This window comes from Bos javanicus, chromosome 6 (genome assembly GCF_032452875.1).
Source record: "Bos javanicus breed banteng chromosome 6, ARS-OSU_banteng_1.0, whole genome shotgun sequence".
Taxonomy (NCBI): domain Eukaryota; kingdom Metazoa; phylum Chordata; class Mammalia; order Artiodactyla; family Bovidae; genus Bos; species Bos javanicus.
Window position 1 is genome coordinate 71423631 of NC_083873.1, and position 65850 is coordinate 71489480.

The 65850-nt window shown below is 40.9% G+C and overlaps 1 long non-coding RNA gene and 1 pseudogene across 2 annotated transcripts; both read right to left on the reverse strand.

Moving 5' to 3' along the window:
- Positions 1-28387: 28387 nt before the first annotated feature.
- LOC133249565 (uncharacterized) lies at positions 28388-60515 on the reverse strand. 2 transcript variants are annotated; one of them, XR_009737020.1, is made up of 6 exons: positions 60320-60515; positions 56416-56529; positions 55091-55162; positions 47157-47245; positions 43869-44010; positions 28388-42500 (listed from the first exon to the last, which is right to left on the reverse strand). It is a non-coding gene; the product is annotated as an uncharacterized LOC133249565 (long non-coding RNA). The 2 variants fall into 2 exon arrangements; XR_009737019.1 differs by having other exon boundaries at positions 28388-44010; positions 60320-60514.
- LOC133249564 (destrin-like) lies at positions 50755-54628 on the reverse strand (annotated as a pseudogene).
- Positions 60516-65850: the final 5335 nt, after the last annotated feature.

Consider the following 65850-nt stretch of genomic DNA (forward strand, 5'->3'; position numbering starts at 1 on the left):
AACTTTACAATATTGTATTGGTTTTGCCATATATCAAAATGAATCTGCCACAGATATACATGTGTTCTCCATCCCGAACCCTCCTCCCTCCTCCCTCCCCATACCATCCCTCTGGGTTGTCCCAGTGCACCAGCCCCAAGCATCCAGTATCGTGCATCGAACCTGGACTGGCAACTCGTTTCATATATGATATTATACATATTTCAATGCCATTCTCCCAAATCATCCCACCCTCTCCCTCTCCCACAGAGTCCAAAAGACTGTTCTATACATCAGTGTCTCTTTTGCTGTCTCGTATACAGGGTTATTGTTACGATCTTTCTAAATTCCATATATATGCGTTAGTATACTGTATTGGTGTTTTTCTTTCTGGCTTACTTCACTCTGCATAATAGGCTCCAGTTTCATCAACACTTTTAAATGAAACAGAATAGGACTTTGGAGAACTGGATATATCAGAGTGCCTCTTCCATGGTGAGGGCAAGGATTTTTCTAATGTGTGTTTTTAGACCATGATACAAGATGTATTTCTTGCTAAATTGTGATCAGAAAACCTTGAGACATATGGCCAGAGATTGACTACATATTTATCCTAAGCAAGAAAGTTACCTTTTGCACATTTATTTGGCTCCCCCTAGCAGCTTCCTGGGCTCCTGGCTCATTTCTCTTTGACTTTTGATGTCACCTCTGTTGGCTCCAAGCACTCCCAGATTAGACTCTGCCTGTCCCTTGGATCACAGGATGACCCCTGCCTGCCCCTTGGATTGCAGGCTGATCCGTGCCTGTTGCCACCCATGTTGATGCCACATGCCTTGGTCTCTACACTCTTCTGTCCCAAGCTGTACCAAATCCAAACCTGCCTCAAGAAAAAGCCCAGAGATGATGATGGGAAAGCTCCTGATATAAGTGCACACAGCTCGCTCTTTAAGGGAGGAGGGTCTAATGTCCTTTTTCCATGTTAAAGTGACTGAATTTATTATATAATGAAAATAAGATTAAAGAAATGAATATTTCTTGGAAGTACCTAAGAGTAAAACTCCAATTCATGGAGGAGTGCTTAAACCCATGATCTTAAAATAGCAACTTGGCCAAATTTAAAAAATAGAGCAGCATTAAGCATTAATGAAAAATAAAAATAAAAACTCAGCATTAAGAAATTCCAATTACTAGTTATTATCTGAGGTGATAGTTATTATAATAAAAAATACTATTTTAAAGATCAGTTAGAATGAAAATCACACTGCAATCACAGTTTTCCTTATTCTTGCCTCATACACAGAGATATAAACAGAAAATGAGAGTAAATATCCTTAAAATTTTTTCAAGCATCCCTAATACAAATGCTTCTCTTTTAAAAATGACCTAGTAGGGACTTTCCCTCGAGAATTATTTTGGTCAAAATATACAAATTGGGTAGTGATTGGGGGAAATCTGTAGCCTTTTGCATTGCCATGGTAATAATCTATACTTACACACATTCGTACAGTCATGATTTTCCATTCATAGTTTGCTCTGGAGCCAAAAATGACTATGTTGGTGCAGCAGTTGCTTTCACAACATCTGGGAAATGATCATCATTTCCTTATTTCATTTGCTGCCATTTAGCCAATGTAGAGGAAACAACATATAAATGAGGCTTATTTTACAAAGGCAGCTATAATTCAATGATAAACTGCCAGAGAATCTTTTTATTACATCATATATATAAAGTAATTACAAGCTGGGACATAAATTCCCCAGAAAAAATTGAGGGATACCCTGTCTCCCCAGCAATTACAGGAATGGCTTTACAGTCTGGTATGCAAGCCCTTAGACCTTGAAGAAGTTTGGAGGTGGTGGTGCAGCTGCTAAGTTGTGTCCAATTCTTGAGATCCCATGGACTATAGCCCACCACGCTCCTCTGTCCACAGAATTTCCTAGGCAAGAATACTGGAGTGGGTTTCCACTTCCTTCTCCAGGGGATCTTCCCAACCCAGGGATTGAACCAAGGTCTCCTGCAGTGCAGGAGTCTTTACCAACTGAGTCGCCGGGGAAGCCTGAAGAAAGTTTAGGAAAGAGCTACCAAGATATCTATGAAATTAGAAAATAAGTCCTCTAATGAAAAATGCTAACACAATTGAGGATACAATTTCTAGGATGAATAATAGTAAGAAGTGGGTGCTTCAGGGAGAAATCAGGTAGTTAAGGGGCTAAATTATTAACAACTAACCTCTGGTGATGGGTTGAAGCTGCTCTCTGAGAGCTTCCTAGAGTTGAACTGGTCCATTAGCCACAGCTCTGTCCTGACTCAATTCTGCACCAAAGAGAGCAGGGACTGTCTAGCACGTAGGACATGGCAAATACCCAATAAATGTTTGTAACAGTTGGCTTTATCTTATATTCCTGTTTTATTTTCCTTTCTTACCATTTTCTCATTTATATTTCCTTTCATAGGTTTCCTTCATGGAATAAGAAGAGTTATAAATAAATCCTACATAAAGATAAATGCTCTTGAAGAGTAAAATGAAGAATGTAAACAGTGTCATGTGAATGAATGTCATAAAGACTTACAAACTGAGGTGCTATGGGCTTTCAAAGGATCAAGAAGTCACATACGGACAGAGGAGCTCAGTGAGGTCTCATGAAGAGGTGATTTTGAGATGGTTATAAGCCCAGATAGGACTGTGACCAGCAGAGAGGCTTCTGATAGATGAAGAGAGCCTAGCCTTCTAATTCATTTAACAAATTTTACTCAAATAAGTATTTACTGATTCTAAGAGAGAAGCTTAGGATACAAAATATAATCATTATAACCTGTAGTATCAACATAAAGAACAGTGAACCAGGAAATCTATTTTTTCCTTTGGCCCTGAAAAGAATAGAGGGTGATGCCTGTTGAGATAGGAAAGCAAATATATCAGAATTTAAGGTCAAGGATCTCCAAGCTACTATTTGAATTTTTTAAAGGAGCTATCATGTCTAATTATTCATTCTGAGGTTATTTCAAATTCAGTTGGGTTGCTATAACAGATATCATAGACAGGGTGACTTCTAAACAACAGAAGTTTAATTCTCACAGTTCCAAAGGCTGGGAAGTCCAAGATCAAGCAAGAGGCTAGCAGATTCAGTCCAGTGAGGGTCCACTTTCTGGCACACAGAGGCCATGCTTTTGCTGTGTCCTCAGATAGTGGAATGAGAGAACGCTGGCCTCTTTATCCTCCAGTAAGGTCACTAATCCGATCCTTTTTGAAAAACTTTAATTAATTAATTAATTTTTGGCTGTGCTGGGTCTTCACTGCTGTGAGGGCTTTTCTCTAGTTGTGAGGAGTTGACTGCTCTCCAGTTGCTGTGTGTGAGCTTCTCACTGTGGTAGCTTCTCTTGTTGCGGAGCACAGGCTCCAGGCGTGTGGGTTTCAGTAGTTTCAAAGTATGGGCTCTAGAGCGTGGGCTCAGTAGTTGTGGTGCACAGGCTCAGCTGCTCCGTGGCTTGTAGAATCTTCCCAGATCAGGGATGGAACCCATGCCTCCTGCACTGGCAGGCGGATTCTTTACCACTGAGCCACCACCAGGGAAGCCCCTCATCTCATCATTGATGGCTCCACCTAATCACCTATCAAAGCCCTCTAAATATCATCACATTGGGGATTAGCTTTCAACATATGAATTCGGAGGTGGGGGACACAAACATTCAGTTTCCAGAAGCAATCAGAGTCAAAATTCATTACTTCCCAGTCTAACAAGTCCTACTTTTAGCCCAAAAGAACCTACTAATCATTTCCTTAACATCTCATGCCCACCTCTACCTGCATGCTCCAGACTCACCTGAGAGTAATGTCCATCTCCAGAGTATCCTCAAAGGCTGCAGGAGACTAAGGTTCTCTTGTGGGAAGGGTCTCCTCAGCTTCATTTGCTGTTGTTCAGTCGCTAAGTCATGTCCAACTCTTTGCGACCCCCATGAATTGCAGCACACCAGGCTTCTCTGTCCCCCACTATCTCCCGGACTTTGCTCAAATTCATATCCATTGAGTTGGTGATGCTATCTGACCATCTCATCCTCCACTGCCCCCTTCTCCTTTTGTCTTCAATCTTTCCCAGCATCAGAGTCTTTTCCAATAAGTTGGCTTCATGCTGCTGCTGCTGCTAAGTCGCTTCAGTCATGTCCAACTCTGTGGGACCCCACAGATGGCAGCCCACCAGGCTCCCCTGTCCCTGGGATTCTCCAGGCAAGAACACTGGAGTGGGTTGCCATTTCCTTCTCCAGTGCATAAAAGTGAAAAGTGAAAGTGAAGTCACTCAGTCGTGTCCAACTCTTAGCGACCCCATGGACTGTAGCCTACCAGGCTCCTCCGTCCATGGGATTTGCCAGGCAAGAGTACTGGAGTGGGGTGCCATTGCCTTCTCCATAGCACTATCCAAATCCTCACATATCCCTCCTTCTCTTTAGGGACATCTATTACATGACTCTGATGAACTCAAGACAGTGAAGTTGCAAGGACACCCAGAATCTTTTACATCTGGACCCAAAGAATGAAGGCTTGAAATAAACTGGGCAAGGACCATCCATTTGCCTCAATGGCTGTCATCCAGGAATAAGATCCTTTTCAAGAGAGATACCACCTGCTGCTTACCCATGAGTGTGCGGTTTTATCCCACGGCTTCCACAGACCATCAGCCAGGAATACCACACAAGCCTAAATCTTTCATTTGCATCAAGAGGGCTGGAGGACTTTTACCAACACCGTCGCCTGTGGCTGGGATGCTTTACTGCTATTTTGTCTCTTGGGGTCTCCTCTAGTTTCCCATGAGCACTAGAGCCCTGCCATATGTAGACAGATCAGGTCACTGGAGCCCTAATTCTAACGTCCATAATGCTTAAATCTGACAATCCTATTTCTCAAGACTGAATCTTGTTTCCAGGATTCCTTCCTGACATACATATGATTTGCAATATACCTCCAAATCCAAAAAGCCCTGCCTCCCAGCCTTGTCCTGCCTCTTGAGCAAGGAAACCTGAATTCTGATGCGGACTTGATTAGACTAAAGTGATGTTTTCCAAACTTGCTGTCATAAAAAGTCATCAGGTGCACCCATGAAAAATACAGAATTCCAAGCCCTTCTCCTAGAGATAATGGTTCAGGACATCCAAGGAGGGTTTGACAATGTGTTTTTAACAAGTTTCCTAGATGATCCATCCCTAGGACTTTTTGCCACTTAGGGAAATAGTGAATTAGAGTTTGCTATGCCTTCTTAGACCTGGTAATTTGGACTTTCAGCCCCTTTCTAAAGGAAAGGTCAACACTTTTGTCCCAATTAATTTCCCCTAGTTCAGGTCCCAGCCAGTTCTTAACCATCCCTTCTTTCTTCCACATTCCCAGCATGTCTTATAGACAGGGCACTCTAACCATGACACCTCTTTTACCCAGAAAGACCTCCTTGACCCACAGTTCTGACACCTGCCTTACAGAGAACCATCTCGACCTAAGAGTTCCTACCCCGAGCTGCTGAGAGCCTCTTGGATGAGTTCCCTTGGACAGTACTGTAGGCCCAGATGAGGATGGAATTCTCCACATTCCATGAATATGGTGGTTTTCTATCTCTGGGCCTTCCTGAAAGGGCACCAGCTCTTTATGCCCATTAGCTTCTTTTGGCCCTTGTTGGCAACTGCCTCTTTGGAGGACAGCCTACAATGTAAGCAAGCAGCCTATTATGATAATTCTTCCTCTTCAAAACAACATATAAATATGGCCTAAATCACACTTTCATGCATATGCCTAATTCCCAAATATTTTCCTTGTTGTCTAATGCATACAAAATTTGTCTATAAAAATTAACCATAAATACACTTATTTAACATATTTTTAAGCTATTTTATGAACACAATAAATATATTAAAATTTTTCTTTCTGTTTATTATCTCTTCGAGAATAGAACCCATGCCCTCAACTTCTTTCTTATTTAGCCTTCACAGCACTAGAATGCACAGATATACAGTCAGCAATCAACAACTGATTACAACATTCATTAATAAAATAAATGAGGGACTTAAGTTGTATCACAACTGAGTGATAGTAAGAATTTGTAATAAATCACAAAGACTAGAATACTTGAAAATCATCTATTAGAGGAATTTAATATATCAACCATGAATGTCAAGGAAAAAGAAAGGTCTGGATTTGTAGCTCTTTGAGTCATGCTAGACATCCAAGGAGGTCAAATATAACATATTTGATAAGTGAAAAATAAAATCAATAAAAAAGACAAAACCCAAACTTCCCCCTCCTGCCTGAAAATAATGAATGTGAACACTGGTGGAAATCTAGAAAGAGGCGCTCGGCATGTGTACATTGGCATGGATCTAATGTGGAAGTGGTTGGTTGATTTATGGCTGACAAAGCTGAGGAATACAGGAAGGAGTTCTACTGTCCAGGAATTCAGCTCCCAGAGATTCCTCTTAAATATCATGATAGTCTTTTCCTAAATGCTTCATTTAAAACCAGTTATATTCTGAAAAACAGAAATCGTTTAACAGGAAAGCGATGGGGCTGATATGAGTAAATGAGGGAGCAGTCACTCACTAAGCAGTGGTAAAGAATTTCCTTGCCCTTGCAGGAGACAGGGGTTTGATCCCTGGGTCAGGAAGATGCCCTGGAGAAGAAAATGGCAACCCACTCCAGTATTCTTGCCTGGGAAATACCATGGACAGAGGAGCCTGATGGGCTACCATCTACGTGGTGGCAAAAGAGTTGGATATGACTTAGTGACTAAACAACAAGCACTCAGTACCTCCCAAGCTCTGTGCTTGATGCTTCAGTCTGAACTGCAGCTTACACATGAGAAAACTAAAGCTCCTGGAAGTAACATGTCCCAGGTCACCCAGTGGCAGTCACGATCCTAACCAAGGTCAGTCTGACTCCAGAAACAAAGTTCTTTCTCAACATCAACTGACCATATCAAGTCAACAAAAAAGCTATTGAGCACTTGTGTCAAGCACAGTTCTAGTACTGAGGCATGGCATGGAGCACAGATAAAACCCTGGCCTTCAAGGAACCTACATCCTGCTGCTGCTGCTAAGTCACTTCAGTCGTGTCTGACTCTGTGCGAACCCATAGACGGCAGCCCACCAGGTTCCCCCGTCCCTGGGATTCTCCAGGCAAGAACACTGGAGTGGGTTGCCATTTCCTTCTCCAATGCATGAAAGTGAAAAGTGAAAGTGAAGTCGCTCAGTCGTGTCCAACTCTTAGCGACCTCATGGACTGCATGCAGCCTACCAGGCTCCTCCGCCCATGGGATTTTCCAGGCAAGAGTACTGCAGTGGGGTGCCATTGCCTTCTCTGGAATCTACATCCTAAGGATTCTTAAATCTTCATTCAGGATATTTAAGATATTTTTTTAAATGTCTGGAGAGCCACTGAGAAAGGAATGACAAAGCTGAGTCCTAAATCAACAAGAACCACATCCAGAGATATTTTGCAGTAATTTCTACAAGACTCACTAGAACCAGGGCACTTTTTCTTTGTCAAAAATCAGTGAAAGGTAGGGAAGATATACAGGCACAGAATGATATTAGAAAAGATCTAATTAATGTCTCATAAATGTTAATTTTATGATTCATCTGCAACTACTACTACTCCACAGAACCAAGCTGTATTATATATCTGTAAATAGCAGGGTCCACTTTGGTAATTATTTGTGTCATATTTAATAAAAAGAAGTCATATTCTCCACTCTGCACACACACTCCATGTAGCTGCAGTTTTAATTCTTATTGTGGCCTCCCTTGACCCCCAAACATTCAAAGGCTTTGGAGAAGAGTTTACCGTAGCCAAAACTATAAATGAAATTGAACTTTAGCAAGCCATTTCCAAGAATCTCCAAAGTCTGTTTAAATAATTGAGCAATGTAGGATCATTCTTGAATATCAAACAGATCTTCTTCATCTATTTTTGTTTTAAAAACAGACTGAAAATTGACTCAGGATTATTGTCTTGAGATTCGGTATCATAGTGACCTAAAGATTCAGGGTAAGCATCAACCTTAATTTTGCAAAAATTTACTTTGATCCTTGTAGTGCCAAGAGATCTTGCCTTGGAATGAGAAAATTAGCAATTTTGAACATAATCTTATATTGCCAAGGCCAATATTACAGAAAATATTACCATCTTATTCTCACTTATTCCAGTCCCTTCCCAAATACCTCCTGAAGAACACTCTTAAAAGTGAGCCATCTAGGGATTTCAGGGAAACTGGTGGTACCTTTATTCATTTGTAGCCTTTTTTTTTCAATCTAAACACATTCTTGCTATGCAAAGGAATGATTCAGAGGTTTAAATGCTGAGGCTCTTACCCTTTATAAACTAAAAAAAAAAAAAGAAAGAAAGAAAGAAAGAAATTCTCTTCTCTGCCTCACCTACACCTACTGGGCAAGATTCTTCCCATACTCCATCTTCTCTCCAGAAATACACAGAAATGCACACAGATGAGGGACCAAATTCATAACTATAAATGGAAAGTATTGAGGGAAGAAGAAACCATCACTAAAAGCAAACATTATCTAGGAAACCATTACTGGAAAATTGCTACAGATTATTACAAACCTTCTTTTTTTCCTAAAACATTTATATCACTTTCATAGGTACTCAAAGAACTTATGCTGCTGCTGCTGCTGCTGCTAAGTTGCTTCAGTCGTGTCCGACTCTGTGCGACCCTATAGACGGCAGCCACCAGGCTCCCCTGTCCCTGGGATTCTCCAGGCAAGAACACTGGAGTGGGTTGCCATTTCCTTCGCCAATGCATGAAAGTGAAAAGTGAAAGTGAAGTCGCTCAGTCGTGTCCGACTCTTCGAGACCCCATGGACAACAGCCTACCAGGCTCCTCCTCCCATGCGATTTTCCAGGCAAGAGTTCTGGAGTACTTGGCATTAAAAAGAAAAAGAAACCATTCATATAACTATTTCTTTCCAGTGATTTTAAAAAAATAAACTTTACCTTTGAAATAGCCTAAGGCTCACAAGAAATTATAAAAATAGTAGAGTTCCTATGGACCCTTCACCCAGCTTTCCCCAATAATATGTTACACAGACTTGGCTCATTGTCAAAGCCAGGACATTGATGCTTTTCAATATTATTAACTCAGGTATAGTCTTTATTCAGTTCTCACAAGGTTTACACACATTTTTTCTTTTTCTGGTCTGTTGTTACATGTAGTTTTACAAGTGTAGACTCAAGTAACCAACACCTTAATCAGGATACAGAACTGTTCTGTCACTACAAAGAAATTTCCTAGTGTTATTACTTAATTGTCATACCCTTCTCCCAACACTGTTCCCCCAACCACCTATCTATTCCCCATTACTATAACTTTGTCATTCAGAAGCTGTTAAATAATCATATAGTAAATAAGCTTTTGAGATTGGCTTTTTGTGTTTGCCCTTAAGATCCAACCTTTACATTGATTCCCCCCCACCCTTGGCCATGCCATGCGGTATGTGGAACCCTCGTTTCCTGACTCAGGGGTGGAACCCTTTTCTTGGAAACACAGAATCTTAACCACTGGACCGCCAGGTAAGTCTCTACATTGATTTTTAAAGTTCATTTTAGCAAAATTTAATATAAAACCAAAGGATCACTGTATGATCAAAACTTGTTTTCCACCTTCACTATTTAGGGAAAAAAGCACTCGGCATAACTAGTGTTTCATTATATTCCCATTTTTTAAAAAGAGAATGATTGCATATACAATTTGGAATGAGCTGCAGAGCTGCTAATGGAGGAGATTAAGAAGACGCGGCTTTGGCAAGTTGAAGCATATTATTTTGGCCTCCAAAAAACGATGATGACATTGGGATCACTGAGACCACAAGAATTTTGGCTTATTGCTCAAATAGTTGTTACTATTTGTGGAAAGCAGACTAAAGTTTTGAAGATAAAATTTGCAATGAGTTTAACAGAACCCTGAACTTGATCAAATGCCAATTATTACAATATTTCTGTATCTGTAATTAGGAATACCATCTAGGAAAAGGATCTGGTTTTCACAACCATTTCTACCATTAATAAAGTAGCACACTTGCAAAGAGTCTATTAAAATATGTTTATTACTCCTTTCAGAATTGTAAATGCTTGGATTTTAAGCCTTTAATGTAAAATCTGCAGGAAGCTAAATTTTAATAAGTTGAGGCAGTTCTTCATGGCAGAAAAAGCATTTGTGGAGAATAAAAAATAATTCAGATAAATGGACTTAAAGGACTCTTCATAGCATGAAAACTATTTCAGAAATATGGTAGAAAGTTATACCCAGGAGCTATTGAATTGTTTTCTAAATATGTGTAAATGGGAATTCCCAGTTAACAACTACAGGAGCAGTCACGTCTCCAGTGAGTATTCCAGGGCTTTCCATCCCCAACAGGCTCCTGTAGCTACTCCTGACAGTGTATTTGGCCTCGAGCCTGAACCACCTGCTCTGAGGACACAACTCTGAGTTCTTCACTCAGTCTTCCGTTGATCACCTCCCCTCACCTTTCAAAATACTACAACCTTGGCCATGCCACCTGGGGCTAGGTAGACTCCTGCCTTGAAGGGATCCAGGTTTTATGAGGGTACAACACCCCAGGGGGTCCTTTTGCAGACCCTCCAGCTGTACTACCAGAGGTCAGCAGTCTGTCAGGACATACATTCCATCAGATTTCAAGTCTAACCTAAAAATCACAACCTTTCTGCACATGTCCAAGTGTCTAACAGATGCTATGCAGTGCAGCTGGACAGCTCTCTTCCCAAGCATCAGGCCCAGTGACGTGGAAGAGGTCTTCACATGGGGCAACTGGTTAAAGGGTAACCCAGCAGGGAGAATGACGATCCCATGGCGGGAAGGGGAGAGAAGGATGTACCCAGAGAGTATGGTTTTGGGAATAGTGGCCATTCCAGAAGGCGGGCAGACAACTGGCCACGGAGAGGTACAACAAACCACATCAGGTGGTCTTCCCAGCAGAACAGATCAGGAGGCAATGAGGAGTTGGAAGTGGCAAGATGATGGAAATCCAGCCAGTGGCCAGGGTCAGGAAAGTCTGGAAGCAGACTATCGAGGCAGGAGAAGACTTAGGGGAACACAGAATTGTCCTTGTCATTGGCTCTGGAGTACAAATTTTGAGTTGGAGCACAGGTATAAGGTAAGGAAGGGAAAGGAAAGGCCAATGAAAGTGACGGGCAGCCTACTAACTAGGTGCTTTGATCTCATTTAATCCCCACAATAACCATGCGAACTAGGAATTACTGTCCCCATTATGCAGGAGAGAAAACTTGAGGTTCAAAGAGGCTATCTAGTTTTGTCATCACCACACAGGTAACATGTGGGGTAGCAGAATCCGAACTCAGGACAGTCTGACTCCAAAGATATTGTTGCTATATTAGCGTTGTCATTTGTCATATTTATGATTATTTAATGCCAACTCTTTGAGAATACATTCCCCAAGTGCATAGTTCTCCCCACGTCATTGGTTTTTTTCCTCCTTAAACTGTATTATATCATAAATTAGAGGCTGTTAAGGGCTTCTCTGGAGAAGGCACTGGTGACCCACTCCAGTACTCTTGCCTGGAAAATCCCATGGGCGGAGGAGCCTGGTAGGCTGCAGTCCATGGGGTCACTAAAAGTCAGACACAACTGAGCAACTGCACTTTCACTTTTCACTTTCATGCATTGGAGAAGGAAATGGCAACCTGATCCAGTGTGCTTGCCCAGAGAATCCCAGGGATGGGAGCCTGGTGGGCTGCCATCTATGGGGTCGCACAGAGTCAGACACGACTGATGTGACTTAGCAGCAGCAGCAGCAAGGGCTTCTCAGGGGCTCAGAGAACAACCCACCTGCCACACGACTGATGTGACTTAGCAGCAGCAGCAGCAAGGGCTTCTCAGGGGCTCAGAGAACAACCCACCTGCCAAGGTGCAGAAGATGCAGGTTTGATCCCTGGGTCAGGAAGATCCCCTGGAGAAGGAAATAACAGCTCACTCCAGTATTGTTGCCTGGGAAATCCCATGGACAGAGGAGCCTGAAAGGCCAGGGGAGGGGGTCACAAAATAATGGGATACAACTTAGCTACTAAATGACAACAAAGAGACTTTTAAAAATAGCATGAATTCACTTCCAGTGGCTCTGGGAGGGGGAGTAGAGTCAGACCTACCTAGATATGGTATTTGGAGGCAGAGGAGTGCTGGATGAACAAGCTAGACCTTAGCTTCTGAAGGGTCCCCAGGAGACAGAGGAATACCAGAGACCAAAACATGAAGAACGGAGCTAGAGTGTGTCTGGTGAGCCCAGGCTGATTGCAGAAAACTAGATTCCTCCAATAAACTTTTCTCAGCATTCTACAGGCACACAGTGGAGTCAAGTGGCTCTAACAGGTGGCTGGCTTCAGCCCTAAGAAGCTGGGAGGAGGATATGTAAATTTACTGATTGGCGGGGCACAAATATCCATAGTAATTCTCTTGACTTTTTAAAAATTTATACTTTATGAAGTATTTTTAAGATGGCTGAAAATAATGTAATTTAAATGGATTTCTAATTTCCCTTCTAAATTTCATCCTTTCAATAAAAATAGCTCATGTATTTATGTAATGTAAGTATTTTAAAATAAAGAGTAATCAGAGAAGAATCCTTTCCAGTTTTGATCACTGTCACCAGTGGAAAGCCCAGGGTAATGTAATTTCTTAAATGAAGGATTAAAGTTTATTTGGTATTTTAGAGCACCACCTGGTGGATTAGTTAATAATAACATCCCAGAACAAAAAAGAATCAAAATGGCTCGGAAACACTTGGTGATGGAATCCTGTGAGGCTCATCCCTTCTCTTTGGTTCTCATTCCTTTCCTCTCTCCTCCTCTCCCTCTCTCACTTCCTATCCAATCTCTCCTGCCTCTGTTTAACTATAAGCTTGTCTCACCCCATCAGTACTGCTGAGTCCTCAAAGTGGCTAAGGAGCTTGCTTACTTATCAGTTCAGTTCAGTCACTCAGTCGAGTCCGACTCTTTGTGACCCCGTGGACTGCAGCACGCAAGGCTTCCCTGTCTATCACCAACTCCCAGAGCCTACTCAAACTCATGTCCATCAAGTCCAACCATCCATCTCATCCTCTGACGTCCCCTTCTCCTCCCCGCCTTCAATCTCTCCCAGCATCAGGGTCTTTTCAAATGAGTCAGTTCTTTGCATCAGGGCCAAAGTATTGGAGTTTCAGCTTCAGCATCAGTCCTTCCAATGAATATTCAGGACTCATTTCCTTTAGGATGGACTGGTTGGATCTCCTTGCAGTCCAAGAGACTCTCAAGAGTCTTCTCCAACACCACAGTTCAAAAACAGCAATTTTTCAGCACTCAGCTTTATAGTCCAACTCTCACATGCATATATGACTACTGGAAAAACCATAGTTTTGACTAGATGGACCTTTATCGGCAATGACTCTGCTTTTTAATATGCTGTCTAGGTGGGTCACAGCTTTTCTTCCAAGAAGCAAGAGTCTCTTTTAATTTCATGGCTGCAGTCCCCATCTGGAGCCCAAGAAAATAAAGTCTGTCACTGTTTCCATTGTTTCCCCATCTATTTGCCATGAAGCAATGGGACTGGATGCCATGATCTTAGTTTTCTGAATGTTGAGCTTTAAGCCAACTTTTTCATTCTCCTCTTTCATCAAGAGGCTCTTTAGTTCTTCTTCACTTTCTGCTATAAGGGTGGTGTCATCTGCATATCTGAGGTTATTGATATTTCTCCCCAAAATCTTGATTCCAGCTTGTGCTTCATCCAGCCCAGCATTTCACATAATGTACTCTGCATAGAAGTTAAATAAGCAGGGTGACAATATGCAACCCTAATGTACTCCTTTCCTGATTTGGAACCAGTATGTTTTTCCATGTCCAGTTCTAACTGTTACTTCTTGACCTGCATACAGATTTCTCAGGAGGCAGGTCAGGTGGTCTGGTATTCCCATCCCTTTAAGAGTTTTCCACAGTTTGCTGTGATCCACAAAGTCAAAGGCTTTGGCGTCGTCAGTAAAGCAGTAGATGTTTTTCTGGAACTCTCTTGCTTTTTCAGTGATACAACAGATGTTGGCAATTTGATCTCTGGTTCCTCTGTCTTTTCTAAATGCTTATGCCTGATTTCAAAAAATCTGATTAGTTTCTAAATTTCAAGTAGAAAGACAAATATACTTAAAGTTGCAAAATTCAGCTTCTTCCAGAGATTGAATCTTTCTGCTCAGGGACAGGTTTGTATCTTCCTAAGAGGAGTTTTTAGTTGTCTGTTTTACATAGAAATCAGGCTTCCCTGGTAGTTCAGACGGTAAAGCATCTGCCTAGAATCCAGGAGACCCTGGTTCAATCTCTGGGTCAGGAAGATCCCTTGGAGAAGGAAATGGCAACCCACTCTAGTATTCTTGCCTGGAAAATCCCATGGACTGAGGAGCCTGGTAGGCTATAGTCCATGGGGTCACAAAGAGTCAGACACGACTGAGCTAGTTCACTTTCATACAGAAATAGTCACTCTGTTAGAACCCCTTGTTCGTATTTTATTTGTAAATAATGACTAAAGTTGCCTAACTTATAGGGTTTTAGCTAGTTATCCTGATTAAATTCCCACTGACTTTTGAGAAAGAGAAGGCTGGATTGGAGTAAGTGTCTTAAACATCTCTGATCTCAAATGACCTACAAGTAATATGAATGAATAGGAGAGGATGGGCAAAGACATTGGAAGTGTGGAGACTGGGGACCTAGAGACCTCATGACTTGTCCACAGGTGTATCAGATCAGATCAGTCGCTCAGTCGTGTCCGACTCTTTGCGACCCCATGAATCGCAGCATGCCAGGCCTCCCTGTCCATCACCAACTCCCGGAGTTCACTCAGACTCACATCCATTGAGTCAGTGATGCCATCCAGCCATCTCATCCTCTGTTGTCCCCTTCTCCTCCTGCCCCCAATCCCTCCCAGCATCAGAGTCTTTTCCAATGAGTCAACTCTTTGCATGAGGTGGCCAAAGTATTGGAGTTTCAGCTTTAGCATCATTCCTTCCAAAGAAATCCCAGGGCTGATCTCCTTCAGAATGGACTGGTTGGATCTCCTTGCAGTCCAAGGGACTCTCAAGAGTCTTCTCCAACACCACAGTTCAAAAGCATCAATTCTTCGGTGCTCAGCCTTCTTCACAGTCCAACTCTCATCAATTCCATACAGTCCAACTCTCACATCCATACATGACCACAGGAAAAACCATAGCCTTGACTAGCAGGACCTTTGTTGGCAAAGTAATGTCTCTGCTTTTGAACGTGCTATCTAGGTTGGTCATAACTTTCCTTCCAAGGAGTAAGTGTCTTTTAATTTCATGGCCGCAGTCACCATCTGCAGTGATTTGGGAGCCCTGAAAAATAAAGTCTGACACTGTTTCCACTGTTTCCCCATCTATTTCCCATGAAGTGGTGGGACCGGATGCCATGATCTTCGTTTTCTGAATGTTGAGCTTTAAGCCAACTTTCTCACTCTCCACTTTCACTTTCATCATGAGGCTTTTTAGTTCCTCTTCACTTTCTGCCATAAGGGTGGTGTCATCTGCATACATTAACCCAATCTAGCCAGCTCTTCCAGTTATTAAAGGGAAGCCAAAAAACTCGATTTTTATGAGAGATCTTTCTGTGTTTAAATGTTAGCAAATTTTCCCAACAATGTCTGCAGTCCAGAAGTGGCCCATAGACTAACCTCTGGTTTGAAGCTGTGGGATTTTGGACTTCATTCACTGGATGATATAATATGAGTAAGTAAGCAGTCGACAGCTGGAACCCAGTCTCTGAACAGATCACTTTTCCATGTCTAAGGACTTCTACCACCACTCAATCAGCAAGTCTGTATCATTTCCCCCTTTTTCTGAACAAAGTCTTATTACATGATCTTGGGGAGTTAAGATGTCCTGGCATTAACCTTTTTTATCCCTGTGACTATCCATGTGCCTTGAAATAATCCAGGGTTCAGATTTTGGCCCCAACTAGAAACAGCTGAGCAGAGCTGGGAAAAGTAGCTGTGGCACTAATGGGTTTGAAGTTTACATTGCATTTCCAAAAAAAAAAAAAAAAATAATGTGCAAGTTTTAAAATATATTTAAGCTAAAAATACCTTAATTCAAATTTGGGCCATCTTACTCTGCAACAAAGCTTTCTTATCCACACACTTTACCTTGGCGACCAGAGGCAACCAATCACTAATTAATTCAGGAAAAATGATGACATCATTTACACATTTTAAAAGGAAAATATTAGCTTCCTTCCTCAGAGTTTTCCAGGGAGCAGTGAGGGGTTTTTACTGTTTGTTTTGATATGGACATAATTAACAGAGGACAAAACCATGATGTTTTAAAAACAAGTATCATGGCAAAAAAGACTTGAAGGATGTCTGTCTTCTTGGGCTACCATGACAAATACCACAGACAGTGTGACATAAACAACAGAAATTCATTTCTTCATTGTTCTGGAGGTTAAATCCAAGATGCAGATGCAGGTTAATCTGGTTCCTGAGGAAACAGTGACAGACTTTATTTTGGTCACTACAGATGCAGGTGACTGCAGCCATGAAATTAAAAGACGCTTACTCCTTGGAAGAAAAGTTATGCCCAACCTAGACAGCATATTAAAAAGCAGAGACATCACTTTGCCAACAAAGGTCCATCTAGTCAAAGCTATGGTTTTTCCAGTAGTCATGTATGGATGTGAGAGTTGGACTATAAAGAAAGCTGAGCACTGAAGAATTGATGCTTTTGAACTGTGGTGTTGCAGAAGACTCTTGAGAGTCTCTTAGACTGCAAGGAGATCCAACCAGTCCATCCTAAAGGAAATAAGTCCTGAATATTCATTGGAAGGACTGATGCTGAAGCTGAAACTCCAATACTTTGGCCACCTGATGCAAAGAACTGACTCATTAGAAAAGACCTTGATGCTGGGAAAGATTGAAGGCAGGGGGAGAAGGGGAGGACAGAGGATGAGATGGTTGGATGGCATCACCAACTCGATGGACACAAGTTTGAGTAAAGTCCGGGAGTTGGCAATGGACAGGAAGGCCTGGTGTGCTGCAGTCCATGGGGTTGCAAAAAGTCAGACGCAACTGAATTGAGGGCTCTCTTTCTGGCTTCCAGACAACCACCTTCCCGCTGTGTCCTCACATGACCTCTTCTCATTGCATGAGTATGGAGAGAGCGCCCTCTGGTGTCTTTGCTTGTAAGACACGTCCTATCAGATCAGGGCCCTTATAACCTCATTTAACTTTACTACTTAAGGAATCCCATCTCCAGTCACAGCCATGTTGGGAGTTAGGGCTTCAGCATATGAATTTGGGGAGGGGGAACCCAAACATTCAGCCTATAATAAAGGAGTTCCATTGTACTTCTTTATCATTTGCGGAATGCCTCTTGAGACCAAAAGACTTAAATCATCTCCATTTTTAAAATCATAGGTTCTAATGTTGGATTCTTTATTTTAGCCAGTTTTTTCCAAATCCCTTTACCCTGACGTTCACCCTTTTCAAGCTCTAATAGGTATACTTGTGGTTACCACTACATATTTCCTAGCCTTTCATAGTATTTCAACTGGGTCTCTGAAACAACTCTTCCTTTATTGCTAAATAATTTCCAAGTTTTAGCTTTCCCAAAGCTTCAAACAATATACTTTATCGTTTACTTAAAATATAAACAACAGGTATGACTTTTTTCAAAATTCACTTCAGAACTCTAGGAAGTCTTCATTTTATAATTCCTATCAGGAGCTTGGAAGTAACAGCATTCTAGATGGCTCAATTTTATCTTTGTTCTTTGGGAAATGAACTACCTGATCAAACAAATCTGATTTTGAAGAATAATAGACATATTTTCAGTTATTTACTATTTTTTAAAATAGAATCCCTTTAAATACTTTTTTAAAAAAATACTGCAAAATGTCTTCAGGTACCAGATATTAGTCAATGGTCTTGCTTCTCCCACTTCCCCTCTGTAAGCCATGTCCATCCTACCTTCTGGCTATAGCTGAATAACAGACAGCTGACCCAAGGCTGGACTTTTTTTTTTTTCCCAGATCAGATTTTTTCTCCCCACAGGAATTAGGAAGGACAGAGAAAGCCTAAGGCAGTAAGATATGAATGCTGGATTTGAACAGACTTGTCAGCCAAGGGCACCATCGGAAGGCAATGCAGATGAGTCAAGTGCAGGACAGCCAAGGAAGCTGCTCTCAGACACCGAGAGGAATGAAGCAGGTACACAGAGCAAAGCAAACATGAGTGGTCCCTGCAACCTAGGAAACTTACTCCACAGTTCCCATTTCTCATCCTCCCAAGCCTCCACTCTAGTTACATGGAGTCCGTTCCTTACTGTCTTAAAATAGAGTGTATTCATTGAAAATCTGGGGAATAGTGAGGCCAAGCTGATGACTGCCACTGAAAAGACAGTTCCCAAGAGGAGGGGCCACGTGAGAAGGAGCCAGGGTTGAACAGTCAGCACAGGGAGGGGGGAATGGTGATCAATCAAGAGCCTTAACTGTGGTTTCCACTGAAAAGAACAGGGGAGAGAAAGTAGGTTTAGGATTGACTAGTTTGAATAATTTCAGCATCTCTGGGGCACAGGAGCTGTCCCCAGTTGTCTGGTACCTGGTCCTGATGTCACTAGGACAAGTGTGCAATGGCCCAGAGTGTAAGAGCCTGATTAAGGAGATGGTTGGTGATGTGGCTCTGGATTGGCTGGTTTGTATTGCGAAAGTGTGCCCCTGGAGAGAGGGCTCCTCCTGGGGGTTTGGGAGGGCAGAGGGTCAATGAGGGAGGCAGGGGGTGAAGGAAGGTGACTGAAGTATATTATTGGGTTGTCCAGAACAAGGTATGTCCAGCATATGCATGTAAGCAGATATTAAAGCATCACATTTACAGACACTAGAAGCAAGGTTAATGCACGTGTATCCAAACATACTTTAAAATAGGAACTTGTCCGAAGTTGTAGAGCTAATTAGAGGTAACACCAGCACTAAAAAACCCAGTTCCTTGCTAACATGCCACATGCACTCTATTGTACCTCCACAAACCTCTCACTGGCCTGGGGGCTCCAGTCTCTTTGTAGGATAATATGGCATATGCATGTGTGCATGCAAAGTCACTTTAGTCATGTTCGACTGGGCGATGCCATGGACTGCAGCCCACCAGGCTCCTCTGTCCATGGGATTCTTCAGGCAAGAATACTGGAGTGGGTTGCCATGTCCTCCTCCAGATCTTCCTGACCCAGGGATTGAACCCGGGTCTCTTATGTCTTCTGAATTGGCAAGCGAGTTCTTTACCACTGTTGCCACCTGGGAAGCCCAATATGGCGCACTGGACTCCATAATAACAAAAGCAAAATGCCTTGAAAAGGATTTTTTTATTTTCCTTGGAAGGGAAAATATCACTTTTGAAGCAAACTCCCAAGCTACAATAGTGCTATTCCATTCAAGTAATAACACAGAATTCACATGTACCCATAATACCAGTAGTTATTCTTCACTTCAGTGTCATTTAGAATTGACATTACATATCATGGTATGGTTGCTGCTGCTAAGTCGCTTCAGTCGTGTCAGACCCTGTGTGACCCCATAGACAGCAGCCCACCAGGCTCCCCCGTCCCTGGGATTCTCCAGGCAAGAACACTGGAGTGGGTTGCCATTTCCTTCTCCAATGCATGAAAGTGAAAAGTGAAAGTAAACTCACTCAGTCGTGTCTGACTCTTCGTGACCCCATGGACTGCAGCCTACCAGGCTCCTCCGTCCATGGGATTTTCCAGGCAAGAGTACAGGAGTGGGGTGCCATTGCCTTCTCCGCATGGTATGGTTAATCTTTTGCAAACAAACAGTGGTTTTCCTGTTTCTCAGATGCTATTAAGGTGGTGATCTGACTATGCCACTGTGAGAGCAATAGTCTTTACTAAAGATTGATAGGTGAAGCTTCTCTTGAAAATACCCATTCACCTTGATTCTCCCTACCTTGACTTCTGAATCTGATGTACTTAGACACATTTTGTTCCTTATGATCTACTCTCATTTTCCCATTTTATATATGGAAAAAAAAAAACTGAGGGTAAAAGGTATATTTACTTTCCTAAATGTGCATCACTAAGAAGTGATAACCTTGGGACTCAGATCGAGGTCTGTGTGTCTTCAAGGCACATGTGTTTCTCAACACCTCCTGCTGCCTTCCACCACAGTAAACATTTGTTGGAGATTATTCCGAACTTCAAGTAAAAACTATCACATGAATTTGTTAATGAGTCTTTTAAAACTGTATGAACTAACTACAGAAAATGCCTACCTTAGGAAGTTGCATGTTTCTTGATATTGTTGTACTCTCTGTACAAGAATACCATAAAAATCCTAAAAACAAAATTAGAAAGAATAAATCTTTCTCCTTCTCTCCACACATATATACTCCACATACACAAATTCACACACATGCAAAACTACACATACACAGACACACACACACACACACAAAGCAGCCTTGTAAAGTCATCTGCTCTATTTTCCTCTGGCCAAGACACATGACTTGAATTTTTTAAAATCTCATACACCTCCTCTGGGGTGCGGATTTGTTTAAATAAAAAAGTTCATCATTTATTTCATGAATACATTTCAATGACAGTTAATATTTTTAATGTATTTCCGTTTTCACTTAAAAATAAATGCATGATGGTTTCAGATAGCCTTAATTTGTTAAAATAAATCTTTAAAAATAAACCTTTCTGGACTTCTCTGGTGGTACAGTGGGCAGGAATACACCTGCCAATGAAGGGGACACAGGCTCAGTCCCTGATCTGGGAAGATTCCAGATGCCTCTGGCAACTGAAGCCTGTGCGCCACAACTACTGAGCACGAGCCCTAGAGCCCAGAGCCCAGAAGCCTCAACTCCTGAGCCCACATGCTGCGACTACTGAAGCCTGTACGCTTAGAGCCTGCGCTTCGAGACAAGAGAAGCCACTGCAATGAGAAGCCTGTGCACTGCAATGAAAAGCAGACTTCTCACCACTAGAGAAAGCCTGTGTGCAGCAACAAAGACTCGGCACAATCAAAAATAAATATGACTTAATTATAAAAAATGAAATAAACTTCCTCCTTAATTTTTAAATTGCATAATTTTTACCATAGAAATTGTGGTGACATTATTAACTGCCTTCAAACAAGTTAATTTATGTCATAGATGATATTTTTCCATAAAGTACATACAACTACATAAAAAGATAATGGAACATAAATATAGAATATACTTTTTAATATAATAATCAGTTTTATCCTCTAGCACTAATATAAAAATATACATAAAATTTGTACACTGACAGTAAAGAAATACACTATGTTGTATTTTCTGCACACTGGGATGTGTACATGCCAATCATAAACCAAACTCCAGCTAAAGACCAAAGTATAAGACATGGAGAAAAATAAAAAATACAACAATGAATAAATAAGCATCTTTCTCTTCTGTTCAAACTGAAAACAAGATAGGATCATTCCTCTGCTTTTTTCTAAGTATTTCAAACTTGGTTACTGATAGCAGCAGTTGCATTTCCTAACTGCTCACTAATTTCCAGAAACAACCTAAGACTTCCAGAGGTCAACTGTGTATCATTCAGGCTGGGCTAGGCTATTGAGAAGGATCAAAGAATGTGAAAAGTCGCAGCAATTTAAAACAACCTTTATTTCTCACTCATGTGCATATCCCTGAGCTTTACTTGCTCATTGATTGAATCACCAGGGAACTCAAGCCAACAGAGGCTTCATCCTAACAAAGACAGAAGCAGAGAAGAGAGAACAATGGGAGAACAATGGGCTGCTCTTAAAGCTTCTGCCCAGAGACGACACAGGACTTCTGCTCACAGGTTACTAGCCAAAGCAAGCCACATGACCGAGCCTGATAGCAACGGGGTGAGGATGAACAATCCTTCCACAGAGAAAGACATGGAGGGTGAGGAGGGGAGGAAGAGAGACTCAAGAGAGAGGGGATATATGTAAACATAGAGTTGATTCGCTTTGCCGTACAGTGGAAACTAACACAACATTGTAAAGCGATTATACTCCGAGTTTAAAATTTTGGGGGAAAAAATACAGATTTATGCAAGCTCTAAAAGTACCCTATACCTAGGACTGTAGTTCATGAAACAGGCTATCTGCGTCATCTCATTTGATCCTGATAACAGCCCTTGGTGGTACATGAAGGTGGGACTATGCAAAACACTTGTCAGTGTGTATTGCTGCTGCCGCCGCCAAGTCGCTTCAGTCGTGTCCTGCCGGGGACCAGCCCCGGCTGATCCAGGGTATTCGAAGGGGAGACGGCGTCGGCGACCTATTCAAATGGTAATTAGAGATATAAAGAGTAATAGAATGAGGATAGCTCAGTAGGAAAATTCAGTGGAGAAAAGAGGCTGAGTAGCTTGGTTTATGCGGAAAATCAATATAACCCGTGACACCAGGTTAGCTCTGACCACGGTGGTCGCAGGCGCCCTCTCGAATAGCGGAAGGTGCCCCACCTTAGACACCTTCTCGAGTGGGTCTTAGAAGCCCAGGCAAATAAGTGGTCGCAGAGGATATCCACGCTCCAGATGGAGACTTCAGCCGGAAGTTAAAGGAAAGAATGACATGGGGAGACCAAGCATTGGTGAGCAAGGCCCGCAGCTTTATTTTCAACAGGGGCTTTTATACCCTAAGTTACACATAGAGGATAATAGGGGATGCAAAGTCAGCAGTTTTTGATCCTTATCAAAAACCAGGGTTTCTTTCCTGCAAATTTATCGTATACAAATGGTTTAGGTGATTTACATCATCTTCTGGCCAGAAGGCCTACTAACATTTTATGACTCTTGACAAGGACTTATCAACAAAGACTTATTTTCTCTAAGAGTAATTATTTTAAGATTTGGCGCCATCTTCCGAAGATAAAATTGCATTCCTACAGGGCAGATGTGTAATGGGTTTACAACAAAGGAAAGAATTTATTACCTTAAGGGTCTAAAGTTACTAACACCAAGGCCACTACTTATTTTTTCTACATACCAACTATATTAATTAATACACATTCAAGGATACAATTCAGGGGATGTGAAAACTTGGCAACAAGCATTGGCTCATCAATGAAATCCTTTACTAGTTTATTCTGACAGTTTCTAACTCTCTGAGAGGCTCTAAGCTATTTGAGTATCTTAAGCTTCCCGTGCCTCTTGAGGCTGGGAGACTGTAAACAATCGTATGCATAGCTGTAGGAGTCCGGGTAAACTTGTCAGGCGAGTTAGAGAGCCATCTGAGGGGTTTGGATTTAAACACTCCTAATTGCCCAGGAACTTTATTAATTGGAGCTGTAAGTTAACTCTTCGACAGAGAGAGCGAGATGGTGGTAGGGGACAGCCCCCAGTAAAGTCAGAGGTGAGAGCACAAAGCAATAAGGTAGGCAGACTCCGGTTTTTTTTTGGGGGGGGGGGGGCGGGAAATGCTTGAGAATATCCGGGCGGACTCCTGAGGCTCGATCCCGCCTTTGCGTATGCCGAGCCTCCTTCCTCATGACCTTTGTCACAAGCGGAATGCCTCACCGGCTCCCGGCAGTGTCCGACTCTGTGCGACCCCATAGACGGCAGCCCACCAGGCTCCCCCGTCCGTGGGATTCTCCAGGCACTGGAGTGGGTACTGCTTCTGCTATTTTTGGTCTTCCACTTCAGCCAACCAGAGGGTACCCGGGGTGGGGCCCTGTTCAAACTGCTCTCATACCAGCTTCATCCATGCTCCTTCCTGCCTTCTGAGTCTTCCCAATTCCTTGTCCTCACTAATATTCCTGGGGATATAGGGGAAGTGAGTGACAGGACTTATCTCCCAGGTCTCAAACACCTCTCGAGGAAGCAAAAAGTGCAGTGCCTTGAATCCCCGCTCCCCGGTCCCTTTCCTCCCTGCACCTGTTGCTGAAGTGCCTCCTGGGCCAATCCCCGCCCCCAACCTGTGCTGTATGTTGAGTCCTTCCATCCTTGCAAACCCTGCTCCCCCAGGGTGACAGGACACCCCACAAGCTGCCTGTGATGCACTAGGCGAACTAACACCGAGCTGACCACCAAGCATGCTGTGTAATGTGAATTAAAAAAAAAAAAAAATTAGTTCACACATTTGGAAAATGACATTTATTAAATACAGAAGTTCACAAAATCCAAGTCATCTCAACTCCTAAAGTTCCGCTGAATTTACTTTTTCCTCATAGTCTTCTGCCTACTCTCCATTATTCTTATTGAACAAATGTAGAGCAAATTAATTTGTTTTTCATCTTTTGGCAGGTTTTACAGTATTAGAGGAAAATAAAAGGGCTTTATTGATTTGATGGTGAATCTGAAAGGCTTTCAGATCTATCTTCAAGTCAATGAAGGCTCTAAGGGTATAGATCATCAAAAATAAAATTTAAGGGCTAAAAACAATGAAGAGAAGGAATAGCTGTCATGTCACTGGAGTTCTCTGGAAAACAAACTTCAGTGCTAAATCTACGTGTAAACTTATAGCATAGTGTGATGTGAGACCAGTCCTGGGTGTTCATTGGAAGGACTGACGCTGAAGCTGAAACTCCAATACTTTGGCCACCTCATGTGAAGAGTTAACTCATTGGAAAAGACCCTGATGCTGGGAGGGATTGGGGGCAGGAGGAGAAGGGTATGACAGAGGATGAGATGGCTAGATGGCATCACCGACTCAATGGATGTGAGTTTGGGTGAACTCCGGGAGTTGGTGATGGACAGGGAGGCCTGGCATGCTGCGATTCATGGGGTCGCAAAGAATCGGACACGACTGAGCCACTGAACTGAACTGAACTGAACTGAATGTGGTACAAATAGTCCCAGAATAAGAAGGAATTGGTTATGCTCAAGGAACAAGGACAAGACCCTCTATGGCTAGAACACTGTGGGTGAGGAGGTCACCGATGCGAGATGTCAGAGGATGGCGTGGTAAATTGAAATAGCAGACTCTCTCCCCTTCCCCCTCTCCCTCATGTGCACACCTGTGCACATGCACACACACATATGTGTACATGCCCTTTGCCATGCCACTTTGCAATTCCTCTCACAAAAGAGGAAGTATTTTCTCACTCCTGGACTTTGGGTTTGCTGTGACATTTTCTTTGGCCGACGTGATATAAGCAGCTGGCACACAAAAATTGTGCTGAGATGCGCAGGCAGCCAGCCCCTGGCCACCCTGCAAGAATGTGGGCAAACCAGCAGTCATCAGCAGATTCAGGAGAATGAGAGTTGTTTTAAGCCAGAGATTTTATGGTGAGTTGCTCTTCAGTATCATTGAGACAATAGCTGACGAATCCTGATCTTGTGGGACTCTATGCCAGAATGCAAGTGTTGGTTTTATTCCTGGGAGAGGTTTTCAAAGTCAGTGACATTATCTGATTAACAATGAATATATCAAAAAACCACTGCAGCAATTCAGGCAAGAGAAGCCTTGGACTAAAACGAGAAGACTGACAGTTAGAGAGAAGCAGGTAGAATCAAGAAATTTTTGGTTTGGAGGAGCAGAGAAACAAAGTGGGAGTTGGGGGGCTGGGAAAATGTGAAGAGAAGGGAAGGCTCTGTTTGTTCAATGTGAAATTACTAGAGCATATACGTGTGCTGAAGAGAAGGGCTAAGGCAGACTCAGCCCATCCTATGCACATCACTAAATTCACCCCTTTCATCTGCATAAGAACTCTGCAGAGCAGATTACATTAACACCTCATTTTATAAGTGGGGCAGCTGAGTCACAGAAAAAGTTATGTAATTTTCCTAAGCTCATACCCTGGAAGGTAGCAGGGATGAAATTTCATGAAGTCTGACTCCAGAGTCTGTGTACTTAGCCATTGAGGCACTCTACCACTGGAGCCCAGTCCCCAGGGCGTGAGAGGGGATACGGACTGTGAACAAAGTGTACTACCCGCCATTCCAGTTCTAGAAGGGTCAAGTCATTAGCCACTGCAGTCGCTGACCTACAAGGACACCATGAAAGGAATTCAGGATGAGGCATTCTGTGTTTTGGACATATGAACCCTTAGATGGTTAAAACGTGTATCTAAGGAAGAATTTCAATGACCCCACTGAAATGGCATTTTGCATTTCCCATACATAGAAAAGCACTAAATTCATTAACTAAGATATCTGATATCTGTGGCTAGCAGTAACTTTTTGCCAGGAGGCATGCTTGACTACATGTATTCTCCAGTCCAAAAAATTCTTATATATCCTGAGGGGCTCCTCCCCTAGCCCTTTGAAGCAGTTCTTCAGAGCTATCTAAGGGGCTGTCTCCTTAAGGGATATAGCCTTAAGTTCCATAATAAAACTGAAACTCACAGCTCTCACATTGTGCACTTTTGTTGTTTTTTTTTTTTTGTATTTTTCAGTCTATAGAACCAGGACATAAGGGCAAGTTGGCGTTCAATACGCTCAGGTTTGTCCAGCATAGAGAATATAGCCAATACTAATATAATCACTTTGTACCATGACAGGTGGTAGCTAGATTTATTGTGGTGATCATTTTGTAACATATAAAAATATTGAATTACTATATTGTATACCTGAAACTAGGCTTCTCAAGTGGTACTAGTGGTAAAGAACCTGCCTGCCGATGCAGGAGACGCAAGTGACATGGGTTTGATTCCTGGGTCAGGAAGATTTCCTAGAGAATAGCAGGACAACCCACCCCAGTATTCTTGCCTGGAGAGTCCCATGGACAGAGAAACATGGTAGGCTACAGTCCATAGGGTCATACAGAGTCAGACAAGACTGAAGCCACTTATCACACACAGCATACCACACACCTGAGACTAATATAATATGGTAAGCCAATTATAATTCAACTTAAAATTTTAAATAAAAAAACATACTCAGGAGAGCTTCATCCACAGAAAGAGAAGTGAAATAGAGACTGTGGTTACAGGTAGAGAGAAGTTGTTTGATGGAATCATGACAGAATGATGGGGGGGAGGGTTCCTGCTTTATTATTTATTTTATTAAGCAGTATATAAGGCAAGATCATCCGATTAGTGCAAGTGGGGAGAAGAATTTAGGAGAGAGGAAACAAGTGAAATAGTCATTTTAGGGAAGGATAAAGCTAATATATCATGGAAATAAAGTAGAATTATGGTGCACTGGCCAAGAATTTAAAGAGGAGCTGGCTAACAGGCTCAAGTGTTTTTTCTCCACATTAATTATTTAGTTTCAGGTTTAAGAGAGGGAGGGAAACAGGAGAGGGTGCAGATATTTGCTGGGGAGTGATCACAGTGACAGAACAAAGAATCTAAGCTGGATATGGAGGGAATAGAAGCAGAAAGCATGATAGTAAAAGAAATACAAAGAGACAAAAAAGGTCAGTGGATTAAAGGTCTGAATGATCTAAAATGTGATGACTAGAAAAGGCAAGTTGGAAGCATAGAAGAAACTAGTCAAGAGACGAATGCCTGCAGGAAAGATTTTGGAGGGAGTCCCATTATTAGTAACAGAAAGGTTAAAGTTAGGACTGTAGGAATGGCTGAAGGGGAGAGAACCGATTCAGGATCAAAGAAGCAAGGTACTAGATGCAAATCCCCTGGAACAATGCTGGGGACTAGTGATAAAAGACAGTGAAACAGCACTGTGAGCAGTGCCTAGGGAGGACCTAGGGACCGCAGGTAACAGCAACAGAGGCGGGCAGTAAAGTCTGAAGGCACAAAATTCAAAGGAGCTGAGTGTTTAAAGGAAGAAAGAAGAGCTGTGGTCCAAAAGCTGCAGTGGGGTGCTAGGAGGACACTCACCCCAAGCTCCAGGGCCTGTGGTATTTGCATAATAATAATAACATAAGAAGAAGAAGAAGAACAATACAACATTGATAATGAGCTGCTTCCACTGGAGAGAGTGCAGGTGAGGAGGTGTCCATAGGAAGCACCCAGGTTTAAATTAGGTCATGCAGGTGGTGAGGGCATTCAGAGCAGCAGTTTGCCCTGATAGTCCATCAATTCCAAATGGCACAGGCAAGAGTTTTGGGAGGTTGGAGAAGAGCAGGAAACTGGGTCAGATGAGTGGAGGTGGTGAGTGGTGGCAAACGGCACAGACCCTGTGGAAGCCTTGGAGGGGTGTGGCCTTCTGGTGGAATGTGAAGCATGATGGGATCAGTTCTAATGAGCCCTTGGAGCGGCTAGGTGTTCAGGTCAAGCTGAACAACGTGGCGCCACTGGGGCAACAGTCCTCTCCTGCTGACCTTGGCAGTGTGGTGGCCTGTGCAGGAAGCCAGGGGGTGAGAGCCTCCTGCATCTGTCTATAGACAAGGAGGGGCTGACAGTGCAGGCACAACAGAGCAGAAAGAAAGAATCAGAAAAGTAATTAATCACAGTTCTGGTTCTATCATACAACAAAGAATAATTACATACCAGCTTAAGTAGGACAGTGATTAAAGATATTATTTATTAGAAAGTATTGAATCAGTTTGGTTCCTGCTGTGAACTGTAAAACTACAAAATTCCAAACATACTTTTGAAATGAATTTATGCTCTCAACCACACTGTAACACTAATGACTTGGCAAATGTATAATTAAAACACACAAATGATTTACTTAGAAGGAATAAGCACAAACAAGATCCTTCTGCAAAGTTCTCTCCTGCTGTGAACATAAATTAGAATCATCAGAACAAAGTATTCAGACTTGATTCTGCTGGAAAAGGCACTGTGACATTGGCAGGCATTCAATGGTTACTAAAGACAGATAATCTCGTAATACATTACTTTGTTTCCAAATACAATATTTCATAATTCAAACATCCATGAATGGATGGCTAGTTGATACAATTATAATTTTCTACATAATATATCAAATATCTATTAAAAATAAGGTAATCTATATAGACCAATAAAGGAGAAAAAAGGAAGATAATATCATATAACATACAGAATGCATGTGCGTTTAGAGAGAGACTGAAAGACAGAGCATATACATGAAAGAATTATATACGATAGATAATCTTTAGGTGTTACTTCTTGAGGATAGAAACACTGAATGTTCCATTTTGAAGTTTCTTCAGGGTTTATATCCTTTTTGTAGAATCCAGCACAGAGGAATGAGGGGTAAATAAACAAGTACTATTTATCATGGCCCGCAGAGAATCTCAAGGATCAATCAAAAGGTATTAACATTACTTGAATGAATCCTGCTTGTCCTTTAAGCTTGTCTGAAAACTCACTTCTGCACTGACTTAGTGTAATTTCAAAGCTACTTCATTTCCTGTTTTCAACTAAAACTGCATTTTCAGCTGGGTGTCCTGTGTTCAAATGGTGGTCTGCAGAAATGGTGACCTAGTGATCCTTGCAGAAATTTATCAGCATGAGTCAGTAATCAAAGAGGATCATTTCTTGACTGAAGAAGCAGTTCTTTTCCAGGTTAGCAAGGGTGCCCAGAAGAGGGAAGATAGAGAGATAGATGGAATAGGATGGAGTTTTCCCCTTTACTGCCCAAAGCTCTGGGATGAACAGTGATGGAGAGAGGGTTTAATCATGAAACTGAAGGGCCTGGAGAAGATGCTCATCTCATCCCACAACAGACAGAAAAACCATAGTATAGAATTGGCTGTTACCCAGTCCAAGCTCGCTCTGCTCACCACATGACAAGCCAATGAATTGAGGACGAGGTGCTGAGGCAAGGAATACGACTTTGCATGGAAAGCCAACTGATTGAGAAGATGGCACACTAACGTCTCCAAATAACCATCTTGTTGGTGTCCAGATGCCAGGTCCTTTTACGGATCAGAGATAGGGAAGGGGGGGAAACAAAGTAAAAAGGTCACTTAATCTTACAAGTATCTGCTAGAATGGCAAGCCTTAGGCGGGGGATGTGTTAATTTCTTCCTTCCTGCCATCTACATGGAACAACAGACTGGTTCCAAATTGGGAAAGGAGTACAACAAGGCTGTATATTGTCAGCCTGTTTATTTAACTTATATGCAGAGTACATCATGCCAAATGCCAGGCTGGATGAAGCACAAACTGGAATTAAGATGGCCAAGAGAAATATCAATAACCTCTGATATGCAGATGACACCACCCTTATAACAGAAAACAAAGAGGAACTAGAGAGCCTCTTGATGAAAGTGAAAGAGGAGAGTGAAAAAGCTGGCTTATAGCTCAACATTCAAGAAACTGAGATCATGGCATCTGGTCCCATCATTTCATGGCAAATAGATGGGGAAACAATGGAAACAGTGACAGACTTTATTTTCTTGGGCTCTTTCTTGGGCTCTACAGTCACTGCAGATGGTGACTGTAGCCATAAAATTAAAAGACGCTTGCTCCTTGGAAGAAAAACTATGACCAACCTGCTGCTGCTGCTGCTAAGTCGCTTCAGTCGTGTCCGACTCTGTGCGACCCAATAGACGGCAGCCCACCCGGCTCTCCCGTCCCTGGGATTCTCCAGGCAAGAATACTGGAGTGGGCTGCCATTTCCTTCTCCAATGCATGAAAGTGAAAAGTGAAAGTGAAGTCTTTCAGTCGTGTCCGACTCCTAGCGATCCCGTGGACTGCAGCCTACCAGGCTCCTCCATCCATGGGACCTTCCCGGCAAGAGTACTGACCAACCTAGACAACATATTAGAAAGCAGAGACATTACTTTGCTGACAAAGGTCCATCTAGTTAAAGCTGTAGTTTTTCCAGTAGTCATGTATGGATATGAGAGTTAGACCATGAAGAAAGCTGAGCATCGAAGAATTGATGATTTTGAACTGTGATGTTGGAGAAGATTCTTGAAAGTCCCTTGGACTGCAAGGAGATCAAACCAGTCAACCCTAAAAGAAATCAGTCCTAAATATTCATTGGAATGACTGATGCTGAAAGCTGAAACTCCATTACTTTGGCCACCTGATGCGAAGAAATGACTCATTTAAAAAGATCCTGATGCTGGGAAAGACTGAGGGCAGGAGAAGAAGAGGGTGACAGAGAATGACCTGGTTGGATGGCATCACTGATTTGATGGACATGAGTTTGAGCAAGCTCCAGGAGTTGGTGATGGACAGGGAAGCCTAGCAGGCTGCAGTCCATGGGGTTGCAAAGAGTTGCACACGATTGAGCAAAGAACAGAACTGAACTGATTTGCTAGAATGGCAAGCCTTAGGCAGGGGTGTGTATTAATTTCTTCCTTCCTGCCATCTACAGGTGGACAGGGTTCTGAACAATGGCACTTAAGCTTAACAGTCAGGCAGAGGGGCAGGATTCTCTGAGGCAGGCCCTTAAGTGTGATTATAATAACAAAAGCCACCAAAGAAATAGACCTAGCAGGGAGAGTGAAATTGACTCCTCCCTGCTACAGCTCTGTGCCCAGAGACATTCCCAGGGAAGCAGGAGGAGCTTAGTGAGGAGGCAAGAGAAGAATCTGAGTGGTTAAGTTCATAAACACAGCAGATACCACCTTGCTGCTGCTGCTAAGTCACTTCAGTCATGTCCAACTCTGTGCGACCCCATAGATGGCAACCCACCAGGCTCCCCCGTCCCTGGGATTCTCCAAGCAAGAACACTGGAGTGGGTTGCCATTTCCTTCTCCAATGCATGAAAGTGAAAAGGGAAAGTGAAGTCGCTCAGTCGTGTCCAACTCCTAGCGACCCCATGGACTGCAGCCTACCAGGCTCCTCCGTCCATGGGATTTTCCAGGCAAGAGTACTAGAGTGGGAATGCCTGAAATACAGAGGGATATTTGAGAAGGAAAAACCATGGCCATAACCTGGGCAACAACATTAATAGGAGTACATTTGCAATCAAGGCCTGTATGGGGCTCACATATTAAACAAAGTATCAGGAGTTGGTCAGCCTGTCCAGGAGTCAAGGTCCATAGCTTCTTCTCTGATGGGGGTGGAGAGCGGAGTAGATTATATATTCCTTACTTCCAGGATTCTGGTCTCTTAAAAAGCTATGGTCTATAGGACTACATTTGAATTTAGGTCATAACTTCTTTAGCCTACTGCTGAAGACTGCCAAAATACGTGGTTTCTCTTTTTAAAATGAAGTTCCTCTGTGCTAATATCATAAAAATTCATGGAATCTTCAATTTATCTTTGAGTTCTGATCCAATTTTTTAATGATACATTTCTACTTGACATTGTGATAGAAACTGTCTTCTTTGATCACTTAATCAAATGCTAATCACATAAAATGCACTTTTCAAAAGACCCCCATGAACTCAGAATCTCTGAAAATGTTACTTGATATTAAGTTAAATCACTGAGTATACCTAGATAAGAACAGCAGGGTTAAGAAAAAACAATGAAGGCCCAATGGCATTTGCTACCAGTCCCCATTCAGGTATTGGGCTGTACTTTTAGCAAAGCCAAGTCTTTAAGAATGTGCCATAGGCTTTATTGGAAAAGACATAAATAATGGAGCTGAAGCCTGGAAAATGGCAAGCTGGCTCAACTTCTTGGAGCATCATTTGTCAGATCCAGCTGCAAAAGCTAGAAGCTATAAAAAATGCATACAGGATTTCTTTTTAAGCATTAACACACCACTACTTTAAACGTTGGTTCTGACTGAGAAATTCCTCTCTGCAGGTACTTTTTACCCCTGTAACCTCAGCAAGCTGCCAGGGCCTCAGGAGACTAAACAAATTGCTAACTTAAAAATTCATTATAGTATCTGCTCTCTTTCCAAGACATAAAATGTGCTCTGTAATTTGCTCTTCTGAATCCCCAGGGACCTTAATCACCAAGGCCCCATGTGCTCATATGACGCCATCTCTCATCTATTATTAATATACTGGACAGTTCTTAAAATGCATCACACCCGAAAGTCCTAAAATGAGAAGTGAAAATGCCACTAGCCAGCACATTGATTTTCCCGAGGTAAGCAATATCTAAAGAGATGACAAAGATGATATTAACGCACCAGATTCCCAGGCAGAAAGTATAAAGGGTTAAACTCTATACTCTGTATTTACTAACAGATGGTGGCAAATGGATAATGAAGTCCAGGGTGTGAAGTCACTGTTAGAAGTTCATGAATGAAAGGAATTCAGTTCTGTGCAGCTAAGAAATATACAGTTATCAGGAATAGAATATAAAAGTATGAAATTTAAGACAACAATATTTTGAAAATATAAAGACATCTGGATATAGGTTCAGAATTAGGACGGATAAAGCACCTGGCTTCTTATCTTACCACATTTCAATGACTTATAAAAATGGCACATAAATTCAAGATGGTTATAATTCAAGTAGGCCCAGTCAAGACATTGCCACTTAGAAAGGGCCCATATGTGAAAGAAGAAGATAAGAATCAGAGGAGGAAACTGACACAGCCTCAGGGTAAAATGGGATTCCTGAGAAAGTGATGGAAGTGTGAAAAATGAGTGTTACTGATATTTTCAAACTAAACCCTTGGAGTCTAGGTCATGATGAAGAACCAGACTTTCTTTCTCTGAAAACCTGGGTCTTAAATCCATTCAAAGCACTTCCTTAAAATTAGTTGACAGGCAAATATAGTAGAAATGGATTAAATGGACGAAGGAATAGAAAGTCATAACCAAAAAAACCACAAGAACTGTAATGGATTTTGTAAGGATAATGTTTCCATCCTAAAGAAGTACAGGACTTTCTTCAAATGCAGTCATAGGTAGAGGCAGAGAACAATCTGATTAGAAAGAGGAACAAAAGAGTCCTAGAACTCTTGAGAGTTTGGCCAGCAATCATAACCTATTACAGATGAGATCAGAGTTATGCAAAGATAAGAGGTGGAAAGGCTAAATTAAGAGTATGATCTGACTGTGGCTCTCAGTCTTGATGATGTTAGCATATGTGATGAGGGAATGTGTCACTCAGACCAGTAATCAGCCTAGAAGCAGAAAGGAGGAGGGCGTGGTAAGGACCCATCACTGGGCACACACGGCTGGTGGGATCAAATCACTTCCCTCTCCATGTGCTCTTGGCTATGGGGTTTGGATTTATACTAGGCATTCCCTTGGTCTGGATAAAAGACCCCTCAAGATCACCTACATAACTTCAATTTTGTCTTTACTTCGTATCCCTTTGACTATGAATTCAGCCCTTCAGTCACCCTGATGCAAGAAGGATTTATAAAATGATAAAAACAAATAATTTGTAGCTGGAAACATATTCTCCAGCAAAATTAATAAATCAACATTTGGATTACCATGCTCTCATAACTTAACATGAATCTGTTCTCTCCTCTCATGTCAAGAGGTCTTTCATGAGGCACTGGTGTATAAACTTCCAGAACTACAGATTGAACATCAGAGCCAGGTGACAGGAATTTTGCCACCCTGTGGGGCATCTTGGCAGCCAGTCAGCTAGACCCCCTTAAGTGGCTCTACCTTCTCATGTTACAGGAAAAAAAAAGAAAGAAAGAAACATGTGCAAATACATGATCCACTACTGCATTTAGCACTAGATGACTGTGACTCAGAAATCAACTATACATATCAACTGCTACTACTGCTAAGTCGCTTCAGTCGTGTCCGACCAGGCTCCCCCGTCCCTGGGATTCTCCAGGCAAGAACACTGGAGTGGGTTGCCATTTCCTTCTCCAATGCATGAAAGTGAAAAGCGAAAGTTGATACCAAATCCACTACACTCTTCAAGAATAGACCCTACATCTATTTTGTTTGTTCTGGGCTCTAACATGGTGCCTGACATACATGGCATGCTCAGTCACTCAGTCGTGCCCAGTTCTTTGTGAACCTATGGACTGTTGCCCACCAGGCTCCTCTGTCCATGGAATTTCCCAGGTAAGAATACTGGACTGGGTTGCCATTTCCTCCTTCAGGGGATCTTCCTATCCCAGGGCTTGAACAGTCTCCTGCACCTCCTGCATTGGCAGGCGGGTTCTTTACCACTGAGCTGCTTGACATACATTAGGGACCTGAGAAGTGCTTTTGAAGAAATAAAATTTTAAGAAAGGGAAACGTAAAGAAAAAAGAGAAAGAATTCAGGCTCCTTCCGGAAGATGAAGCTGCTGGTGAGTCATGATGACTTTTCATATGACTACTAGGCCAAGGGGTTTCCATCCTTCTGAGTAGTTATTCATAAAAATTTTTGGAGGGCAGAGAAAACTGAAAATAGATCAGTCATGTAACTGGACAAAATAATATAAGGTGGTGAAGATGCAAGTTATTCTTACTTTAATATAAACACAGAATGAGATTATTTAAAAATAGCTTCCTATTTGTATACATCATTCAGTTTGAAGAAAAGAGACATGTGAAGTGAAGTGAAAGTCGTTCAGCCGTGTCCAACTCTTTGCAACCCCATGGAATACATTCCATAGAATTCTCCAGGCTAGAATTCTGGGTAACCTTCCCCTTCTCCAGGGGATCTTCCCAACCCAGGGATCAAACCAGGGTCTCCTGCATTGCAGGTGGATTCTATTATCAGCTGAGCCACAAGGGAAGCCCAGACATGTGAAAGGCCACTGTATTTGTCTATTAGTTGACTCAGGAATAAGTAGCCTACAGTGATCAGTTAGAGCCAAAAAATAAAATTGATAGAAAAATAGAATAACGACTTATAAAAAGATGCATAAAAGAGCTATCCTTCTGTTGCTCTTATGTCATCTAAGGAAGCAGAGAGATATAAACCATAGCTGATAATTCAGGATGCTCATACCTTTGTCATGGAGACCTAGCAGGACTTTGACACACACTCTGGACACTGTTTTGTCATATTATGCTGTGTTGAAATATTATGAACTCCCTAACATTGAAGCTATTCCTATGCTGTTAAAAGGTCAGAGTTTAAGGTCCAAGAAAAAGACCTATTAAAATATCTTTTTAAAGAGGACATTGTGAAATAAGCCAGACCCAAAACAACTAATAACAATGATCTACTTATATAAAGTACCTAGAATAGTCAAATTACAGACAGAGAAAGAAGACTAGCAGTTACCAGGAGCCTGGGGAAAGAGGGATGGGGAATTCCTGTTTAGTGGGTACACAGTTTCATTTGGGGATGATAAAAAGGTTCTGCAGATGATCTGTGGTGATGATGACACAACAATGTGACTGTACTTAATGCCACTGAACTGTACACTTAAAAATAGTTAAAATGGTAAGTTTCGTGTTAAGTGTATAGTGTATAGTGAAGTTGCTCAGTCGTGTCTGACTCTTTGAGACCCCATGGACTGTAGCCTACCAGGCTTCTCTGTCCATGGGATTCTCCAGGCAAGAATACTGGAGTGGGTTACCATTTCCTTCTCCGGGGATCTTCCCGACCAGGGATTGAACCTGGGTCTCCCGCATTGAAGGCAGACACTTTAACCTCTGAGCCACCACCACAATTAAAATATCAAGTGAGGAATTAGTCACTCACTAGACTCAGAAAGCACAATTTGAATGGAATGAAACCAGTAACCCAGACAATGCAACCTCTTCTTCCCACTCACGGGGCTGGGATACTGAAATTATGTGAAAATTAATTTTCCATTAAGACCCTTGAGCAGACATAGTTAGAATGTCCCTCCCATCCTACATGTAAATGATTCTAAGAACTTAAAGCCATCACTGTTATTTACTGATGATCTGCCCTGAGCCAACACTAATTGCTTTATACAAGGCATTTCTTTAGAATGTAATTTAAGACCCATGTGTTCCAGCACCAGCTTAACTCTCCCATCCCACTAACGGTTCCCTCCTCTACATTTGGCCAACTGGGGACCATCCTGAAGCTTCAGCCTCAAGAATTCAGCTTCCTCTGATAACCCTCACAAGATCACAGCCTAAGCCAGTGTTTCCCAAACCAGGCTCCACATAAGAATCACCAGAGGACTGAAAATTACTGGTCCCCAAGCTACAGCCTAGAGATTTTGATTTAACTGGTCAATGGTGTGTCCAGGGTATTTGGTATTTTTTTTAAAACTCTCCAGGGGATCCTAATCAACAGTCAAGGCAGAGATCCATCGACCTAAACTGAGTTACTTATTTTCCCTGAGTACCTGAGGCCCCTCATGCTTCACACTACAATACTAGCCTGCACCTTGCTTTATTATAATCACATGTTAGCTGGGCCTTCCCTTTTGAACACAAGCTCCTTGAAAGCAAGTTCAAGTTCACCACTGTATTCATAAGCCTGGAACAGCACCTGCCATATAGTAAGGGCTCAATAACTACCCTTAGTTGCTTTCTGTAATTCACTTTGCACCGACTCTGAATGACAGGTCTTATCATCCCCTATTTAAAAATGAGCCCTCTGAGGCTCAGAGAGGCTAAATCATTTTCCCAAAATCACACAGCAAGTGAATGGCAGAGCCAGGATTAGAACTTTGTTCTCTGATTGTAAAATTCTGTTCACTACATTAAAGCGATTTCAGACTCCTTGAATAATTTGCTCATATTAAATGAATTGTTTTTAGTGAATTAGAAATAAAGACAAATCTGGAAACTGTAAGTGTGCTGTGAGTAACTGGGTAAGATACTCAAAATCTAAAAATCACTCAGTTTCTTAAGGTTGTTGGAGATAAGCTTTCGCACAACCTGCGCCCGGGCTGAATAATCAGAAGCATGCAGCTGAAGAGGCCTCATGGCCACTCCTGGAAGAATATTCTGTTTCTCAATAATAGAACTCTCCTTTCTAGGACTCTAGAGCCAATAAACCTGAAATGGTTTTGATGTATTGACTTCTGAGCAAACAAATAAAACTAGTAAGAGAAAACTGTGAGATTGTAATGTCCACTGCAACTTTCTTAGGCAACCACATCAGATACTGCTGATAACCACCTATTCAATTTTAGGACTTTCAAGTTTCCTGTGGCTACCCAGTCTCCAGCACGGTATTTGTTTTCCCTCAAAGGCAAACACCACTGAGACAACCCCACTGCCTGGAGAGAAGAGAGCTCCTGCATGGGACTAGATACACCTGCACGGATCTCTTTTCCCAAATACAAGGCAGTCACTGACTTCTGGAACACACTTACTTCCTGAGATGAGCTTCCATTGCTCAGGTCTCTCTGACTGCTCAGGAGAGGAGCTTGGCTACCAAGTGTCAGGTGGCCGAGGAGTGCCAATTGCTTATTGTTCAGTTCCCAGGGCCACCTCTAATTATGGAAAACTGGAAGTATATACAAGAGTAAGTGAACATTTCTGCCTACAATTCAACCAGACAGTTGGCACAGAGTGTACAAGTCTGTGATTAAGATGGTGAGTCAGGCCACAAGCCTAGGTTTGTACAAATATTCTGGCTTATTATGGGATGGATCACTATATGGTAAATCTTGGCACAAACAAATAAAAAGGCTTTTTAAATTATCTTGGAAATCAGGAGGTTTCACAACTATCTCTCAAAGCTTGCAGGGCAGTCTCTAAAACGTCATGAGAGGTCTGTTTCTTTCACAGCGTCACTTAATGGACATATCACAGTCGTTAAGGACTCTGGGTGTGAATCCTACAGCTCAATAGGCTCGGGCCCTGAAACAATTTCTTAATGATCTTTTAGCTTTTTTCCCTTAATCTGTGAAAGGGAATAAGGATAGCAGCAAATAGAGTTATTGTGAGAATTAAATATTACTGCAAGTAATATACTTAATACAAATGTCTTCTGAATCTTGAGACATTTCCCAACACTGGGCTCTGAGTCCTCATACAGGCAAAAGAGTTTCGCAAAGTACATTAGTTTCCAGATTTGGAGATTTCCCAGATCAGTTCGTTTAAAAAAAAAAGATTTGGCGATGGAAGAATATGATATATAGCTGGCAACCTCTGGTTTTCTTGTGTTATGTCACGTAAGAACATTAGGATTGTCAACATTATTTCATGAAATAAATGATACTTAAGCACAAAAGAGAAAGAAAGAAAGACAGAAACAAGTCTAAAATAGTATCTTGTTTTTAAATTTTGAATAAATTCAGCCTTCTGAAAAACATACATTATCCATATCTTTCTCATCTGCTCTCTGGCAGGTGAAGAACTATCAGAGAATATCAATAATGCATGAACTAGCATTTGAGAACCATCTGACAGCCTCCCCTGGCATCTCTCTGTGACCCCAGAGGATCATGGACCCAAAAGCAAAACTGAGACTCCATCCTTCTTGTGGCTGGATCCCAGGAAGTTCTCAAAGTTAAGTCTCTTAAGATTCAGAAGACATGATCAGATGTAAAAAAGAAATACAGAAAGTCTGTGAGGGGTGGCCAGAATAGGAACCCTAAATTTTTGTGGTTTTCACATAAGATGTTCATGGCACTCCCAAATAAGGGCACATGACAACTTGAGATATGACACTGTGACACTTACTGTAAGGCTGTAAGTTCAGTCTTGAATCAAACTGATGACTATCACTTTAAAGAGAACAGAATACACTTAAAGAAGGTATCAGATTAACACCAGGAGTATTATTAGATTTTCCCTATGCTAACACATTGGCAGCATTTTTCTGTTTTGTTTAGTAAAGAATTGGAGTTGCTTATAAATTTATGCTGAAACTCATAACTCACTTTCAGAGGCTAATGTGAGCTGCCCTACTTGCACAGGGAGCTGTATTTACCATACCTACTATTCCTACGTTTCCATTAGAATGCAATTATCCTGCTTGGGAAAAAATAAAGGTCACTGGGTTAATGGAGCTTACCTTCCTTTTATAGTCCATAAATAATAAATCAGATATAATATTTAAAAAGAAAACCACATCCTTCATATCATTGTATTTCTGATGCTTTTTTTCATAGGACCTTTTGAGTACCTGGCACTTACTATGGCCATAAGTCTTGCGGTCCATCAAGTTCCCACAGCACAGGTTCAGTACAAAGTACATGGCATGTGTCTATTAAATTGATATTCATCAATACTAAAACATCCACAAAATTTCCTATGACATTTTCAAATCAGATTATTGAATACTCCACTCTGAATTCGAGGAGTGTATCACAGAATGATTTATCCCAGCAAACACACAGAAAACCTCGTGAGCTTGATCTAAGTATTGACAGAGATATCTATTTAAAACATTTGAAACAAATACAGATTCAGATGCCTTCCTTTGCTTCCAGAATGACTCAGCAACAGATGTCGTAAGTAGCCAGTAACCAGTGCTTGTGACCATGCTAAGAGCAATAAATGGCTCAAGGTAAGACTCTCCTGCCACTAGTTTCTCTAATGAAAAAATGAAGACTTTCCTGCCAGCTAAATAGCTGAATAGGGCTCTCAGCCCAAAAGAATCTAATCAACGCTTTCACTTCAGACTTCCCAAGGGATCAACTAGGCAATCGTGCCAGTACCTAGCACATCAAAACTTATAGGCAGATTAGGAATGCATGGCCTAAACAGCTTCAGAAAGCCATTTGTCTCGAATTATATTAAAAAAACAACAAAATTTAGAGCCGCTGCTGTTGGATCATCAACACCCTGAAACTAACAGGACGTCTCATGAGATTTATCCAAGAAATAATTTTAAAATAATATGGGAATGAGAATACACCCCTGAGCCTGCTGTAAGAACTGTTAAACACTTATAAATCACTTTCCAAAAACAATGAAAATCTCTGCTTTCCGCTTAACACAGGCTTGTGTAACAAAATGCACTTCAACTGCCAACAAACAGAATCACACACAACCCCTGCAGCAGCAGCACAGCATGTTTCTGTGAATAAGCATTTTAGGTTCAGATCATAAACCTAGCAATGAACCAAGCAACCACTTGCATTAACAACACAGCATTATAAGCACACTTTAAAAAAGTTAATTTGAAGAGCATGTATCTGTCAATAGCACATGATTATCTGTTTTTATTATAATTAGTAACAACAAAATGGTAGTTAACTACCATTTACTGAGTGCTGTTCAGCTGGGCACTGATCTATAAGTTCAATGTGCATTATCTAAATTAATCCCTGAAAAAGCTTTATGGTCTATGATAGGTGACAGAATATCCCACCCCCAAATATGCCACTTTGACATGAGAATTATTTAGAACTAAAGACTTTAAAAACAACATGTAAGAAGGGCATTCTAAGCTCCCCTTTTCTTCCTGAATATAGAATATCAAAAACTCCCATGTAGGGACTTCCCTGGTGGTCTAGTGGTTAAGAATCCACGTGTCGATGCAGGGCACAAGGGTTTTATCCATGCCTAGAAGATCCCACATACTTTGGGGCAACTAAGCTGGTGTATCACAACTACTGTGCCCGAGCTCTCCAGAGCACGTGCTCCGCAACAAGAGAAGCCACTGCAATGAGAAGCCTGCGTGCTGCAACTACAGAGCAGTCACCCACCGCACAGCCTAAAATTAATTAAAAAAAAAAAACAAAAACTCCTATCTGAAAGATGCCCTCCCTAAACCAAGAGAAAAGAACATTCTTCCATGGTGAGTCAAAGCCAAGAGAATTCTGTACAAACAGACCTTGCTAAAATAATTCCTATCTTCTTATCTTTTTCAATCTTCCTTCAGCCTCCCCATATATTTTAGTTACATTCCCACAAGTGCCTCTCTTTCTTCAACCTGGTATAAAAGTATTTAGGTTTTGTCACTTCTTTGGGTCTTCCTGTCATTATAAGGGCTCCTGTGTTATGTAAACCTTATAGAAATGTATATGCTTTTCTCTTGTTAATCTGTTCTATGTCAGTTTAATTTTCAGACCTAGCTGAAAAACTCCAAGAGGATAGAGGGGGAATTTTGCCTCCCGTACTTCTGTAATGGAATTGTTATCTAATTAAATCTACTGACCTAACAGCACAGAGCATTAAGACCTAACATTTTATAGACATTTAATTTTCCTTAGTACTCATTCTCAATGTAAATATTTTGGGGCTTTGAAATTTATTTAGGCTGTGGTCCACGGGGTTGCAAAGAGTTGGACACGACTGAGGACTGAACTGAACCCAAGACCTCTCCACTTAGGGACTTCTGGTTTCAAGGATCTCTAAATCCAATCAGCCCTTGACTAAATATAGAAATGAAGCAAGTTTTATCTTTACATACAAGCTGCTTTCTTAGCCTAAATTTTATCCCTTTCGCATAAAATCTTTTGAAAGGATAAAATTTCTTTAAAGAATCAGAAAGAGCCCCGTGAATCCGTAAGTGTTTTAGCATAATTTCTCTATTTTTTAATGCAACCCTGATTCCTGAGCTACATGGTTTGCAACTCCTTCATTTAACCAGTCAGTCACTCATGTAAGTCATTTGATAATCTTGTATGTCCTCTACATTGACAAACTATATAATAGGCTATAAATTGGCTCTACAATGCTAAGGAAAACTGCTTTTACTAAGCATGTCAATTACCAAAATACATAATACTCAAGGACAATATTATAGTATACTATGTTAATTATTTTAATGCAATGATACATATAATTTTTTAATCTTAATTTAAAAAAATGATGATGAGAGACTAATAAATTGGGACAGTATTTACCCCTATGAAGTTGCCTTCTCCAAACGCACTTAAAATTTCAGAGTTGGTATTTTTGTTCATGCTTATATTACTTGACATGACCTTTAAATGTCCAGCACGAACCAAGTAGTATTTCAAGGGTACGTGTCCTTGTCTCAGAATCATACTTTCAGCTTCAAATCTGGGGAGAAAGAATATTAAAAACATCTCTTCTGTGAGTTAGAAGTCATTTTTGGCTAACAAAATCCTGTCATCTTCTTCCGTAAAGAATTTTACTTTTTATTTTCTTAATAAAATTATCATCCTCTTCTCATTAAGACCTTGAAGGCAGGGACACTAGTCAACTTGTCTATAGCTATAGCATCCAAGCCTAGAATGGTGCTTGGGTCAGAAAGTCGACACTCAATGAACATATGTTAAATGGATTTATAAACAGGCAAAAGGGGGTATCACACAACCACAGAACAGAAGGTCTCCCTACAAAATAATTTGTTAGATGAGCCCTGCTATTTCACAAAATACAGGTGTTTTTTGAAATCACTACTGCTGAATTCATGACATAAAGCCAGATTTTTGGCTTTCTGGGAGACATAAATTTGATGTTGACTTGCATTCCTTCTATCAAGAATTTTTAAAATTACTGTATTCAAGAGAAGTTTTGTAAATCTGTTTCTTTCCCCTATTTGTAAATTTTCAGCCAGAAAGAGCAGTCCACCCTTAGTTTCTAGAACCTGCCCTAGTAGTAATGCATGGTAAGTGCTAATAAACATAAAAATGACATGGGGCAGTTGATTAAAAAATTCAAGATTCCTGGATACCCTTGGAATTCTGATTTGGTAAGTCTGGGGTAGAGCCAGCCAGGAATCTATTCTTAAAAGACTGTCCAGATTATCTGATGAGGACCACACTTTGAGAAATACCATAATTGAAGCTAAGAATAAATGTCATTTATTTTGTTTTTTTCTGATATGAGTAATTGTTGTGAAGACCAGAACATGTTCTATGAAATATTAAGAAGTTCTATGAACTATTGGGATAGTTTCTGATTTTCAGTTAGCAGTTATACTATCCAGAATTCTTTCTTCCTAGAAGAACAGTTATAATTTCTTTATTCCATATCAGGCAGGTGTAATTATCAGAGAATGTGAATGGGAAAGAAGACAGCGGTATTAGATATTAAAGACACAACCATCTCTATGTTATCAGTGAGAAGGCCTGAATTCTAGCACTTGATGAGCTAGATACATTAAAAAACCTTGAAAAAAATCACTTAAGCTCCAATTCCTCACTTACAAAATAGGAATATACCAACATTCCTCATAGTAATGTTTTAGGGGAAAAGCATGGAATATATAACAGTGACTTAAATTATTCAAAAGGAAGATATTTTGTAAAGAAAGTATTGAGGATTTTGGCCCTACTTCAATAAATTTGACATCGCAGAAGCAGGATAACTTCCAACAAAAAACCATACAAGTTGATAAGTAAGCCTGTCGCAGTTCCATGGATGCTGACGTGGGACTCTTGAGTCAGAGACAAAGGACTTTACCAGTTGCAGCAGGAGAAACAGGTGTATCAGTATTGTCGCACCAGTCCTCAGATCTCTCAAGGCAACATGGAGGGCCCAGTGGAGCCTGCACACACAGTATGGTGAGTCCCAGAGGAGGATTCTATGCATAGGAAATCCGCAGCTGTAGAATAGGAAGTAAGTAAGGTGGTTTGTCTGAAAGGTGACCAGGTGCTGTGAACTGCAATGCATTACTTTCTCAGGATTACCAAGTGCATAAACATTCCAAGAAATGGCCCAGGTTTTTAAAAAAAAAAAAAAAAAAAGTCAAAGACTTGGGTGGAGAAGGCAATGGCAACCCACTCCAGTAAAATCCAATGGATGGAGGAACTTTGTAGGCTGAGTCCACAGGGTCGCTAGGAGTCAGGCACGACTGAGCAACTTCACTTTCACTTTTCACTTTCATGCATTGGAGAAGGAAATGGCAACCCACTCCAGTGTTCTTGCCTGGAGAGTCCCTGGGACAGGAGAGCCTGGTGGGCTGCCGTCTATGGGGTCGCACAGAGTTGGACATGACTGAAGCAACTTAGCAGCAGCAGCAGCAAAGTCTTGGGATGTATACAGCAAGATGCATAGGAACATAAGAGGCTCAAGCAGGCTGTATCTCAACATATAGCACATAATAATACAAATGAATGGAATTTTAAAATAAAGTTAGATGGCTACTTAAAGAATTATGATTCTAGTTCTAAAAGGGAAAAAGGCAAGGAGAAATTTTACAATGTTATTTTCACTGCCTTTGAGAAGAGGATCATAAGATTACAATGTGAAGACTCCCGACTTTGTATTGTTTATGTTAACAGCAATTTTTAAAAACCATGACTAAAGCTCTTTAGACTTTAAAAAAATATCAAAAATTCCTGAACTAACTGCCACATCACAGAAATATCCTCAAGATAATGATTAGTTTCCATGAACTAACTGTAGGAGAACAGTCCATAGGACCACCAAGAAATTACGAGAATGAGGCCAACAGTAAGGATGTGATGGAAAAGGACGGAGAAGGTGGGAGAACCTGAGAACTTACAAATTTAGCATTTTAATGGAAAAGGTCTGGAATTCAAGACTCAATCAGAGTTGAGGCCTCACAGAAACAGGAGGATTCCACATTCTGTTTTCTTCCCTTTATATTGTAAAAGTGTGGATGAGAGCCAGTCATTCCCAGCCAGGTTTTGAAGTACATCATTTGGCTGCCAGACGCCCATTATACTAATTGGATCACCAGTTTCCTCTCTATCTTGTTGACACAAGGATTCTAGAGCTACCTATTTCTTTCACAGCATTAAAATTTAAGCCTGCCACACATACAATAAACCATAAAATATTCACATAGGCCTGTACTCTGCTTTGGTATTATATCGTAACTCCAGAATGATTCTTCGATAGCCTGAATGAGTGACGAGAAGGCATGCCAATACTAAACAGGTTTCCCACGCTTAAACATTTAATTTTATACTTCTGAGGCATTTGACACATTTGTGAATTACAGTTTGATTCCAAGCATCATCTTTCTCAATAATTTTTTCTTGTTTAGAATATAGCTACAACTACTCCCAGTGGAGAAACAGAAATCAGAGTACTTCTATTAGGAGTAGAAAGACTTAATACCTTCACATTCAAAAACTACATAAAATGTCCTCATTAACATGCATATGGCTATACATGTATACTGTATATTGAACTCTAAGAGAGCCTATTAATATTATTAATTATTTATAGATAACACTGATTCATTTGGTTTTATTCTCCATTTAAAAGAAAGGGAAACTTGAATACACATTAATATCAATCTTCACTGAATGACCTGGTACTTTTTAAAAGTAATTCACCATTAAAATTTCTAAATATCCATGATTTTTTAAATGAGGCTTCATGTTAATGTTACACTATTTTTAACACTTTCCAAGACTCACATACACAATGTATCTTATATTAAGCAGGGTTCTGGGTTGCAGACAAAAGAATCTACTCTGGTTTAAAGAAAGAAAGGATTTAGTATGGGTACTAGATAGCTTATAGCAGCCGTAACCAACCTTTTTGACACTGGGGACTGATTTCATGCAGGACAATTTTTCGACGGAGTAGATGCTGTGGTGGGGGGCAGGGCTGGTTTGGAGATGATTCAAATGTGTTACATTTATTGTGCACTTTTTTGTAATCTAATACCAACACTGATCTGACAGGAGGTACTGGTCTGTGGCCCAGAGGTTGGGGATCTCTGGATTACAGAATCTTTACAAAGGTTAGTGAAATAGCCTGTAGGCAAAACTTACAAGAATAACTTTGGTGAAAATGCCGGGCAGATCCCAGAACCATTTTATCTCTACCATAGTCAGGAAACTGGGGCCAGCCACCACACCTGAACAAAGAATCACGTGATTTTTGCCAGTTTCTGCATCAGCAAAATGGACGTCCCATGTCTAATCCTTCCCCCACACACGTTAATTGCAAAAAAAAAAAAAAAAAAAGTGAAAGTGTTAGTCGCTCAGTTGTGTTGACTCTTTGTGACCCCATGGACTGTAGTCCACCAGGCTCCTCTGTCTGTGGACTTTTCCAGGCAAGAATACTGGAGTTGGTATCCATTCTCTTCTCCAGGGGATATTCCCAATTCAGGGATTGAACCCAAGTCTCCTACATTGCAGGTGGATTCTTTACCATCTGAGCCACCAGGGAAGCCCATTAATTGCAAACCAAGTGTCATAAAGCTATATTTTTTAGAATCTAAATCATTTATTGATACTCTAAAAGAAAGTGAGGAGGGACTGGAAAAGGTAAGTTTTGGGGGTTTTTTTGTTTTGGTTAATATTCTACATTGAAATGATGAGGATAACATTATGGGGGAAATATTAAAATGTAGAGTTTGTTTCAAAAGATTTTGGGCAACTCCAGATTGCAAATGTCAACTTCAACCTTTATCACAAAATTCAGGGTGCCTTACCTAATACATTTTGCATGTTTTTCCTCTTTCTTGACAAATAAGGAAACTGTTACAATAGTCCAGTCATTTTTAAATTGCTTTGGTATTTGCTTATAAGTTTTCATCTTCATCCTGTTTTCAATTCTAATTTCCTTCAGGTTGGTTGGAAAATTCATCATTACATGACAGAGTTTAAAGCACAAACCCCAAATTATTACATATTTCTTTTAGTCACTCTTCAATTCGTAATATGTCTTTTGTCTTTAAAGTTTTGTTATACTCTATTCACCATCTGTCCCTGCCTTTCTTAGGGGATTGCCAAGACCCAAATGGAATATTTTTGTGTCACTTACTCTTGGTAGATTGCGGTCTGGCAAAGTTGGAGCTGTACTTCATTTGGCAAACTGTGAAATGACCTATTCCTCTTTAGACATAGTTGAAGCTTTAAAAAAAAGAAGAAAGAAAATAAATAAATAAATAGCCTAGAAAGGGAATGAAGGAAAAAGATTATGATCCTCTGCAATTAGCTCAGATCCCTTCAGTGTTTCTGATAACCAAAACAAGAATAGACTTTATGTGTTCTCTAAAGTCTAATCATTTTTTAGGCGGTAGATAGTGATCATTAAAATCTTCCATATCTAGATTCATGAGAATTTGCTATGATGCTAACAGAGCAAAACTTCTATGGAAGGGAAGGAGACATTGATACAGTGAGGAGACGGTCTTCCCCTGTACTCACGAAGTGCCATGATGTCAGGGCCTCAAACTCTGTGGAGAAGTTGGTAAGGAATATTTCAGAACCTAGCTAGGCCAGCAAAACAGTTAAGAAAAAGCAAGCACCAGAAAAATAAAATCTGATGGTGTCCAGGAATCCTTGACTGGAAGACATCTGAGGTGAAAAGTTCAAGCATGCCTTTTTTTTTCCTTTTTCAAAGTATTAGGTTTTAATATGCATGAATATTGCATCTGCCTGCTATCACTGAGAAAGAACTGTGAAGTGGTTACTAAATCTTTAAAATGTTTGCATTTCTAAAAGGTCTAAAAACAAAGACATGTTCATAACCCTCATATCATATACCTCATATCATACCTCATATCATATATAAAAATTAACTCAAAGAGTGGATCAATGATGTAAATATAAGACTCAAAAATATTAAACCAGAAAATACAGAGGTAAACCTTCATGACCTTGGATTTGGTAATACATTCTTAGATATAACACACAAGTAGCAACAGAAAAAAATTAATTGGACTCTATCAAAACTTAAGACTTTTTGCATCAAAGGACATTATCAAAGAAAGTGAAAAGACAACCTGTAGAATGGAAGAAAATACTTGCAAGCCATATATTTGACAGAGGTTTAATATCCAGAATACATAAAGAACTCACAATTTGGTAACAAAATACAAATTGGCCAATTAAAAGTATGCAGTGGACTTGAATAGACATTTCTCCAGAGAAAGTATACAAATAGTCATAAAACGGTACATGAAAAGATGCTTAACATCCTTTGCCACTTGGGAAATGCAAACCAAATACAGAATGAGATACCGTTCACTCCTACTAACATGGCAGTAATAATTGTGGTGGGTGATTTAGTCGCTAAGTCAAGTCCAACTCTGTGAGACCCCATGACAGTAAACCACTAGGCTCCTCTGTCCATGGGATTTTCCAGGCAGGAGTACTGGAGTGGGTTGCCATTTCCGTCTCCAGGGGACCTTCCCCACCCAGGGATCAAACCTGGGTCTTCTGCATTGCACGTGGATTCTTGACCGACTGAGCCATACCGGGATAACAGTAGTAGTAGAAAAATAATAAGTATTGATGAGGATATGAAAAAACAAACACTTGGGCTTTGCTGGTGGGAATGCAAATGGTGCAGCTGCTATGGAAAACAGTATGGCAATTACTCACAAAAGCTACAGAATTATCATACAAGCAAGCAATCCCACTCTTAGGCAACCCCTTCCTTGACTCCTAATTCCTGGCAAACACTAATTGTTTTCTTTATAATTTTGCTGTCCATGATATATAAATAGAATCACACAATGCAGTACTTTTGTGCCTGGCTTAGCAAAATTCACTTAAGATCATCCCTGTCTGGTAAGCTTCCCAGGTGGCACTAGTGGTAAAGAATCTGCCTGTCAATGTGGGAGACTCAAGAGATGCTGGTTCAATCCCTGGAAGAGGAAACGGCAACCCACTCTAGTATTCTTGCCTGGGAAATCCCATGGACAAGAGGTGCCTAGCAGGCTATAGTCCGTGAAGTCCCAAAGAGCTGGACACAACTGAACAACCAACTACATACACACACCTGTCTTGTATGAATCAACAGTTTGCCCCTTTTTATTATTCAGGTGTATTTCATTGTATGGGTATATCAGTTTGTTTATCCATTCACCTGTTGAAGAATATTTATAAGGATGATCCTTGAATTTCTCTTTCCATTACTAAATAATTAAAATTCCATTTAATTCCTAGATGAGTATAGTGATAGATAGTGAAGTTGCTCAGTCATGTCCCACTCTTTGAGACCCCATGGACTGTAGCCTATCAGGCTCCTCTGTCCACGGGATTTTCCAGGCAATAGTCCTGGAATGGATTGCCATTTCCTTCTCCAGGGGATCTTCCCAACCCAGGGATCGAACCCTGGTCTCCCGCATTGTAGACAGACGCTTTACCGTCTGAGCCACCAGGGAAGTCAGATGAATATATTTTTGTGTTAATATTTGTTTGAAATTTGCTGTTTACGATGTACAACTTACTATTTATAAAATCACTTAACTAAAAAACCACATTTTCTGACCTGCTATGTAAGTTTTCTGCAAAGTCTACTTGATTAAAATTTTTGAAATTATAGGGTGTTTAAAGCCTAAGTATCAACTTCTACATATCATGACCATATCTTCTAAACTTCTAATGTCATTTTAACCATTTTTAAGTGTACAGTTGGTGGCAACCATCACCACTGTTTCCAAATCTTTTCCATCCTCCCACATACAAACTCTGTAACTACTAAGTAATAACTCTTCACTATCCCCTCACTACAGTCCCTGAAAAGCCCTGTTCTACTCTCTCTGGTTTTTTTTTTGTTTTTTGAAGTTAAAAATGCTTCCTTTATTACATAAAGTCAGTACTGCTACTTCTAAATTCCACTGCTTGTGCATCTCTAGGTTGTTCAGTGTTATGCCTATGATGTGAAGGACAGTTACTTCCAGGTGTCCTCAGCGTGGCTTCCCGTGAGAGTTGTCAATCATAACTGCTCCCGGAATTACAGTTGCAAGCTACTCTAGGAGAGTAAGAAGTTCTCCCAGGGCCTAGAGTAAATGTAATGTTCTTCCATACTTTATAGTACCAGAAGCAACAAAGTTCTGAAGGAGACACAATTAATTAAAGACAGCATGGAGTCACAGTCTGTCAATATACCACCCTCACTGTTTTCCTAAACAAAGTGGGTTGCACTGGGGCTCGGATCTGCTTTATGATTCACTATTACAAGACGGTGCACATTCTCCTGATTTCTAGGGTGCAAGGTCACTCTCAGAGCAGCCTCCTGACCAGACCTGGGAGTGAGCAGCCCCAGGTGTGGGAGCAGCTCTGCAAGGTCAGTGCTGGTTTTAAGCCTACACCATTTCAAGGCAGTCTCCAGCACACGTCCAGTGAATTACTAGGTTAGCATTTTAGTGCTGTAATATGTTGTGAGGAGAATTATTTTCCATTATGCAGTTTAGCTCAATGAAATAAATAAATTTGGGCCAAAATTACAACCAGATTATGACCAATTCTCTAAGCAAAAAAGAAACAAAGTAACTGCTGAGGTTAACAAAGATGTGATTGTCTTCTTGCGGCCTTCTACTGGTTTGTGAACTGCACTATTAAAAATCATGAGCTTTAACAAAAATCTTTATAACAAGCCAACGCATCCCCAATTTAATTTCACACCAATAAAATTTTAGAGTTTAGATTTATTTAGGGCCATTTGCACATGTTCACAGAATAGTTCACCCCTACAAATGACAAGACAGCTCCCCTTCAGCGAGTCCCTATATTCTTTCTGCTTTACTTATATATAGCAAGAGGATAACATTAAACATGGAAGCTTTTGATTTGTGGCACCAGATGATGGTCTACACAGGACATCCTTCAAAAGCTACAATTAGGGATCCACCTAGCTTTTCAGCAATACAAGCTCGATTGAGGTCTTCTGGCCTATTTGCTTGACATTTGTTTTATGCCTTGGAACGTCTTTCTGATGGCATCCTTGGAGCTCCCATAGATCATTTTACTCTTCAGAGGAGATAGTTCTGGTACCCACAGAACTATCAGCTCCTCTTTTCTGGATTCCTTTGTTTCAAAGCCTGTATCATACAGAGCATATCAACAATCTTTTTCAGGAAGCATCCCCACAAAATGCTTGAAAGGATCGCTCTTGCTGACACCAACATCTCCCACCAAGATCTCCTTGCCTTCCTCCACGATGATGCACTTTTTGTCTACACTGAGACAGAAGTTGACAGCCTTCTTTCTTTTCTTGATTTCTTCTGGTGGCAAGCACTTGTGAACTTTCCTGTCATAAAAAAATGCATCATACTTCATCGGCAACATGCACTCCTGAGGTTATGTTCGCCATGGCAGTCGCAAAGTGCGGAGAGGGAACCGGCTGGCTCCAGTCTACAGAGCGTCCTTCTCACAGCAGCCAGGCGAGCCTCCCGGAGGGCGGGAGAGCACCTTGGGCCCTCTCTCTGGTTTTGGTTTGCTTGTTTTGGTGTGTGGTTTTTTTTGTGTTTTTTTTTTGGCCAGTGCCATGCAGCATGTGGGATCTTGGGTTCCCTGACCAGGGATCAAATGCTTGCATTGGAAGCTCTGAGTCTTAACCACTGGACAGCCAGGGAAGTCCCTCTACTCTCTGCTTCTATGAGTTTTACTATGTTAGATACCTCATATTAGTGGCATCAAGTATTATTTGTTGTTCTGTGACTGTTCATTTCACTTAGTATAATGTCCTCAAGGTTCGTCCATACTCTTATGTGTATAAGAACTGTCATTCCTTTTGAAGGCTAAATAACATTCCATTGTAAAGATATACTACTTCTTTATCCATTCATATGTTGATGGACATTTAGATATTTCCACATCTTGGCTATTTTAAATAAGTAATTCTTCAGTGAACATAGAGTTGCTAGTATCTTTTCAAGATTCTGACTTCAATTCTTCTGGAAAAATACCAGACGTGGGACTGTTGGATCATACGGTAGTTCTATTTTTAATTTTTTGAGAAACCTCCATACTGTTTTCCATAGTGATTACACCATTTTTCGTTCTCAAAAACAATTATTTACAAGGATTCCAATTTTCCCATGTCTTTGTCAATACTTGCTGTCTTTTGATTTTTTGATAACAGCCATCCTAACAGGTATGAGGTGATATTGTGGTTTAGCTTGCATTTTCCTGACAATTAGTGACCTTAAGCATCTTTTCATATAGCTGTTGGCCACTTGTACATCTTCTTTGGAAAAGTATATATCTAGTTCTTTTGTCCATCTTTTAATCTGGTTATTTGCTTTTTTGCTATGAATTGCGACAGCTTCTTACACATTTTGGATAATAAGCTCTTATCATGTAAATGGTTTGCAAAAATTATCTCTCATTCTACTGGTTACTTTTTTATTTTGTTCATTCTTTCCTTTGATGGTTCAAAACTGGGAAAGGAGTATGTCAAATCTGTATATTGTCATCTTGTTTATTTAACATATGCAGAGTACATCATGCAAAATGCCAGGCCGTATGACTCATAAGATGGAATCAAGATTGCCGGGAGAAATATCAATAACCTCAGATATACAGATGACACCACCCTAATTGCAGAAAGCAAAGAGAAACTAAAGAGTCTCTTGATGAAGGTGAAAGAGGAGAATGAAAAAGCTGAGGATCATGGTATCCGGTCCCATCACTTCATGGCAAATAGATGGGAAAAAAGTAGAAACAATGACAGACATTATTTTCTCGGGCTCCAGAATCACTGTGGACAGTGACTGCAGCCATGATATTAAAAGACGCTTACTCCTTGGAAGGAAAGCTATGACAAATCTAGAGTGCGTATTAAAAAGCAGAGATATCACTTTGCCAACAAACGTCTAGTCAAAGCTGTGGTTTTTCCAGTAGTCATGTACAGATATGAGAGCTGGACTATAAAGAAGGCTGAGTGCTGAAGAATTGATGTTTTGAATTACAGTGCTGAAGAATACTCTTGAGAGTCCTTTGGATAGCAAGGAGATCAAACCAGTCAATTCTAAAGGAAATCAGTCCTGCATAATGCATTGAAAGGACTGATGCTGAAGCTCCAATACTTTGGCCACCTGAGGCAAAGAGCTGACTCACTGGAGAAGACCCTGATATTGGGAAAGATTGAAAGCATGTGGAGAAGGGAGTGACAGAGGATGAGATGTTTGGATGGCATCACAGACTCAATGGACATAAGTCTGAGCAAACTCTGGGAGATGGTGAAGGACAGAGAACCCTGGCATGCTGCAGTCCGTGGGGATGCTAAGAGTTGCAACTGAACAACGAGGAGGAGACATGAAAACTAAAAGCGCCACTGTCTCCTGACTTGAATCCAGGAACAGAAAAAGGACAGTGGAAATACTGGGGAAATCTAAATAGTCTATAGTTTAGTTTACAATATTTGTTAAGCTAATCTTAATTCTTAGTTTTGGTCACTGTTCCATGGCTATATGAGATGTTAACATATGGGGAGACTGCATAGAGAGTATTATTGGAACCATCTGTACCATCTCTACAATTCTTCTGTAAGCCTAAAATTATCAACTTTTTAAAAAGTTAAAAAAAAATTTAGCTCCAGCAAAACACAGGGGGTATACTCAGCAATGCTGCTGCTGCTGTTGCTAAGTCGCTTCAGTTGTGTCTGACTCTGTGCGACCCCATAGACGGTAGCCCATCAGGCTCCCCCATCCCTGGGATTCTCCAGGCAAGAACACTGGAGTGGGTTGCCATTTCCTTCTCCAATGGATGAAAGTGAAAAGTGAAAGTGAAGTCGCTTAGTCGTGTCCGACTCTTCGTGACCCCATGGACTACAGCCCACCAGGCTCCTCCGTCCATGGGATTTTCCAAGCAAGAGCACTGGAGTGGGGTGCCATTGCCTTCTCCAATACTCAGCAATAACGTAATTCAAATAAATGGGTCTAAATCTCAGGTAACTGAAACCCAAAATAAAAACAAGTCATCAGTATCCAGTTATTACTTTTCACCCACACAGTATGAATGTCCAAGTTTTCCAAACTAAAATCTCACATGAGTCATGAAGAATGAGTAAATATCTACTTTTACACCTTCAGGAACACAATTCTGTATTTAAATTTAGATTCTATGAGAAAGATAAATTTAACTTAAATCATGTTTATTTATACTACTTCTTCCAAGTTGTAAATTCACTGTTAAGGACTGTCCGTAACAAGAATTTCAGCTTGTAGTTATAGGAACTTACATGGCTATGACACGGAGTAGTGTTGAATCCTCCCAGACTAAAATGGTATAGGTGGATTCAAGGCAATGGCATAAGCACAGAAAGCACTGTCAGAAATGTCTGATGCCAAAGATAATGAGTATTTGTAATACAGCACTTTATTTTTTAGGGTACTCTGAACTGCTTTATATCTTAAAATGCCTAAAAATTAATACTTCTCTTTACTTTATAGCAGGTTTATAAAATGTTAGAGGTTTATAAAATGTTTCAGAGGCTTAAAAACAACAAATGTAAATCCAATTTACTTATACCTCAAAAAGTATATTAAATTCTTAAGAGAAGTAGAGAAGGTCCACCTAAATTCTTATGGACAGAAATTCATGAGTATATAATGGATTGAAGTTTGTTCAAATATTAGTAAATTAACATTACAGAAAGCATTTTAATATGTTTAAATAAATTTATTTATATTCAAAATCAAGTATCTCAAACACAGACCTCAAACATAACACATAATAGTAACTCAATGATTAATATTTCTTTAATATATGAAATAAATTAAAGATTATTTCACAAGACCAAAATAAAATATGAATATTACAGCCAACTTTACTTAATCCCATTTTGTTTTCTAAAACTCCAAAATTAACATAAGGATTAGGAAAGTAGAAAAATAAGAAAAACAATTTGGCCTGGTTCTTTTATAGTGTTAACTTATATTTGCTTAAAATGATAGAAGAAAAGTGTTATTAAAAACACTGGCATTATCATATATCAGAAAAAACCTTTTTTTATCTCTTTACCTCTCTGAGATTTTCTGGGCTTCTCTGCTTAGATCGAATGGACAATGTTTTCAGCTTTTCCAAATCTTTGCTCTGTAAAACAAAGTGTACTTACATTGATCTGTCACCATGAACATAATTTCTTCTAAAAATTTGGAAAGGATTTATAGCTTGGGTAACAGAGTGTTACATTTATGTAATACTGACTTCTAACTCTGCACAGACATTTTACTGAAATAAAGAACAGATTTACTTAAAACTACTGAAGCACTAAGTGTGGGATTCACTGGTCATGTTATATTGATAGACAAATTTGATTATAACTAAGACAACAGGACCATTAAAGCAAATTGAGAGTTGTTTGTATGATGAAGTGGTATTTCTTGTTATGAGTATGAGGGACCCCATGAGTGTAGCTTACTCTCATGTCAACTCAGTTGAATAGTGGTCACATGTACCAGACTCTGAAACTACACACAAGTAGTTGTTTCCTTTTTATCTACAGAATTCAGTTTCAAAATAGTGTTATTGACTGAAGGCGATCTTCTAAGATGACCCCCTGGAGAAGGGAATGGCAACCCACTCCAGTATGCTTATCTGGAGAATCCCATGGACAGAGGAGGTGCCTGGTGGGCTACAGTCCATGGGGCTGCAGAGTCAGACACAAGTGAAGTGACTGAGCACACACACCTACTATAATGTCCAATAAATAGCTGTTGTTGAAAAGGAAGTTGTTTCCTTTTTAAAAAAATACAAACAATAATAAGATCAACATTACTCCACACACAAATCTGTGCACTTATCCAATTATTCCTGTGGCATAAATTTCAAAAATTGGAATGGCAGAGACAAAGGTATGCACATTTTGAATTGTAAAGCATATTGCCAAACTGTCCTCCAAAATCCCTGTAGAAATTTACATTACCACCATCAATGGATAAAAGTGTCCATTTCTTTTATATCTTTGAGATATTGCTTATTATCACCCTTAAAAATATTTTTTTAACCAGAATGATGTCATTATCATTCATCACTTTTACAATTAGAAAAAAAAATTGAGATATTACAGGTTTTGCTATTCTTAAAACTTGTTGTTTAGTCACTAAGTCATGTCTGACTCTTTGTGACCCTGGACTGTAACACACCAGACCCCTCTGTCCATGGGATTTCCCAGGCAAGAATACTGGAGTGAGTTGCCATTTCCTTCTCTAAGGAAGCTTCCTGACCCAGGGATTGAACCCACATCTCCTACACTGGCAGATGGATTCTTTACCAATAAGCCACCAGGGCAGCCCATTCTTAAAACTAGATAGCTATTAATTAGCATGAAGTTAAGAAATACTAACCATGTTTAGAATAATTGCTCATGCTGAATAACTCATGCCCAGTTCATTGGCTGAATGGTTTTTATGTTCAAGTAAAATAGTGCCCATTCTTCTGCTCAACTCTTTTCAAGGTACCTGAAGGAGAGACAAAATAAGTTAATTGTTGTTGAGTTGCTAAGTTGTGTCTGAGTCTTTGCGACCTCCTGGCCTGTAGCCTGCCAGGTTCCTTTATCCGTGGGTATAAGTAAATAGAAAAGGGTATATAATAAGTACTTACTTGATGGAGAATAATGTAGAGATGAACTGACTGGAGTAGAACATACTTTAGTGCAAGTTAAGATGAGAGGAAAATTCTAAGGTGTGGATTCAAAAGACAGGATGAAATTGGGAACTTACTATGGAGGTGGTACATGTTGCTCTGACAAATGAAGTTGAAAGGTGCTGTCTTGCATTCTAGAATTGCATTTCCAAAAGCTTATACCCCACACTCAGCGTGTCCAAAAGAAAGCGCATATTCTATGCCTCTTTTCCAAAGAATATTCAGCTAATTGTGGATCCAGGCCATGATGCTATAGCTAGACTTGCACTCTTCAGTAAGTACATACAGTTTATACAAATGGAGATGAGCTATAAGTACTCACTGGATTTCAAAGATTTAGTATAAAACAATGTAAAATATGTCACTGTCATTTTTATATAGATTACCTACTGAAATGAGATTTTGGAGACACTGAGTTGAAAATATATTACTACAAAATAATTTCACTTGTTTGTTTCCCTCTCTCCTTTTTTAAAATGAGGTCACTGGCAATTTAAAATTAAATGTGTGACTCATATCTGTGGCTTGCATCGTATTTCTATTGGACAGCAATGATCTAGATCATTGAGATCTAGATTGCTAAGATCAAGGGCTAGATTATGAAGCTAACCATCAGTTGCTGTGCTCTAAGAATCTTCCAGCAAGGAGCAAAGAAATGAGAGGCGGAAGGAGTTAGCGGTGAACTGGGTTTGGCTTGAACTTAAAGGAATCAAAAAAGGGGATTTCCAGGCATGGAAGAAAGGCTCATAAAGCAAAGATAGAAAACTAGGTTTTAAATGCCAGATTATCTAGAACTACTGCTCTCACTGTGTTATCTCTGTTGCTTCTGCCAGAGCTTTCAGCAGTGCCTCAGAACATTCTAAACATGTCTGAGCTGGACCACGAGGTAGCACACTTGAGCCAAAGGGTTAAAATGGGAAAGTATGTCCTCTGTATCCAGCAGCAGCCAGTAAGAGAACCAAGAGGGCATGAACGTGAAGGGCAGAAATCAGTTGCCCCACCCCCCAGGAGATTCCGTTTCCAGTACCAGACTGGGAGGTCTGAGTTTGGGTGGAAAGGTTTATTTGTATGTTTTTATTTAGGCTGTGCGTTTCGAGGATGGCATCACTCCCTCACAGGGCCTCCTTTAATTGTAACAAAACCCTGGGCTATCCCAAAGTTTACCTGAAACTCATCAAAATTTGCCACACACATGGAATCTTTGCCTTGATGCCAAAGTTGTCATCAGTGTCCAGCTTTGTACCCATCTTCTTTATTACATGCAGATGGCAGACTGGCTGGCCCTAGTTATGTCAACTGCCTTCATGGTCTTACCCAGTGGAAATCCCTGCATGCCTGTGCTCAGGCATGCCCAACTACTGAGCAATTGAAGCTCATGACCTCTGAGGTTTTCTTCAACCTTATGTTACTAAAACAAAAGCAGTGGTTGCCTGGAACCAGAAAGAGCTGAAGAAACTTTGAAGAGTGATGTACATTTTCATTATTTTGATTGTGGTGAGGGTTTGTGGGCATATGCATAAAGCAACTTATCAAAATATACACTTTTACCATGTCAATTATACCCCTATAAAGCTATTAAAAACAGTATTAACATATTTCCTTCTCATAATCAGGTTCATCAATCAAGAAACCAATGAATACTCATCTATCACCTACTCTGGCCACCTCCATCCCTGGTAGGAATAGTGTTTTTCTGGCCAAACAGCATCTAAAAGAAGCCATATTGTTATTTCCTTTATGCACATAAAATAACATTTTAGCAGCATAACTTCTTTTATATATCTCTTTATATATTAGCCAAAAGAGAAAGTCATCTGATAGAGACATGCTTAAAACTGATGGACTGTATTTCTATAGAATTCCCGCTAGGAAATTAAGAATAAAACTCTGAAAACTTCACAACCCAGTACAGGCATACTTCATTTTATTGTACATCACAGATACTGTTGGTTTGCTTTTTTTTTTTTTTTTCAAACAAATTGAAGGCTGTAGCAACCCTGCACTGAGTAAGTCTATCAGCAAAAAGATTATGACTTGCTGAAGGCTCAGATAATGGTCAGCAATTTTTAGCATTAAAGTACTTTTTAATTAAGGCATGTACATTATTTTGGACATACTGCTTCTGCACACTTAACAGACTACAGTATAGTGTAAACATAACTTCTTATGAACAGGAAAACAAAAAAAATTCATGTGAATCAGTTTATTGTGATATTTGATTTATTGCAGTGGTCTGCAACCAAACCCAAGGTATGCCTACTGCAGAGCAGAGCAGTTGTCTCAGGTTGAGACACAGAAGCACACCGTGAGACAAAGACTCTTGTATGCAATGATGGGAGGTTCTCAGGTGAAAATTATAAGGAAATGGGGCAACCAGGACAGCAAAAGGCAGGAAGCAAAGATGTGGGCCCAGCTGTAGCCCACCCCAGCCTGATCCCATCGGCAGCTGTAGACCATGAATGCACTGCAAAGCGGTTCCCCCTGGAGCAGGCAGGTGCCCTCCTAGCAATCCTTAGCTACAGAGCAGCACCAAAAGTCTTGGGGTGTAACCACTGGGGCACTTCCTGGCAAGGCAGCCTCCATCAGTGAAGGCAATTCTTGAAAGGCGGTGCAACTGTGAGCTGTTAGGAGCCTATACTCGTAGCAGCTGGAGAACTGGGGCGTTTACCCACTTGAAAAACTCTTGTTTTCATTTCCTCATCTGTAAAATGGGACTATAACAACAGCAGCTACTTCATATACTCATCAAAACTAAATAATAATACATTAAAGCTCTCAAAAGAGCACTCGGTATTAAATAGTATATGCAATTCATTTAGAATCGCACATAGCATATGCTCAATAAATATCACACTGTTTTTGCTGCTGTTGTCTCTTCAGAGGTGGCCACACCAGGCCTCTCAATGCCCAGGTGCAAGCCAGTGCCCTACACAGCTGCACACCCAGGAGTGAGATTTTTGCCCAAGCATTACTTAAGGGCAATCTAAAGATTTCACTTCTAGGTGATGCCTAAACACATCCATTTTATCTGACATTTTCTCCAAGTTCAAAATCAAGCAAGAATAACTTTCCTCTTTCTCCTCAAAGAAGGGGAAAGGTGCAACCTCAACATCAGCTGATTTTTATTTCTCTGGGAGGTCCTCAATAGATGGTTTTCACCTAGTGTCAGCAAAACCAAACAAACACAAACCCTCCTCTCTCACCTACACTATGTGGGCCCAACTATGAAACCAGTCTTCCTCAAGCAGCAGAGAGTTCCCACAACCACACACCATACTTGGAGCATCATTTAAATCCCAGGGACCAATTCTTGCGTTCTCCAGAGGCAAACATAGAAATATTAGACTCTAGCTTTGCTTCTCCTAATTTTGGAAACCAAACTAACATCTTTTTCCTATCTGACTAAAGAAACTGGGATGGGTCAGCGGCGACTAGACAGGGTTCCCAGGAGAGAGAAGGGATTGCCAGCGAACTCGAGAAGGGGACTGGCCTCGCTGAGACGGCTGGCTCGCCTCCGGTCCGGCGCCTTTTCGGAACCAGCACACCAGGGGAAAACCCCGTGGGAGAGGCGGCCCTGGCCGCTGCAGGCACCTGGGCGGCTGTTACCTTTTCATGCACCGGTCAGTCCGTAGACGTGCTCCAGGATGTTGGCCGCCCGCGGGAGCCTTCCCCTGGCCCCAGCCGGGCGCGGCCGGGACGAATCCGAGGGGCTCGGAATCCCGGCCATGGCCACGGAAGCCTCCAGACTCACCTTCCCCGCAACCGGCGCGCTCAGCTCCCTCTAAACAGGCCGCGGGGGCGGGCTCGCCTTTGGCCCCGCCTCTCGGTCGGGTTTCCTCCTCTTGTTTTTGTTCAGTCGCCAGGTCGCTTCCAACACTTGGCGACCCCGTGCACTGTAGCCCGCCAGGCTCCTCTGTCCATGGAGATTCTCCAGGCAAGACTACTGGAGTGGGCTGCCATGCTCTCCTCAGGGATCCATCCCAGGTCTCCTGCCTTGCAGGTGGAGTCTTTACTGTCTGAACCACCAGGGAAGGCTTCACCCTTCCATAGGTGAATGTATTCATTCATCTGGAAGCTCTCCAAATGCTGCTATTGGAGTTATGGAAGCTTCCTCAAGTGGGCACAATGAATTATTAACTCCATTTTCATCCCCTCTCTCCTCTCTGGAGAAGTAGGGAGCCGGCTTGAAAATTTCAAGCTTCTAAGTATGATGTGATTCTTTCTGGTGACCAGCCCTCATCCAGGAGCCATCTGGGAGCCCACTGATTCAATAGATTAAAAGATGCTTCTTAGTGCTCTTGTCCCTTACGAATTCACTTGGGTTTGGGGAGCACTGTGCCAAGAACCTGGGACAGAAACCAAAATATATATTTTCTATTTTCTCATACACAGACTCTAGCCTATATCATATATGATGCATCAGATCAGATCAGATCAGATCAGTTGCTCAGTCGTGTCCGACTCTTTGCCACCCCATGAGCTGCAGCATGCCAGGCCTCCCTGTCCATCACCAACTCCCGGAGTTCACTCAGACTCACGTCCATCAAGTAAGTGATGCCATCCAGCCATCTCATCCTCTGCCCTCCCCTTCTCCTCCTGCCCCCAATCCCTCCCAGCATCAGGGTCTTTTCCAATGAGTCCACTCTTCACATGAGGTAGCCAAAGTACTGGAGTTTCAGCTTTAGCATCAGTCCTTCCAAAGAACACTTAGGACCGATCTCCTTCAGAATGGACTGGTTGGATCTCCTTGCAGTCCAAGGGACTCTCAAGAGTCTTCTCCAACACCACACCTCAAAAGCATCAATTCTTCGGTGCTCAGCCCTCTTCACAGTCCAACTCTCACATCCATACATGACCACAGGAAAAACCATAGCCTAGACTAGACGGACCTTTGTTGGCAAAGTAATGTCTCTGCTTTTGAATATGCTATCTAGGTTGGTCATAACTTTCCTTCCAAGGAGTAAGCGTCTTTTAATTTCATGGCCGCAGTCACCATCTGCAGTGATTTGGGAGCCCCCAAAAATAAAGTCTGACACTGTTTCCACTGTTTCCCCATCTATTTCCCATGAAGTGATGGGACTGGATGCCATGATCTTCATTTTCTGAATGTTGAGCTTTAAGCCAACTTTTTCACTCTCCTCTTTCACTTTCATCAAGAGGCTTTTGAGTTCCTCTTCACTTTCTGCCATAAGGGTGGTGTCATCTGCATATCTGAGGTTATTCATATTTCTCCCGGCAATCTTGATTCCAGCTCGTGTTTCTTCCAGTCCAGCGTTTCTCATGATGTACTCTGAATATAAGTTAAAAAAGCAGGGTGACAATATACAGCCTTGACAAACTCCTTTTCCTATTTGGAACCAGTCTGTTGTTCATGTCCAGTTCTAACTGTTGCTTCCTGACCTGCATACAAATTTCTCAAGAGGCAGGTCAGGTGGCCTGGTATTCCCATCTCTTGAAGAATTTTCCACAGTTTATTGTGATCCACACAGTCCAAGGCTTTGGCATAGTCAATAAAGCAGAAATAGATGTTTTTCTGGAACTCTCTTGCTTTTTTCATGATCCAGCGGATGTTAGCAATTTGATCTCTGGTTCCTCTGCCTTTTCTAAAACCAGCTTGAACATCAGGAAGTTCACGGTTCACATATTGCTGAAGCCTGGCTTGGAGAATTTTGAGCATTACTTTACTAGCATGTGAGATGAGTGCAATTGTGCGGTAGTTTGAGCATTCTCTGGCATCGCCTTTCTTTGGGACTGGAATGAAAACTGACCTTTTCCAGTCCTGTGGCCACTGCTGAGTTTTCCAAATTTGCTGGCATATTGAGTGCAGCACTTTCACAGCATCATCTTTCAGGATTTGGCATAGCTCAACTGGAATTCTATCACCTCCACTAGCTTTGTTCATAGTGATGCTTCCTAAGGCCCACTTGACTTCACATTCCAGGATGTCTGGCTCTAGGTCAGTGATCACACCATCGTGATTATCTGGGTCGTGAAGGTCTTTTTTGTACAGTTCTTCTGTGTATTCTTGCCATCTCTTCTTAATATCTTCTGCTTCTGTTAGGTCCATACCATTTCTATCCTTTATCGAGCCCATCTTTGCATGAAATGTTCCTTTGGTATCTCTGATTTTCTTGAAGAGATCTCTAGTCTTTCCCATTCTGTTGTTTTCCTCAATTTCTTTGCATTGATCACTGAAGAAGGCTTTCTTATCTCTTCTTGCTATTCTTTGGAACTCTGCATTCAGATGTTTATATCTTTCCTTTTCTCCTTTGCTTTTCACTTCTCTTCTTTTCACAGCTATTTGTAAGGCCTCCCCAGACAGCCATTTTGCTTTTTTGCATTTCTTTTCCATGGGGATGGTCTTGATCACTATCTCCTGTACGATATCACGAACCTCATTCCACAGCTCATCAGGCAGTCTATCTATCAGATCTAGGCCCTTAAATCTATTTCTCACTTCCACTGTATAATCATAAGGGATTTGATTTAGGTCATACCCGAATGATCTAGTGGTTTTCCCTACTTTCTTCAATTTAAGCCTGAATTTGGCAATAAGGAGTTCGTGGTCTGAGCCACAGTCAGCTCCTGGTCTTGTTTTTGCTGACTGTATAGAGCTTCTCCATCCTTGGCTGCAAAGAATATAATCAATCTGATTTCGGTGTTGACCATCTGGTGATGTCCATGTATAGAGTCTTCTCTTGTGTTGTTGGAAGAGGGTGTTTGTTATGACCAGTGCATTTTCTTGGCAAAACTCTATTAGTCTTTGCCCTGCTTCATTCCGTATTCCAAGGCTAAATTTGCCTGTTACTCCAGGTGTTTCGTGACTTCCTACTTTTGCATTCCAGTCCCCTATAATGAAAAGGACATCTTTTTTGGGTGTTAGTTCTAAAAGGTCTTGTAGGTCTTCATAGAACCGTTCAACTTCAGCTTCTTCAGCGTTACTGGTTGGGGCATAGACTTGGATTACTGTGATATTGAATGGTTTGCCTTGGAAACGAACAGAGATCATTCTGTCGTTTTTGAGATTGCATCCAAGTACTGCATTTCGGACTCTTTTGTTGACCATGATGGCCACTCCATTTCTTCTGAGGGATTCCTGCCCGCAGTAGTAGATATAATGGTCATCTGAGTTAAATTCACCCATTCCAGTCCATTTCAGTTCGCTGATTCCTAGAATGTCGACATTCACTCTTGCCATCTCTTGTTTGACCACTTCCAATTTGCCTTGATTCATGGACCTGACATTCCAGGTTCCTATGCAATATTGCTCTTTATAGCATCGGACCTTGCTTCTATCACTGGTCACATCCACAGCTGGGTATTCTTTTTGCTTTGGCTCCATCCCTTCATTCTGTCTGAAGTTATTTCTCCACTGATCTCCAGTAGCATATTGGGCACCTACTGACCTGGGGAGTTTCTCTTTCAGTATCCTATCATTTTGCCTTTTCATACTGTTCATGGGGTTCTCAAGACAAGACACTGAAGTGGTTTGCCATTCCCTTCTCCAGTGGACCACATTCTGTCAGATCTCTCCACCATGACCTGCCCGTCTTGGGTTGCCCCACGGGCATGGCTTAGTTTCATTGAGTTAGACAAGGCTGTGGTCCTAGTGTGATTAGATTGACTAGTTTTCTGCAAGTATGGTTTCAGTGTGTTTGCCCTCTGATGCCCTCTTGCAACACCTACCATCTTACTTGGGTATTCACTAAATATTACATTGCATTTATTAAAGAATGTCTACAGTGCTTTGTAATTTCTAATAATGAAGAGTTTTATGTTGTTTGAGACCAGTCACTGAACACATTAGAAACAATATTTTATCAGTCAAAAGTTTATTTAAATAAACTTTTTTATCTACTTCACTTTGTCACTGAGGGAAACATGAATTTTTATTCTCTTCTTTTGCCATGATAGTAGTATAGACTGTTTAGAATATACAGTGTTGTTAAGCGTATATGAAATATGTAGCTCTTACGTAGCTGTTAAAACTGCTTTATATTTTTTATCAACTTCCAAGAAGACATTTCATTATTAGAAAGTATGGAAACTGGTTATGCAAATGACAAATATTTTGCAAACATTCTAAGTCCCACAAAGGTTTAATAGTAACAATCTCATTGGCACACTTTAGCCTTTATTATTTGGTTTCCATTTCTATTTTACAAGCCAATATCCTACATATATATATGCTATTGGCACCTTTAATATGAAGATTCATATTATTGTTTTCCCAAAGCAGTTGTGGAGAACTTTTATTGCACCTAAAAATAGATGTTAAGATTTAATGATGTATTCAAGAGACAATACAAATCCTCTCCACAAAACTGTATTTTCCCCCACGTTCCATTGCAACGAAAGAGCATGAAGATTCAAGTTGTCAGTTTCCTTTGCTATAATAGTTTGAATATCAAAGGACACAGTGATTTTTGTATCACTAACCAAAGGAGTGGACATTCGTGTCCTCAGACTCCTCAGCTGTAGGGACTTTCTGAGGTCCATTATCCTAAAATGAGAGAACTGAATTATCTAAATTTCTCTCCAGCTCTGTCATTTTATTATTTTTTAATACTGTATGTTCTACACAATGCCAAGAACAACCAACAGTAACATTTTCTAAAGATCATAAATATTAGAGGAAGGAATCAATAAGCAAGTATATTACATTGTGTAACATTTTCTTTACCACGCCATCACACCAGTTTCTAAAAGTTGTATTGTGTAATTCCACTACTCCTTCAATTTTGTACATTTTTAGCACAGTACCTAGAAAAATTTCAAATTTAACAATACTACTACTACTAAGTCACTTCAGTAGTGTCTGACTCTGTGCGACCCCATAGACGGCAGCCCACCAGGCTCCCCCGTCCCTGGGATTCTCCAGGCAAGAACACTGGAGTGGGTTGCCATTTCCTTCTCCAATGCATGAAAGTGAAAAGTGAAAGTGAAGTCACTCAGTTGTGTCCGACTCTTCACGACCCCATGGACTGCAGCGCACCAGGCTCCTCCGTCCATGGGATTTTCCAGGCAAGAGGACTGGAGTGGGCTGCCATAAATGCATATTTTTAAAATCTCATGTTGGTGTTCCCTTTTTAGATGGAAACTCACCTATAACAGTAAATCGATGAAAGCCATTGTTG